The sequence below is a fragment of the Lynx rufus genome, unplaced genomic scaffold (assembly GCF_022079265.1).
Source record: "Lynx rufus isolate CCGP_SWC_20201006 ecotype Redwood Valley unplaced genomic scaffold, mLynRuf1.p SCAF_15, whole genome shotgun sequence".
NCBI lineage: Eukaryota > Metazoa > Chordata > Mammalia > Carnivora > Felidae > Lynx > Lynx rufus.
Window position 1 is genome coordinate 31,717,995 of NW_025814829.1, and position 72,089 is coordinate 31,790,083.

The following is a 72,089-nucleotide window of genomic DNA, read 5'->3' on the forward strand; positions in this document are numbered from 1 at the left end:
ATGCCCATCACCCACCCTCCCCTCCCTCCCACCCCCCCATCAACCCTCAGTTTGTTCTCAGTTTTTAAGAATCTCTTATGGTTTGCCTCCTTCCCTCTCTAATCTTTTTTTTTTCTTCCTACCCCAGCTAATACGCCAGATCCCAGCAAATTAACTCTTAAATAGTGCTTTTATTTAAAACCCCACGAACACCTCCAGCTTTTTTTTTTTTATGACAGAAGAGTTCATTGTGACTATTCATGTAATAACCAGCATCCCCTTGAAGTCCCAGGTAATAGCTGTGACCTTGTTCTAAAAGCCACCTTAGTTAGTTTGAGTGAGGAAGACCTTGAAGGGAAAGGTGACTAACCACAAACTCTTCAATGCCCTTATTCTTACGAGGCACACAATAAATGACCATTTCTAAAATACTTAAATATACAATATGCTATCCTAATTAATAAGGTTTTCATTGTGAGCTAAACTTAAATCACTTTTTAATAAAGAGCATTTCTTGGGAGCATAAGTCACCTTCCATGCTCTTCCCCTGAACCCCTAACTAAATCCAAATAGAAGCCCATGATTTTAACACAAGCTCCTCCTTAAGGCTCTGAAACTGTCATACTTCCACATTTTTAAAACCTATTTCCTAAGTCAACTCTTCATGTCGTCTGCCTCTGGAAGGAAAGGAGTCCCGGAGCCTGTAAAGAGCATCTCCAGACTTGGCCCCTTTCGTTTCAGCCCTTTGATGAACGGGTGCACCGCACCTTCCAGATGCCGAGCTATATGCTCTGCAAGTGCTTTAGCCAGGATGCTTTGCTGTGGCTCCTAAAGGAGACATCTGAAATGTATCCCTTTCCGTCCCTGCTCTTAGGACTCTCGCCGTCCAGCGCTTCATGCCACTGTCCATCTTAATGCCACGGAGGGAGAGAGAGAGCAGCGGGGAGCACCGGTTTACTGGGTAATGGATAGATTTACAGGCTTGGTGAGTTTGGGAATTTATAGGTGAGCAAGATTTGTAGGCATAAAACGCTGCTGGGGTTTGTAAGAGAGGAACTATGACAGGTTTGCCCCTGTGACTGCTTGGCCAGCTCTGCAACTATGCGCTCCACTTGTCATCTAAGTCCAGGAAACTCTGCCCCTCGTGAGCCTTAACTTAACCTCGAAGAGGGTGGGTGGGTGGGTGAAGAGGTGGAACCGGGTGGCCTGCGGCACGTCCCTAAGTCCCCACGTCCCTACACCTCGGACTTTTCGGCTCCCGGATGGAAGGTGGAGGCAGCCGCCGTCCCCCATCCCTCGGGGGCCGGAACCCGAGTGGCCTTCTCTCCCGCTGGCTCTCCCCCGGGAGAGGCAGCGCCTCGGGTGCAGCCCCCGGAGAGCCTGGATAGCCTTCCCTGAGGGGTGGGCAGTACCCACGGGGAACGCGCTGCCGTTCCTGCCGCGTCCGGCTTCCCATCACTTTTCCCAGTACTTTACCCATCAGCTGTCACGCTCTCTGGAGAGGAGACAGAGAAGGCGCGAGAAAGGCCCCAAAGGCGTCCCCAGCAGAGCTCTCCTCTTGGGATGGGGGCCCACAGCCCTCGCCCCACCCTGCCCACCTAGCCCAGCCTCCGGGAGGCAGCCCCGGGCGCCCGCGCCGCGGCTCCCAGCAGAGCTCCGGGTTCTGCTGCATCTGCTGGCGCCGAGCGGCGGGAGGCGTCGGCAATCGAGGCACGGATAATAAGCCTGGGTAACCGAAATCCGAATGCACCTCTTACCACTGGACCGCCGGACAATATTCTCCAGAAACGTGTTCTGCGGGGCCACCAGTCCTCTCCTGCCCCCGGCCATGGTCATCCTCCCGGCAGCTTGGGGTCCTGGGGGCGTCCGGCGAGGCTTCTCACGGCAGCTGGGAACTGGGCGCGGGGCCCGCGCGCGATCCCGGCTCGAAGCGCCCCATGCGCCCCGCGGGGACCCGGGCGGCCAGGGGCGGCGGCTCCCTCCGGCTGCCACCCTCGCGCCCTCTTCGCGCCTCCCTCCCTGCCGCCCGCCTCGCTGTGCACTCGCCCGGGGCTCGCCTCGCCGCAGCCGCTTCCGGGTGGGCGGAGGGAGCCGCGGCGCCTGGGCCGGGGCGCCCCCTACCGGGCGTTGCCCCCCCCCCCGCCGGCCTGCGGGAGAGCGAGCGGGGGGCTCCCGCAGCGGCGGGAAGCGGCGGGCAGTCGTGGGCCGAGGCTGGATTGACAGCGCCACCCTCTGGGCACCGCCGGGAAATGGGTTCGAGGTGCGCCTTGGGCTGGTGAAGAGGGGGGCGTTCTGAGCCGCCATCCTGGGTGGATTCACCTGCAACAAGATCACCACGAGCCTTGGGGGAACATGACGCTGTACCTGTCTGCCTTCGCTCTGTTTCAGACTGGAGCCTCTGGGAGCTCCCAGGCTCTTGGAACACTTTCCCGCCTCTCATTAGGGTCTGTTAGCCTTATTTGTGAAAGTTGCCAGTGTTTTACCAGTAGTTAAAGGAGTTGAATTGTAAGAGGTCAGACTTGCAGAGTGGCCAACTGATTGGGCTCCAGAAGAGTTGTCTTGAGGTGTTTTTAAAGATAACCGAAGGCACTAATGCAGGTTCTGGTCGTTTGATAAATTTGCTGAGTGACTGACCTGATTTCCACTCTTATCCAGCGATATTTTAACAAAAGACTGAGAAAATATATGTACTGTATATAACATTTTTTTTTGTTTTTTGCTCTTTTTTTTTTTTTTTTTTTTTTTTTAGTTGACGCACGCCCTGTTAGTATCAGTGTGTAATGTTAGGAAACAGGAACAAACTGACAAACATTAAAACAGTGGGCTTGCCTCCGAGGGCATATGCTTGGGATAGGAGAGTGAGGTGGGCACCTTCCTGAACACTTGACATTAAGTAACAACCACAACCTGGGCTTGAAGGATGGTCTACACCACACGGAGTGAGGTGCTTGTCTCCACACCTGCCCCTGGTATGATGAATAATCACACACACCAAAGGTTTCTGAGCAGGAGCTCACGTTTGCTCACTCTCCTGTGCTCACTTATTTTGGGAGATTTCCACCTGCACATGACCCTTTTCCCCCCAGTGGGTGTGGCCAGAGACTGCCCCACAAAAGGAATGAATTGACAGCTTTCTAGTTAGTTCCAGGCTGGGTCAAGAGTTGAAACACAAGTTTAAGAGGGAAAAGCAGACCCCACAACCTCAATAGTCCGGGTTAACCATCCTGACACATCCTAATGTATTGCAGATACCCTGTCTCCATTTACTGGTCTCAAAGACACAAGAACTGATTCTTGCCCAGCAATGCCTCAGAGTAACTGGGAAGATCAAACATAATTATGCCAAGGGCAGCACTCTAAATTGTAAAGTGCTATACCAAGATGAGCCATCGTCATTCGAGTGACTAAGTAAACTGGGCCATTATGGACATCATCCTGTGTGGACACAAAGTAAACAGATGACAGCCGCTAGCCGAGTGACGTAAGGCTTGCATAGGCTTTGAAATAAAAGTAATGATACACTTCTTGCATAAGATAGCGTTCTACCCATCACATTAGTCACCCAACTTACAGCTGTGATTTCTTAAGTCCTAGCTCCGTCTAGTGGTTGTTCTATTACAAATGAGCTAACAAACGGCGGTTGACAAGAACTTATCTGAAATGTATTTGGTGCTGAGCTGTCTCAGTGGTATCTGCTCATTTCATTTGAATAAGGTTCTTAAGGTTATGTTATCTCCTGCACAAACATGCCCAAGGGGAGATTTTTCATGACAATATTAAAAACCTATCAAGCAGCCTCATAATCCTGCTTGTGCAAGGAAGATAAAGAAAAGAATGGGGGAAAACTGTCATAGAGAGTTAATAAAACTCAGATTTTAATGAGTTCTTATGTTCTGTGACTCCGATAAAAAGGAAACAGATGATATTCATTTGAGGTAAGAGATGTTAAAGGCTTCTACCTGATAAGAAAAAGGAACAAGGAGATCTCTTTCATTTTAATTTTAAATGTACCTACTATAGTGATTCTCATCTTGCACTACATTCAGGGCATTGGGGGGAGTACCATTTTGAATACTATAAATTTTAGTGGCACACTTGAAGAGATTAAAGGGCCTAAAAGAACACTGAAAAGTCAGTAATCTTTAACCCACCATCACTACTCAGTGTGATGATGTCTCACAGTGTCTATGAAAGCCTGTCAAGCCGTTTCCCCATTCTCCTGCCCAACCCTCAACACTGTGAAAAGAAAGTCACGTTATTTGCCCTGTCCACATTCTCTTTGATGATTCACAGGCCAAGGTTGCAAGTGTTCAGTAAACATACCATCATTTGGGGGCCTGGTTTGACAATACACTATGCCTCTTACCTCTTACTTGGCACCTTCTGTTCCCTATTCTACATTCAGTTCCAGGATCTACTCAGCTTAAAATTCAGTGTTTTATCACTGAAATGTAGGAATCTCAGTTGGAGCAAGCTTTAATCTTACAAATTTGTCAAAATTTGGTGACACATTTGTATAGGATTCACAATATACCAATGCGCTTTGGCAAAGCAGTTGAGAGTTCCTGTATTTTTACATAACAGACAAGGTACTTTTTATTTAAAGGGACAATTTTAAATAGCTGTGACCAGAATTCCAATTAAGCTGCCTGTCTCTCCCTCCAGAAAGTGGACTACTACTGTCGAGAACTTCTACCAAGAAGGATACAGAGTCTAAAATGAAAACTTGTAAACGTTTACTCCAATGTCTCTCGCCTATCCTTCTTAGTTCTCTTCCTGTACTCTGCAGCATTTTGTTTACCCCTCAATCACAACATGGGTTTATATCTGTATCACACAACAGATGCAGACCTCCTTGAAACAGAGATGAACTTTTCCAATCTTTGTTCTGACAAAAGCAATTGAGCCATGATGTAATTAGCGAGTCCACAAAGGGATTGATAGTGATGGAGGTATGCCACTACAGAGAGAGCATGGAGGTCTGTAGACTGGCTGGGAAGAGTCCAAGAGAAGACAGAAAAATCTCTATGCCCAACAACAAAAAAAATCTATCAAATGCAGAGGAAAACAATGCCACACACCAGAGGGGGGAAATGGCATTATGCAAAGACAGAAATTACATTTTTTCCTTTTAGTAATACTTTCCGGTATAGGTGGCAGATTTCAGAAAGCCAAGAACCCCTTAAACTTGGGAGAGTCTCCTATGAGTCTTGGAAGGCCTGGGCACCAGAATGGCCAAGCAGGGACACTGCCTCATTACCAAATAATTAGCATCATTAGGAGAAATTATACGCAGAGGTAACTCACTTGCTTTGCCACCATGAGAGAAATAACTAAAAGAGGGGGAATTTGCAGCAAGAGACATTTCAGCTGCTATAACCCAGTGACTGGTTATTGTTCATTATATTTAATTTCTGTTAAAAAAATCCTTTTCTAATAAACTTACAGGAAGAGAAGTGGGCGGGCCATACCCACTAGTAGGACCTGTTCTGTATTATAGATATCTCCCCCTAAGTGCTGGGAGAAGGGAGAGAATCTGCTGCAATCAGAATCATAGCCAATTAATCTATATGACTGGGGGAAAGGGTACCCAGATGTGGGTGTTACATTCAACTGTGGCTAACTCAATAGGCATTTATAAATGTTTGTAGAATTGGGTTATGTCCTTCTAAATGCCCAAAGCTAATATCCTTCTTTCTCATTTCCTCTTATCATCAGAGAGCAGGATCTTTTACTGCACGCCCCCTCATGGAAAATAATTAAAAGCCATTTACAACAGTCTCATTTTATTATAACAAACATTTGCTCAGAGATTAGCATATACCAGATGCTGGGATAGATTCTAAGGATGGAAAGGTGGTTATGATTGGCACCTGCCCTCAAGAAGCTCAGAAAACACCTGGGGAGTGCTTTCTTTCTTTATATTTTCTCTTCTTTCAGCTACTTTCCTCTCTGTTGTACACACTAAATCTTGCTTTCTTTGCCAATGAACCATAGTTCAACTTGATCTCATCACTGAAGACTTTCCCATCTCCTCTTAACTGAGAGCTGGCTTTCCTCTAAGGTCTTGAAATCCCACAGATCCCCCTTCTTTGGAGAAAAGTACTCATCTTCCCTGGTCTGTGTACCTAGAAACCAGAAGCTGTGGCGAGAATTTGTCTAATTCCTTACTACAATATCCAAACCACTACTCTTCCACATTCATGTAAACTTTCTCCTTTGAAGGCCATGATCAATAGAAATAACACTCTACTCTTCTTTATTTCTTAAAATAGATTTAGGGGAATTTTTATTTAGTCTGGGAAAAGTTGAGGTGCTTGTGGGACAATGCAAAAAATATTGAGTAGGCAAGTGGATACCCACAGGTAAAGAGCCCAAGAGACACGTGTGTGTAGAGCCAGATACTGAAAATCAACAATTTATAGCCTTCAAAGGAGGCAGAAAAGGGCAAATTTGGAAGCAGGGACAACTGTGAGAAGCAGCTTTATAGAAGCCCAGAGGGAGAAAGTCTTAAGTGGGAGAAGTGAAGAATACCATCTTATGCTATTTGCTGTAAACACTGGAAAATGTCCGCTGGATCTAATGATTAGTGGGTCATTTGAGACCTTAGTAGATACATTTTCAATGGAATAGTGGGGAAGAAACCAAATTGCAATGGGTTTAAAGACTAAGTAGAAACTTACAATCAAGATGACAGATTGAGCTAAGGAGTAGTGAGTACTGCCTTTCTACACAAAACAAAGATATTCCAGGGGGAAAAAATGTTTTTAAACATATCTTTAATATATTTTCAATCTCAAAAGTAAAAAGGGGGAAATTTCAGATGTCAAGAATAGGAAGGAATCCATAGCAGTTAGTAGGAATCTAATGGCGGGGGGTGGGGGGCAGGACTTGTAACCCAAAGAGAAATGCACCCGTGGGGCTGCAGTTTTAGTATTTGTGCGAAGATATAAGCTGAGGACACAGTCTCTGTGGACAGTGGGGAAACTGGAACTGGATTTTTGATGGAACCAGGAGCTTAGAAAATTAGGACCTACCAGCCCTAGTTCTCAGCTTGCCCAGAACATAGGTGGAAACAGCTGATGTTCAGAAATCAGAACCCCTAGACAAAGCATTCACATATATGGGATGGAATTCTCCCAAGTGCCCTCACAGTGTAGCAAGTCTGTGCCAAGAAATTTACATAGAAATCTCACATAGTCCCATAAGAAACCAATAGGAAACTGCTCCCATAGGAAAAACCTATACCAACCAGTACACCTTAAGGTCCAACTGATAGGGGCGCCTGGGTGGCTCAGTCGGTTGAGTGTCCGACTTCAGCTCAGGTCATGATCTCACGCTCGTGAGTTCAAGCCCCGCGTCGGGCTCTGTGCTGACAGCTCGGGGCCTGGAGCCTACTTCGGATTCTGTGTCTCCCTCTCTCTCTGCCCCTAACCCACTCACATTCTGTCTCTGTCTCTCTCAAAAATAAATAAACATTAAAAAAGCTTTTTAAAAAAAAAAAGGTCCAACTGATAAAACCTCCCCACAACAGTGAGCATACAGACATAATTACAAATTACACCAAACTGAATTTTCCAGAATTAAATTCTCAAACTGAAAAGGCAGCATAAAGGAAAACAAATCCAGACCTAGACATATTGCAGTAAAACTTCAGAACATAAAAGGAAAAGATAACGTCTTAAAAACTATCATAGGAAAAAATAGATTAGCTGCAAAGAAACGAAAACATGATGCTGCCATTAGAGATCTCAACACGAACAAGAGAGTCAGAAACAATGGAATACATGATGAATTCCCATATATAAACAACAAAATGGCTAAAATTAAAAAGACTGACAACACAATATGTTGACAAGAATGTGGAGCCATCAGAACTCTCCTACATTGTTGTGGGAATGTAAAATAATAAAAATTACTCTGGAAAATAGCCTTACAGTTTCTTTTTTAAATCATGCTGTATTATCTTTCATTAAACATAAAGACTTCCAATCACATCACCTAAAGACCATTTTACCCATTGCCCTGTTTGGCCACCAGTCTTTTGTCTCTCTCTTCAGCAATGGTGAGGCAGATACCCTTTCCACAGAGAAGAGAAATTCATGGTTTGTTGCTTTTGCCAATAACAAAATATTGGACAGCCAGGTGGCAAAGCTGCTGCTATTGGCATCTTTCACATGAACTACATCAAAAGAACCAGGGTATCTCTCTCTGTTGGTGATCACACCAATTCTTCCTAGGTTAGCACCTCCAGTCACCATGCAAAGATTACCAGTGTCCAATCTGATGAAATCAGTACTATTTACAGTTTCTGAATCAATCTGAATTCTGTCATTCACCTTGATGAGGGGATCAGGGTAGTGGATGGTACGAGTGTCATGGGTCACCAGATGAAGGATTCCTTTTGTCCCCACAAAGATCTTTCTCACTTTGTACAACTTGTACTTGGCCTCCTTGGGTGTAATCTGATGAACAACAAAGCGACTCTTGGTGTCATAGATCAGATAAAAATTCTCCCCAGTCTGCAATCCCTATCAAAATAACATCAGAATTCTTCACAGAGCTAGAACAAACAATCCTAAAATTTGTACGGAACCAGAAAAGACCCCAAATAGCCAAAGCAATCCTGAAAAAGAAAACAAAGCTGGAGGCATCACAAAGCTGGAGGTATTACAAAGCTGTAATCATCAACACAGTATGCTACTGTCACAAAAACAGATACTCAGATCAATGGAACAGAATAGAGAACACAGAAATGGACCCACAAATGTATGGCCAACTAATCTTTGAGAAAGCAGGAAAGAATATCCAATGGAATAAAGATAGTCTCTTTAGCAAATGGTGCTAGGAAAACAGGACAGCAACATGCAGAAAAATGAACCTGGACCACTTTCTTACACCATACACAAAAAGAAACTCAAAATGGATGAAAGACTAAACTTAAGACAGGAAGCCATCAAAATCCCAAAGAAGAAAGCAGGCAAAAATCTCTTTGACTTCAGCCACAGCAACTTCTTACTCAACACATTTCTGAAGGCAAGGGAAACAAAAGCAAAAATGAACTATTGGGACCTCATCAAAATAAAAAGCTTTTGCGCAGCAAAGGAAACAATCAGCAAAACTAAAAGGCAACCAACAGAATGGGAGAAGATATTTGCAAATCACATATCAGATAAAGGGTTAGTGTCCAAAATCTATAAAGAACATATCAAACTCAACACCCAAAAAACAAATAATCCAGTGAAGAAATGGGCAAAAGACATGAATAGACACTTCTCCAAAGAAGACATCCAGATGGCCAACGAACACATGAAAAAATGCTCAACATCACTCATCATCAGGGAAATACAAATTAAAATAACAATGAGATACCACCTCACACCAGTCAGAATGGCTAAAATTAGCAACTCAGGAAACAACAGATGTTGGTGAGGATGTGGAGAAAGAGGATCTCTTTTGCACTGCTGGTGGGAATGCAAGCTGGTGCACCCACTCTGGAAAACATATGGAGGTTCCTCAAAAAAATAAAAATACAGCTACAACCCACCAATTGCACTACTAGGTATTTATCCAAGGGATACAGGTGTGCTGTTTCAAAGGGGCACATACACCCCAATGTTTATAGCAGCGCTATCAACAATAGCCAGAGTATGGAAAAAGCCCAAATGTCCATCGACGGTTGAATGGATAAAAACGATGTGGTATATATACAATGAGGTATTACTCAGCAATCAAAAAGAATGAAATCTTGCCATTTGCACCTATGTGGATGGAACTAGAGGGTATTATGCTAAGTGAAGTTAGTCAGAGAAAGACAAATATCATATGACTTTACTCATATGAGGAATCTAAGATACAAAACAGATGACATAAGGAAATGGAAGCAAAAAATAATATAAAAACAAGGAGGGGGACAAAACATAAAAGACTCTTAAATACAGAGAACAAACTGAGGGTTGCTGGAGGGGTTGCAGGAGGGGGGTTGGGCTAAATTGGTAAGGGGCATTAAGGAAGACACTTGTTGGGATAAGCACTGGGTGTTATACATAGGGGATGGATCACTGGAATCTACTCCTGAAATCATTATTGCACTATTTGCTAACTAACTTGGATGTAAATTTTAAAAATTTAAGAAATCATAATAAAAAAAGAAAAAAGAAAGAAAGAAATTCTCCCCAATCTTGTCAATGCCAATGACATCCATAAAACCAGCAGGGTAGGTTATATCAGTTTGGACCTTGCCATCAATCTTAATAAAACGCCACATACAGATCTTTACTTGATCTCCTGTTAGGGCATAGTTAAGTCTGTTCCTTAGGAAAATGATGAAAAGAAGACATTCTCTCAGCTTATGAGGATGAGCGGCACACACATGGGTCAGTTTATCCAGCATCCAATGCTTTGGATCTACTACATGCTTCAGATGCTTCTTGGGACCACAAGCCATGGCTGCTCTAGGCATGAAAAGAGGACCACCTAGCCTGAGTTTCTTACCAAACTAAACATTCACCTACCCTCCAACCCAGGAATTCCACACATGTCAACAAAAAGATTTATTTATATCAGGTTCATTCATAATAATTAAAGCCTAAAAACAGCATGTATCCCTCACCACCAAAATATATACTATGTATACATACTCATGCAATAGAATAATATTCAGTAATAAAACGAAATGAACTACAGATAAATGGATGAATCTCAAAAACATTATGCTAAGTGAAAAAGTTTTACACAAAAGAGAACATGGTTTATGATTTCACTCATACAAAACTCTGGAACAAGCAGATGAAATTATGGTGAAAAAGAAATCAGAACAGTGTTTGTCTCTCAAGGGGAATAGTGGGGATTGCCTGGGAAGGGGCATGATAGAACTTTCTGGAGTGATGTCACTACTCTGTATCTTGAAGAGAGTATAGGTTATACAAGTACATGTATTTGTCATACTCATAAAATGATACAGTTGAGTTTTATGCATAGTGTATATGTTATTTCAAAAAAGGAACTCTAAACACGTACTGAACCCTAGTTAATTATATTCAGTCTAAGTGTTGAAAAATGAGGTATATGGATGTCTAGGACTTATTTTGAAGTGCATCAAAAAATAAGATGGATACTAGGGTGCCTGAGTGGCTCAGTCAGTTGAGCATCCAACTTCAGCTCAGGTCATGATCTCACAATTCATGGGTTCAAGCCCCACATCGGACTCTGTCCTGACAGCTCAGAGCCTGAAGCCTGCTTTGGATTCTGTGTCTCCCTCTCTCTGCCCCTCCACTGCTTGCTCTCTCTCTGTCTCTAGAAAATAAATAAACATTTTTTAAAAATTAAAAAAAAATAAGATGGAAAAATAAATAAATAGATGTAAGTTAAAACAAATACAGCACAATGTTAACAAATAAAGAATCTAGGGACACCTGGGTGGCTCAGTTGGTTGAGCATCTGACTTTGGCTCAGGTCATGATCTCATGGTTTGTGAGTTCAAGCCCCGAGTCGGGCTCCGTGCTGACAGCTCAGAGCCTGAAGCCTGCTTCGGATTCTGTGTCTCCCTCTCTCTGCCCCTCCACCACTGGCACTCTGTCTCTCGCATTGTCTCAAAAATAAATAAACATTTAAAAAACTTTAAAAAAAGAATCTGAGTAGTTGGTATATAGTGTTCACTGTACAAGCCTTTCAGTATTTCTATATATTTGAATTATTTTCATATCCATCTGAACTATTAATGTTTAAAAAAGGATAGGGACACCAGGGTGGCTCATTGGTTAAGTGTCTGAGTCTTGATTTCAGCTCAGGTCATGATCTGATGGTTGTGGGATCAAGCCCCATATCAGGCTCCATGTTGGGAGTGGAATCTGCTTGGAATTCTCTCTCCCTCTGTCCCTGCCCCTCCCTCTCTCATGTGCATGCTCTCTCTCTCAAAAAAAAAAAAAAAACAACAAAAAAAAACCACATTTTTTAAAATAAATAAATAAATAAATAAAAAGAGGATAAAACAAGGCATTTTCAGATATAGAAAGGATAAAACTGATAGACATTTGCTGAAAGAAATGATTAAGAATAGACTACAGCAGAAAAGAAAATGAGCTGAAGAGAGAGGTGGAGTACAAGATACGATGGCAAACAGAGAAACTGGTAAAAATGTGTTAGTAAACTTAAATAAATATTGACTCCTAAAAATAATGAGGACATTAACAGATAAATTGGAAGAGTGTTAACTGGGGCACCTGGGTGGCACAGTCAATTAAGCATCTTACTTGGGCTCAGGTCATGATCTTGTGGTTTGTTAGTTCAAGCCCCACATTGGACTCTGCTGTCAGCACAAAGCCTGCTTCAGATCCACTGTCTCTCTCACCCTCTGTTCTTCCCCCACTCCCTGATATCTCTCTCTCTCAGTCTTTAGGTATTGGAACAAAAATGTTACTCTAATCCAATTCTAACATGACTTTTATGAAAACGTTCTTATATTTCCTTTAACAAAACATTATAGCATCTAATTAGTACTGTGATAACCCTGCTTAGTTACTTACTGCTGCATAGCAAATTACTTCACAATTTAGAAGCTTAAAACAACCAATATTTATTATCTCACAGTTTACTTGGGTCAAGAATCCAGGGATCTTAGCCGGGTACCTTTGGTATAAGGCTTCTCATGAGACCAATCAAGCTTGTTGGCTGGGACTGAAGTTTCATCTGAAGGTTCAACTGGCAGAGGATTTGCCTCTAAGTCCCCTCACATGGTTTTGGGAAAGATTCAGTTCCTCACTGGCTGTTGGCCAGAAGCATCCTTTAGTCTTTGCCACGTGCTTCTCTAGGGAAGCTCACAACATGGCAGACACTCAGAATGAGGAGTAAGAGAGCACAAGACTGGATACTCAAGATGGAAACCACAGTCTTTTTGTCACCTAATCTCAGAAGTTGCATCCCATCCCCATCATTTGTGCCATATTCTGTTTATTAAAAATTAAGCCCACACTCAAGGGGAGGGGATTGCACAAGAGTATAAATGCCCAGAGGCAGGGATCATTGTGAACTTTCTTAGAGGCTGCTTACCACATCTACTTTTGACCCTAAACTTCTATCTTTCCAGTTTGATTATTCGACCATTACCCACCACAAACATTCTTCTGTATCTTCTGTATCTTTAGGACATTCAGGCCATTGAACTCCCTATTAGTTAACACTACCACCACCACTACCATGCTGTTTACTTTCTATGTTACTAGTTTAGATTACCTGGTCTATCCGTTTGGTAACTCTCTCACCAGCATCTTAAACTCTCCTGCCCCTCTACCCTCTGTCTTTTCATAAACCCAACCCTGGATGAATACATCATCTGTTCCCTCTGTGCCTGCATCTTGCTGGCTAAACTATGCTGCAGGAAATTGTGAAAAAGGCCAGATTCGCATTTCTATCTATACCTTAATGATTTCCTACCCTGCCGGAGCCCTCAGCACGACCTGGCAGTTACCCTGTACGACCTGAGTCAGCTTGCTTGCTATTCTTCACTATTTATATCCTTCTTCCTTCAACCAACACACCCTCATTCTCCCAATTTCAATGGTAAATGCCTCCACTTCTCAAAAGACAAAGTCTACCATAGGGGTTCCTTTGAATTTCTACCACAAAGACCTGTTTACAATTGCTGCCATTCTCTCCTATTCCACCTTTTGAAATAGTGCTGAATCCCATCCCTGGCCACCTTCTCAGAAGCTTACCATTATTGATTATATCTTTTCTATCCTATATCTTCATCATCTTCTCTCTACTGAATCCTTCACATACGAATTTTTTTTTAATCCCTGATCCCACTTCCCACTCTATCAACTGCTATCCTAGATTTCTCCCTTTCTTCACTGCTGATCTTTAACAAATTGCCTAAACTCACTACTTCCATTTCCTCCAATCTTATTCTTTCCTCAGTCCAATCCATTTCTTTCCCCTCCCGACACTGCTGAAACAGTTCTCCCTAAGGTCACCAGTGACCTCCACATCACTAGAGCCAATGAATATTTTTCACTCTTTGTAGTACTCTATCTCTTTGTGGCATTTGGTGTTTTTGTTTGCTTGTTTGTTTTAAAAATATGGAAGCTTCATGAATTTGTGTGTCATCCTTGCATAGAGGCCATGCTAATCCTCTCTGTGTTGTTCCAACTTTACTAAAGTGCTGCCAAAGTGAGCACTCTGTGGCATTTGAAACACACTTTTCCCTTGGTTTCTGTGATGCCACATTCCTGATTTTCCTCCTCTGTCTCTGTAGTGGCATTATTTATATTTATGGTGTCCTGGAATCTTCTAAACACATTTCCATATTGTGTTCACTTTCTTCATGATGAGTCCCAACTCCCAAGGCAAAGACCAGGGCCTGCCTTGCCAGCCTCCCTTGTAATCAAGTGTGAGCATGTGATGTTAAGTCCCACTACTTACTGCATCCACATGAGACTTGGAATTAGAAGAAAATGCTGGAAGGAAGGAAATAAGTCAAACTAATTTTGCTTGCATAGGTTATTGTGAGGATTAAAATTTGATAATATACATAGAGCAATTAGAATACGGCCTGGCACAGTGTCAGCACTATGTAAGTGTTAGCTATTATTATTCTGAAAGGAACAGTGGTAGCTCAAATAACCCAAAAACTATTCTAAAAGATTCCTATCATCACCATCTGTCAGCCAAAGATTTTCATCAACTATGAGACACATAAAACCAGCTAGGGACCTGCTACCATGGCTATATTGCTGGTGAAGATCACAGATAGATCAACAAATAGAGAAGCAGACCAAGACGTTTAGCATGAAAGTTGGAAAGTTCAGTGTGATTTCAATCATGGTGTCAAATGCTGAATCAATATTTCTGGGGATGGCCAGCTACAAAAGGAATGGCTGAGCTTCACACATGGAATTTTTCCCCTCAGAAATTAAAAGAGGACGGAGTGGGTTAGGGGGAGACACTTTGGACTAGAGGGAAGAAATTAATTCAATGAAACAGAGACAAGGACTCCCCTCTCTCACATCCCCCTAACCCCACCAAGCTATAACTGTAAATTGTGTAAAACAAGAAGAGCCTTTTTTTATGAATTATTGCTTTGCGAGCAAATTAACTGAGTAATATAGAACAGTATGTGTATAATTTTATATAATCTATATATCTGTAACATATAACACATTATCTGCTTCACTTAGGTGTGATGAGGAGTGAGCAAATTAATAATGTAAAGCAATGTGAACAATGTCTGGCACACCATTGTTTGTTTGTTTGTTTGTTTGTTTGTTTGTTTGTTTTCAGTCATGTCTTTATGCCCTGCCATTCCCTTTTACTGTTTAAAAATGGTTGGTGCAACTGAAGTGCCTGCAGTTCAGGGGTTTGTGACCAGAAAGATGCTGCACAAGAAGAGAAAAAAGAAAAGCCATGAACCCTAGGGGTTTACCTTTGAAGCTAAAATCTCCACTCCCCACTAATCTTTCTAGGAAGCTATAACAGAGGTTCCTTAAGAGAAACGGTGGGCAGAGGCCTTGAGGGTGCCCATTGTTGCATGACAACATACTTAAGGCTGGATCTGCCTACCACAGCTGGCTTTCCACCCACTACAGTGCCTACCCCAGGCAGAGCCTTCCTCCCCGGTTGACCCACGCCAGAGAGCCTCAATCCCTACAGCTTTGTGAGCAGCAGATTTTATAGCCTCAACCACACAAATGATTGTCCAACTGTACCCAGAGCAGCCAGGAGAACAGTGTAAGACTTTACTCTCTGTGCTTAAATTAACACTAGGCATGATTCAGAATTGAAAATCCAGTGGAAGAGTAACTCCCAATGGTGCTTGTAAGTCACTGGGGAATCATTGTGACACCGTTTGGATAGCTTTGGTTTGTTTGCATTATATATGACCTTGTTATCACGAGATTTCTCTCTTCACCAGCATGGGATCTACTTACCTCTGCTCTTCAAATGCCACTTTGTTTACTCATTGGCCATCCTTTTTTGAAAAATACCATCTCAGCATCAACAGGCCCCTTATGTGGCCACCTAATAAGTTACTCAGTAAAGTATCTTCCAGTAAGAACTATATAGAATGAATTATCAGAAGCCTTAATATAATTTACCTCTATAAAGTATTGACTTTTCCAATACAATTCTAAGAGTACTCTTATGTATCATCCCAAGAAGGAAGAAAGTGAAGAAGAACATAAAGAACCCAGAGCACTACAGCTCTCCACATAGTTCACATTCAGGACATAAATGCAGAAATGACCAAAGATGAATGCCAAAGAGTTGTATCAACCTGTGAGCCAAATGCCAGAGACTAATTCCCTTAATTTTCTGAGAATTGTGAACACTGCTGCAGGCAGCCAAACCTTACTCTTAGAACAAGTGAAAGAATATATAAAGCAGAGGACCACCATTTGTAGAATACGTATGCATAAAAAATGTAACAAATGACAGAAAACATGGAATTCCTCAAGGTCCCTTTTGTTCGTACGTTCTTTGTTAAGGACAATATTTGAACTGCACTCAACCTTCCAACATCATAAAGAAGAAAGTGAAATCTAAGATAAGGAAAAAATACATTAAGAAACCCTATAGCTAGTTCAAGTAGTTCAAGCCTCCAAACCCAGCTGAGTGAAACATTAGAGTAACCAGAAGCTCAAGCACATAAACAGTGGTTTCCTGATTCTTTCCTAAGGAGAAAGAAATAAATTATTTTACAGACTTTTTTTAAATGTTTATTTATTTTTGAGGGAGAGACAGATACAGAGAGAGACAGAGACACAGAGACAAAGCATGAGTGGGAGAGGAGCAGAGAGGGAGACACAGAATCTCAAGCGGGCTCCAGGCTCTGAGCTGTCAGCACAGAGTCAGCTGTGGGGCTCGAACTCACAAGCTGTAAGATATGACCTAAGCCAAAGTCGTACACTGAACCGACAGAGCCACCCAGAGGCCCCAAGAAATAAATTATTTTAAAAACCACTGTCTATGGGGCGCCTGGGTGGCTCAGTTGGTTAAGCGTCCGACTTTAGCTCAGGTCACAATCTCACAGTTCATGGGTTCGAGCCCCGCGTCAGGCTCTGTGTTGACAGCTCAGAGCCTGGAGCCTGTTTCGGATTCTGTGTCTCCCTCTCTCTCTGCCCATCCCCCAGTCGTGCTCTGTCTCCCTCTGTCTCAAAAATAAATAAACATTAAAAAAATTTTTTTTAAATAAAAACCACTGTCTAGCAAGCTAACGATCCAGATCCTGAGCAAACTATAGATAGGTTATTAAATACATGGGTTGAGAGTATGTAGAAAGGAATGAGTTGACCACAAGGAACCAGAGACAGGTAAACCAAATGGGGAAAGAGAGGAGCAGAAGATAGTAGAGGGAGAGAAAGAGACTATAAAGAAAAATTGTGAATTCCTTGGAAATGGACCAAAAGGATTACAGGATGTCTTTAATGAAAACCAAGTCTTTTTTAGCATATCCTCCAAAGATATCCAGTTCTACGGGGGTCTTCATGCCTTTCATGACCTTTGAGCTACTTACAACTCTGTAATTTGTAGACAACTTACAGAAGTGCAAATTAATTTTGTCCAGAGATGTAGAAATGAATTTTTTTCTGATGGAGCATCAGTTGATTTTCCCCCACCAATGTGAATAAAACAGTTTAGTGTTTATGAAGCAAATTCTTCTCAATATTCCTAATGGCCTGTATGGCCCATATAAGTTTCTGCTCTCTGGACTCTCCTTTGAACCTGTTGTAGCATCTTACTAACTCCTATATTAATTAATGAGCTGAATAAAATCTTTAATTTTTTTCAAATTTTATCTTGTACAAGAGGCATGACTTTCCCTTTAAAAAATATATTTCCTTTTATGGGAGGGTGGAAGGGAGTTCCAGGTAGAAGCAGTGACAACTTTTTAAAATATGGAAATGAGGAAAAACATAATGTGTTGACAGCAGAAATAGCACTTGCACTAGTAGGGAGATGAGGATGGAAAGGTGAGCAAAAATTAGGTCAATGGAAGTGAAAAATGTATTATCTTAACAGTTGGCACCAGAATTTTTCTTAGGGAGGTTACTATAATTTTTTTAGCCAATACTTGGACTGCTGCTTATGACAGACCAAAGGGTGTGAATGTCAGCGGGCACCATGGTAAATATTTTAGAAAGTGGCTAGAGTGATCTTCCTAAAGCAAAGAAAAAAAAATATGTTTTAACTTCTAAAAAGGGAGGGTAAGAGAAGAATCAGGGATATGATGTGTAGTTGGAGACCATGTAGGGTAAAAGGCCAGTAATGTTGGAGTAGCATTTCAAAAAAGGAATGGCTAATGTTCAATTTGAAGTCATTTGCATTGATGCAGTATAAATCTTTCCAGAATTAGCTTTGTGTCAGCTAATTTTATGGTCAAATTCTAGGGAGCTCCTTAAATGTGTATAGAACTTAAAAACAAGCAGAATTACATATTTGAGTTTCTGTGGAGGCACTACCCACTAAAACCTGAGCCCAGCAGTAGGAGTATTCATGCAAAAGATGCAGACACAGAAATCTTGGAGAGAAATACTAGACTTTCCTAGGATTGAGGTGACTTTATTTAGGTGTCAGTGGGTAATAGATCTACAGCTGACATATGGGTTAGATAAACCAAAAATAAAGAGTTTCTACTTGGCCTTGGAGATGATAGAGTCACTGAGGTGACTGGCATGGCAAGAGAGCTGTGTCTAGAGGTTAGGGAATGACGTAAAAAAAGGCAGTCAAGTGCTCAGTTGGGGTTGGGAAGGCAATCCGAGTTGCAAATTACAGAGCATTTTCAAATGGGGACAAGTATTTTACATGGGGGCATTAAAAATAAACTAATTAACCCAGGTCAGAGAGCAGAACTGTGATTGTCAAAGGGATGGAGAGAAAGGCCAGGCAGCTGTTCAGATCACCAAGTCATTGTTTCATACTTCTAGTTTCTAGCAGAGAGGGAAAGTCTCAAATTACCTTCCCACATATTGTCAGCATTTAAGAAATCATGTTAGTATTAGTGCAGGGGAAAATCAGAAATGATATGTGAGCTGCTTCCTAGGGAATATTGGCATTTTCCAGAAATGGTTTATGAAAGGACCATCTTTCTTATCAAACACAAACACTTTTTGAAGATCCGCTTACACTAAGACCCAGTCGATCTGGAGCTAGTGCAGAACTGAAGAGCAAAGGAGAAGAAATATATATAATCTCTTCTCCTATTGGAGTTAGGTCAGCTTTGTGGTTGAAAATATGAGCTTTGAAGTCAAGTAGAACCAATTTGAGACCCAGCTCTACCCCATACTGGCTGTATGATCTTAGGCAAGTTATTTAACTTCTCTGTGCCTCTGTTTTCATCTATAAATGAGGATTAATAACAGTAACTTTCTTAAGAGTAGAAAGATTCAACAACACCAACGATAACAAAAGCTAAACACTTAATATTTGCCACACTGTATAAAGCACTGAGTTTGTAGGAACAGGCACTCCTATTCTCCTATTCTATAGTTTAATCTTCTTGGATGGTTTTTTCCCAATCTGGATAATTTCCTCATACATATGTGCCAATCCAGTACTTTGCTAAATACTCAAGGGGGCCTTCTTCAGGCACTAGCCACATTTCTTGTTCTCAATAGACCCATGTGGTTAACAGCTAATGTTTTGAGCAGTACAGATATGGAACATTTCTATCATCACAGAAAGTTCTATTGGAAAGTGTTACTCTAGGGCCCAGACTTGTCTAACTTCAAGCCTATGCTTAGCTTGTCAGTGTGTTAAAATTTATTGTGCATTTAGATCAGCTGGGGATCTTGTCAATCTTCATTTCCAATCTGATGTCAGGTGATCATAATGCTATGGGTTAACAGACAACATTTGAGTAACACTGCAAACGATTAGATATAAGCTTCCATAATTATTAAGTTGGTATGTGTTTCTTTTGCAGGAAAAACATACTGAAACAAAAAAATCACCTGACAGAAAAGATCACTGTAACATTTTTTAACCTTTCTTACTTGCTATACTTTGAGTGCCTAACTTGCAACTCTAACTTTATACACAAGTTAATTTCCTAACCAGTGCAGGATTGTTCCTTCCAAGGGCCTTCCTGCCCCCTACTTGCCAACACCCCCCAGAAAGCTCAAGGAGTGAATGTGCTTTACCATCAGGGGTCCCAGAACTTTTCCAATGTAGAATTGGGAGAATGGGTCAGGAGAGTAAGAACAGAGTATAGGGTATGGGGAGAGGAAAGATCTCAGTAGAGACATGAAGGAATTACCCCTTCTAAGAATCAGTTGGTGTGGGGAGAATTACAGGCTAGGGAAATAGAAGGACAAGAGGTGGTGCAGCTTAATACAAAAGTGTGAGAGATGTGGGTAGAGATGTGTTAATGAGGTGATTATGTCAGACCTCGTTGGCCCAGTTAAAGGTTTACTCTATCAAAAAGCAACAGAAAGCCACAAAGGATTTTAAAGATAGGAGTCATAGGATTAGAAATGCATTTTATGGAAAGATCATTTCAGATGCAATGAAGAGAATATATTAAATGGCCTAAGCCTGGAGGCAGTGAGACCAGGTGGTGATGGTAATGAAAAATTAGAGAAGTTAGGGGATATTCATACCTTTATAGGAAGTAGAGTGAGAGCAGTTCGATCAGGCAGAAAGACATTTCATGTTGGCTATCGAAAAGTCACTTGACTACCTGGGATCTTAATTTTCTCATTAAAAAAATTTTTTTAACGTTTATTTATTTTTGAGAGACAGATCATGAGCAGGAGAGGGGCAGAGAGAGAGAGAGACACAGAATCTGAAGCAGGCTCCAGGCTCCGAGCTGTCAGCACAGAGCCTGATGTGGGGCTTGAACCCACAAACCGTGAGAGCATGACCTGAGCCAAAGTCAGACGCTTAACCGACTTAGCCACCCAGGCACCCTGTAATTTTCTCATTTTAGAGAATGGCATCATACCTGGCCCTGCAGAGTACTCCCTCCCTTATCATAAAAATACAAAGCCTATTATGAGCAACATACTCAAGGTAAAGTAAACTTCTGGTATTCCAGAAAACTTTAAATTGTTTAAGATGTATACATTTCATTTTTGTGAAGTGCCTCTCTTCTAAGGAATAAAAGTATTTTATTAACACTGTCTCATAAGCCTTTTGGTTCCCTGTGAAGCTGGACTAATCAACACAATAGATTGACTCAATAAAAGGGTCAAACATTCACTGGCCTATTGATAAACTATCCAGAGAGGCAGGGTTCTCCCCTTTGAGAATTTTCCACACCATCAACATTGATAAGCCAAATGCATCCTCTAGGCCACCTTGAAAGATTAAGATTCATGTTTGAGAACTCCAAGGATCCATAAATCAAGAGCACCAGTGAAAAACTATGATTTAGAGTTTCCTTGTAAGAAGTACACATGTGTTTTCAGCGTATTATTAGAATAATCACTGATAATATCATATTTTATACATATATTTCCCCTAGATTTTTTTAGTTTAAAATAGCTTTCATGCATTAATTTTCACGCACTAATATTATCATAATTATCATATCTAAAAATGCAAGCAATAGATTCTTTTTCTGTTGTTAAAACCGTGTCTTTGTCCTTTCTCCAGAAGATCTATACGTAAACATTTCAATCTTTTAAGCACTCATAAAAAAGTGACTCTGGGGGCGCCTGGGTGGCGCAGTCGGTTAAGCGTCCGACTTCAGCCAGGTCACGATCTCGCGGTCCGTGAGTTCGAGCCCCGCGTCGGGCTCTGGGCTGATGGCTCAGAGCCTGGAGCCTGTTTCCGATTCTGTATCTCCCTCTCTCTCTGCCCCTCCCCCGTTCATGCTCTGTCTCTCTCTGTCCCAAAAATAAATAAACGTTGAAAAAAAAAAAAAGATTCTGTTTTGAGGATATTCAGTGTCTACATATTTTAATTAAATATCTGTAGAATTCATAGGAACATAAAACAATACCTATCTTTAATACACACACACATGCACAGGTACACACATACACACACATATATGTATACCATTCTAGAAAAAGTAATTAACTTTAGTGGAATATTTGTAATTCTGTCCCCTAAGAGATTAAAGGTTATTTGAAATCTAGAATTCATATCAGACTGTGAAGTTTGGTTACAGATAAACTCAATGAAGTTTGATAGACCAGAAAGGATACATTTCAAATTCAAAGTCAACCGTAGAGCTAAGAACCTACAATCACTGGGATATCAAACAGCTGAAATTCATTGCAGTATAGCCCAAGTTGCATACTGGAAAAGAGGTGGGAGGTAGATATCACAGAGATTCTAATATGTACGTAATGGTATGCCGTTGTTGTTTTCATTTGCAATTCCCTAATGACATACGATGTTGAGTGTCTTTTTATAAGGTTATTTGCCATCTGCCAAGATCTTTTGCCCATTTAGTGGGTTAAGAACCTCATTTTCAGATGAGGAAACTGAGGCACAGAGGGGTTCCACAAGTTGCCCAAGGTTACACAGCTGAGGCTGAACCCAGGCAGGAGGGATCAAAGCCCACAGTTGTAATCGCTATCCTGTAATACTTTCCGGATACAGGTTTGGAGCTAAAAAACCTGGGTGTCCAGCTGGCTGTGCGATTTACATGGTTTCTAACCGTGGGTAAATTATTTGATCTTTCCCAGCCTCAGTTTCTTCTTCTGTAATATGAGGAAGACAGTGTTGCTGTTAAGATTAAATGAAACAAAGCAGAGAAAGTGCTGAACTTGTTCTCAGAACATAGCAGCTGCCAATAAATGGTAGCTATTATTAGTCCAACACCACATGAAAGAGTGAGAGAGGCCTGCCTTAGCCACAAGAATTAGCACCTGCCTCAAAACTAAAATAGATCAGTCTGGGCTTTAAATTCTATAGAAACTCAGACATTTCTTCCTGAGGTTTTCATGATCCATTGTCAGCTGATATACCTTGTGCACACAAAGGAATAAAGGGGGCTCCAGTTTCTTAAAAGAAGAATAGAATTTTACTATATTCAATTTCCTTTTCCTGTTCATCTTGTCCTTTTGATGGCCCTCCAAAAGAAAAAAAAAGTCACAGTTGTGTTAACCTTGCAGCTAATGAAGCATGCCTGTAACCAGATGTGCCCTGCTTGCGTCCACTGAAACCAGAATGGTGGCAGAAAAGGCAGACATCCAAGCAATTGCACCCGATGTGCGTGAATGACTGTCAGAGAATGCAGGGATCCTCTGAAAACAGGAGTTGTGAATGCTCTTAAGGCCATATTGCTCAGGGGTTGATTCTCAAACCTGTTTGATCCCCAGAATCTCCTGAGATGCTTTTTGAAAGAATAGATTCCTGGGGCGCCTGGGTGGCTCAGTCGGTTAAACGTCCGACTTCAGCTCAGGTCAAGATCTCGCGGTCCGTGAGTTCGAGCCCCGCATCGGGCTCTGTGCTGACAGCTCAGAGCCTGGAGCCTGCTTCTGATTCTGTGTCTCCCTCTCTCTCTGCCCCTCCCCCGTTCATGCTCTGTCTCTCTCTGTCTCAAAAATAAATAAAACGTTAAAAAAATTATAAAAAAAATAAAATAAAAGAATAGATTCCTAAGTGCTCAGCTTAGACTTAACTGAGTCAGAATCTCCTAGGGGTTGGTGAGGAGAGAAAGTATTCTGATACATGTATGTACCTTTAAAAGTTCTGAAAGGCTCTAGATCAGGGAACTGCTGATATAATGTCATTCGCATCTGATGTCTGGGATCCTCTGTGTGTGTGTGTGTGTGTGTGTGTGTGTGTGTGTGTGTGTGAGAGAGAGAGAGAGAGAGAGAAGAAGAAGAAGAAGACAGAAACAGAGACAGAGAAATCAGGCAAGTGCTGTGGGAAAATGGAACATTATGGGATGTAAGACCTTTACAATTGTACAATTTATTGTACTTTATCAATAAAAGTAGATGCAAACTGATTCAAAGTAACTGAAATTGTTTCCTAATTAAAGTGATCAAAAACAAAGCCTACCAGTTCAAAAACGAAAAAGATGCTAAAAGGAACCTAATATTCAGTCCTCTCACTTTATTCTGATGTTGTAGCATCTTTAGAACATCTTTAGATAATGACTCTTAACTAATTTGGATAATTTTTCCCTATGAGAGCTAATGAAGTTGAATAATTTAACTAAATATTTGGAATCAAAATCTAAGCGCTTTCCCTTAGGTTTTTAGGTTTCCAGAACTTTAATGAGTTAATGAGAAATTTGCATTTAGTAAGGCAATAAATAAATTAATTATGCTTGGAAGAAATCCAGTTTCACGAGTTTAAACTATTATTAAAACTCTGCAAATACTTTGATTTTGATTTTTAAGGTTTTACCTTTTGACTTTTATTTATTCATTCAATAAACTTTTTTTAATGTTTATTTATTTTTGAGAGAGAAAGCACGTGCACAAGCAAGGGACAGGGAGAGGGTGGGGGACAGAGAATCTTAATCAGGCTCTGTGCTGGCAGCAGAGAGCTGGGTGTGGGGCTCAAACTCACAAACCATAAGATCATGACCTGAGCCGAAGTCGGATTCTTAACTGACTGAGCCATGCAGTCATCCATCAATAAACTTTTTTGAGAACTATTAATTACTATGGCACACCACTGATCTAGATGGTGTTACCAAGAAGAGGAGGTCCCCATATAGATAAACAGAGGTGGAAGGGTTGGGGAGTGGCTGGGCTAGGAGAGAAAAGAAACATTATAATGAGCACTTACTCAGTGCCACTCTCATTTATATATGGTATTCTTTGTAATATGATAATCCAACAACATAATTTGATCACTAAGAACTAAAACTAACACATTTCCTAAACCTATGTTAAGCAGTCCTACAACTAGACACACCTTCCTGTCCCTCTGAAAAGAAGCAAAAATGACCTGCTTGCCTCTGGAAAATAAGACTGTGAACCAACTAAAATAGGTTAATTCCAACATTAGCTGCATGCTTGTCTCATTAGGACCACCAATCCAGTATTATTATGTCACAGTTTCTCCCCCTCCTCAACTAGTTCTCCACATTACAAGCTATCCAACCTATCTAAATCCTATAAGTATCCTCCCCTGACTTCTCCTGAGATATTGCTCTCTGTCAAGATGATGTTCCCCCTTTCTAGAGCAAATCCAATACAAATAGATTTGTTTGATCAATAGATTTTGTTTTGTTTTCTTTTGTTTTTCTGGTGGCCTTCTGGGGAGTCAACAGTCAATGTCACTCACTATTCTTTGATGAAGAAATTTGCCCAAACTCATCAGCTATTATGAACTACCTTCTTGAAGAGCCAAGTGTTAAATGCAGCTGTAGTCGACTGACTCTGAAATTCCTACTCTCTCCACTGGGGTCCACATTTAGGCATCTGTGCTAGACGAGGTAAAGCACACACAGGTGTTTACTGTACATTCTCAGATGCTCTCCAGCAAGCAACTTTGAAGGGGATGGCAGCATTAAAAGTGGCAATCCATAAATGCAAGGGAAATTCAAGTCCTTAAATCAAGTCCGGAGGTATCTACTGCCATCTGCTCGTCACAGTGACACAGCAGTAAAATGCATAAATAAATGACTCACAGACCATAAGGGAGTTAGTTGCCTAAATGAGTCCCACAAATAGATGCAAGCAAACAAGAACTGAAGTCTCACTACTGACTGATAACAATAATAAAAGCTTAAAATTTTACACATGATCCTTAAAAAAAATTATGGAAGCCCTCCTCTGTCAAGGCTCATAATCATATGCTCATAATCATAGAATTTTGGGGCCTAAGCACTGAATAGTTATTGAAAACATAAAATATCAAATAAAAATGCAACAGTATATCAGTTTCAAATGTATTGAAGATTCTGTGTTGACTTCAAAATGGACCGAGGTGAACAGGGGAGCTTTGCAGGACACAGAGGAGGTGGAGTTTGGTCAGTAGTTCTAGACAGGTTGATTAGTTCTACAAGGAGGTAAAGAGGCAAACATCCTAAAGGCAGAGTCACATGAAGGGAAACAATGAACCATTTGCCAGAAAATATAAAATATGTTCTAGATATGCTGGCTAAGGGCTCCCAGCTCAGCCAGTGGGGTTCTAGGCTGAGGTCAGGCCATGGTGGCTACTGACACTCTGCCATTAAGAAGGGTCCAGAGGGACACAGTCTGAGTGGGGGTGCAGGGGAGGGGGTTGGGGCTGGTATAAGAAATTTCCACAGCAGGGAAAGTTTCTGTCACTTTCCTGTAGGGAGTGACATACCATGACATTACCATCATTAACAGTGAAAAATGCAGATTGTACTGTTGATGAATGAGTTAATAACAATGACAACAACAGCTAATACTTTCAGGTAGCATTATTTCATGCCAGGCAGTATTCTATGCACTGTACATATACTAATTCATTTAAAGTTCACCCTGTGAGTACCTATGAAGTAGGCACTGTAATTATCCTTAAACATATGAGGAAATTGAGACATAGGAAGATTAAGTGACTTGTCTAGGTCTAACAGCTAGTAAATGGCAGAGCCAGGATGAACCAATCAATCAATCAATTAATTAACAATCCAACCATTTGTGATGTTCTGTCTTAGTAGGCAGAACACATGCTTTTTTCTGCTCTAATGGTGTAAGAAATCTACTCTGTGCTCAGCAGTCTACTTCAGACCTCGGTACTGAGTACTCAGTATTCATATGGATGTAGGCTTCTCCCCTTGCTATATGGGATTTTGTGCTTATATATCACTTACAAGGCACAACATTTCTTGCGTTTTATCTCCCATTTCACTAGAACAATGGGGATGTCTTACATAAACTGTGCTCTTAAAGTGGCTTCAGGTTAGTTGGCCAAAACTGATTTGTGATTTTCTATTCATGTTCAGAATTATAATTTGTAAATTAAAAATTATAATTCGAAAGGATTTATATTTAGCATTTTTTTTGTCTTGGAATAAGCCCAAACTTACAGAAAAGTGGAATTCAAAGACCTTTTCTTCTGAGGCATTTGAGAATAAATCGCCAGCCTGATGCCCCATCACCCTGTAAGTGCTTTAGTGTGTATTTCCTGCAAATAACATCCTCCCACACTCTGCAATGCAACCATCACAACCACAAAGTTAACACTGACACTACACTCCAGTTTAATCCGCAGACCCCAATTGTCCCATTACTGTCTTTTATAGATCTAGTTCACAATCACACGTTGCATTGAGATGTTCTGTTTCTAGTCTCCTTCAGACTAGAACAGTTCTGTCTTTCCTTGTCTTTCATGGCCCTGAGACATTTGAAAACAACAGGCCAGTTATTTTATAGAATGTCTCTCAATTTAGAGTTGTCTGATGTTTTCTCCTGATTAAATTCAGGTTATGCATCTTTGGTGGGAATATTGCAGAAACAATGCTGAGATCTCATTGCATTCCCAGGTGGTGCAGATTTTGATTTGTTCCTTTATAGAGAATGTCAGCTTTAACTATTTGATTTAGATGGTGTCTGCCAAGATTCTCCACTGCAAACTTACTCTTCTCTTTATAATTAATAAATATTTTATGTAGAGACACTTTAAAATAATGTGAATTTTCCATTCTTCATCAAATCATCATTTATTAATTTATATTAGCATGAACTTATGACTTCCTATTATATTCAATGAGTTACCATCTCTTAGATAATATCTTTTTTTTTAACGTTTATTTATTTTTGAGACAGAGAGAGACAGAGCATGAACAGGGGAGGGGCAGAGAGAGAGGGAGACACAGAATCGGAAGCAGGCTCCAGGCTCTGAGCCATCAGCCCAGAGCCTGACGCGGGGCTCGAACTCACGGACCTTGAACTCACGGACCCTGAGATCGTGACCTGAGCTGAAGTCGGATGCCCAACCGACTGAGCCACCCAGGCGCCCCTAGATAATATCTTTTTGCTGCTCAAATTGATCAGTAAGATTTCCTTCAAGCTGGCTTCTTTGTGCTTTTGTTGTTGTATTACTTTTTATTTATTTTTTATTGAGGTATAATTAACACGTAGCATTATGTTAATTGTAGGTGTACAATACACTGATTTGATATTCATACACATTGTGAAATAATCACCACAATAAGTTTAGTTAACATCCATCATCATACATAGTTACAAAAAAAATTGTGTGTGTGATGAGAACTTTTAAGATCTACTCTTAGCAACTTTCAAATTATTATTAATTATAGTCACCATGCTGTACATTACATCCCTATGACTTGTTTATTTTATAACCAGAAGTTGGTACCTTTTGTACTTTTTGACCTCCTTCACCCACTTCACCTATCCCCACCTCTCACCTCTGACAGTCACCAATCTCTTCTCTGTATCTGTGAGCTTGGTTTTTTATTTGATTTTGGAGTTTTTTAGATTCCACATATAATTGAGATCATGTGGTATTTGTATTTCTCTGTCTGACTTATTTCACTTAGCATAATGCCCTCAAGTCCAGTTATGTTGTCACAAATGGCAAAACTTCATTTTTTTACAACTGAATAAATTGTGTGTGTGTGTGTATACACACACACACACACACACACACACAGGGGCACCTGGGTGGCTGGGTGCCTGGGTGGCTCAGTGAGTTAAGTGTCCTCCTTCAGCTCAGGTCATGATCTCACAGTTTGTGATTTCGAGTCCCAAGTCGGGCTCTGTGCTGACAGCTCAGAGCTTGGGGCCTGCTTCAGATTCTGTGTCTTCCTCTCTCTCTCTCTCTCTGCCCCTCCCTCGCTCACACTCTGCCTCTCTCTCAAAAATAAATAAACATCAAAAAAAATTTTTTTATATACACATTTTCTTTTTGTACAGTATTTTCAGTTTTATTTTAAAAATGCACATACAACAAAAATTGTCGTGAGCCATTTCTTGGGTCTATTTGCATTCAGCACTTGCATTTGAACAGCTTTCTCTGTTTTTACAATCCCAACAAATTCCTTCTATCGTTTCAAGCAGTCCTTCTTTGTCCTGCCAGGCCCTGCTTCTGCTAGTTTTTCCAATCTCTCAGGTGTATTTAATGGGTGTGTTTTCAAAGCTTGTTCCAAAAGCTTCTGTTCTGTTGTCCAAGGGGTGAAATCTGTTCGTGGACCTTCAAATTGTTCTGAAGGTGTTTCTTGGGACACCATTCCATGCTCTTTTTAAATTTTATCAAAATCCTTTTTGTTTATGTTATCTTTTTTTCTTGAAGACTCTGCTCTACCAATAACATCTTTGGCAGTTCTCTTGACTCCAGAAGAAGGTATGTTCATGTAATTAGCAATAACTTCCCATCCTCACTTTGTTCCACAGGAAAGAGGTTCAATTAAGTAGTAATTGCAAATCATCTTCTGCCTAATTTTTACTGCCATTTCCACTTTGTCAGTTGATTTGTCTGCATTCTTAGATGCTATCACATGAGAGCTTCAGATTCCTCTCTTTTCTAATGTGCTCATTTATTTCTTCTCTTTTTTACAGAGCAGATTTTGCTACTTCTTTCGTAGGTGATGTCAGTGTTTCAAACACAGTAAGCTTGCTAGTTCAAGTCAATCACAACATTTTTCCACTTCTTCCATCACTTTAACCTGCTCTGCCTCATTGTCAGAAAAGTGATTCCAGGGGCACCTGGGTAGCTCAGTCAGTTGAGTGTCCAACTCTTGATTTTGGCTCAGGTCATGATCCCAGGGTCCTGGGATCCAGCCCCGAATCTGGCTCTGCACTGAGCATGGAACCTACTTAAGATTCTCTCTCTCTCTCTCTCTCTCTCTCTCTCTCTCTCTCTCTCTCTCTCTCTCTCTCCCTCTGCCCCTCTGCCCCTCTCCCCTGCTAATGCTCTCAAAAAAAAAAAAAATGATTCCAGGTCTTATGTGTTTCAAAGTTTTTCCTTTCCTTTTTAATGGCTTTTTTCTGAATAGTTTTTCCTTCTTAGCCAATAATGCTTATTGTCTAACTTCCTCCTCCTCTTTCTCTTTCACTAACCAAGAAGCTTCTAGTTCGGCTTGTCTTTGTTTTTCTTTAGCTTCTCGCCTCTTCCATTGTGCTTCTGCTTTGGCTCTCTTTTCTGCTTCTTTCACAGTTTTTTCTTCTTCCTTAAACTTCTTAATCACTGGACCACAGCTATGTGCATTGTCAACTAATGTTCTTACTTTGTTCATTTCTCCTTTTTTTCTTTGTGCCCCCTTGCTCTCTACTGCTTTTCAATCCATCTCCTCTCATCACAACATTCTGCTTTTTCTTTTTCTTCTTCATCTAAATAAGAAAATTCTCGGGGCGCCTGGGTGGCGCAGTCGGTTAAGCGTCCGACTTCAGCCAGGTCACGATCTCGCGGTCCGTGAGTTCGAGCCCCGCGTCAGGCTCTGGGCTGATGGCTCGGAGCCTGGAGCCTGTTTCCGATTCTGTGTCTCCCTCTCTCTCTGCCCCTCCCCCGTTCATGCTCTGTCTCTCTCTGTCCCAAAATAAATAAAAAACGTTGAAAAAAAATTTAAATAAGAAAATTCTCTCAAAGAATCAAAATTATACCAGAAAGAACAAAATTCATCAATATCTTCAAATGATGAATTCATAACCCAAGGTTAGGGACATTTTTCTTTTTACTCAATCATCTGGAATTCCTTGAAACACTGGGGGAAACACTTCAAAGAAAATGTCCTTTGCTTCACTTTTAGAAGGAATCGAGTTATCAAAAGTAGGATCTACATTGTTGAATGCTTGTCTTTCCACCAGATCAGATAACATTTCGTAAGCCTTAGTTATGCAAGTGAAGTAGTTGTTATCTCCTTCTTTATTGGTTCACCAGCTGCTTTCATTTGTCTGGGTGATGTTTTAAAATCATTGCTTTATCTTCCAGTCTTTGGGATCAAGTGTTTTCAACAGGGAAACTCTTCTAACTGCAATTCTTCATCTTCTGATCCCTCTGATAACTCTTTCTTATCCTCCAGTTCCTGAAAAGAGGCAGAAGCATTTCTGTTCTCTTAACAAAAAGCTTCAAACCACCTGACAGGGTGTTGAAGCAGAGGTCAGACTGTGGGTGGAGCCCTGGCCATCTGCAGTGCCCAGCAGGAGCAGCAGGAGGGCACCAAGCTACAACACATTTTCTTTATCCATTCGTCCGGAGATGGACACTTAGGTTGCTTCTGTATCTTTATTACTGGAAATAATGCTGCCATGAGCTTGGGGGTGAATATACCTTTTCAAGTTAGTGTTCTCATTTTCTTCAAATGCCCAGAAATGGAATTGCTGGATCATATGGTAGTTTTATTCTTAATTTTTTCGAAGAAACTTCATATTGTTTTCCATAGTGGCTGCACCAATTTACATTTCCACCAACTGTGTACAAGAGTTTCCTATTCTCCATACTCTCACTAACACTTATTTCCTGTCTCCTTGATAGTAGCCATTCTAACAGTTGTGAGGTGATATCTTATTGTGGTTTTGATTTGCACTTCCCTCATGGTTAATGATGTTGAGCAACAGGTATAGGTACATTATACATTGGCCATCTGTATGTCTTCTTTGGGAAAAATGTATATTCGGATCTCCTCTCCCCTCCTTTTTTTAATCAAATTGGTTTTTTCTATTGATTTTTATGCATTCTTTATTTTGGGTATTAGCTGCTCGGTAGGTTTCCTTTTCATTTTGTTGATGGTTTCCTGTGCTGTGCATATATCCTTTTGATATGGGCCTTCATTCTGAGAACGATTTACTCTCTGGCCCAATAGGATGCCCCAAAAGTTTTCACTGAGCCCTGGAATCAGTCATCTCTGGAAAACCCTGATACTTATTTAGTAGAAAATGATATTTAGAAACCTGGATGGAAAGTGAGCTCATTGCTACTGAGGTGGAAAGGGGGTGCTACTGCAAGGCCATCGTGCATACACATGCACATCTATACCCATCTCTTTATTTATTTTATTAATTTAAAGTATTATATTTGTTGAAATCATGAGTTCACACCAATACAGCCAATTCCAACCTAACACCACAGTGTTCATCCCAGTTTTCTCCCTTTCCACTACATAGTGAAAATCCTGACTCCCATTTTTCTTGATATCTTCATCTTTTTGATTAATCCCCCAGTTTGTAATCCATTTCCCATTATTGCTGCCAGGTGTTCCCTATATAGACGACGTCTTTATTCTGCTCAGGCTTTGAAACCTCATGGCCAGGCTGCACTCCACACGGGCACCCTTCCACCCAGCTTGGGCTCTGACACTCTGCTCTGGGTGCCCTACCATGTGAATGCCCTCCTTACCCAGCTTGGCTCTAACACCCCACCCTGTACTCCCCACAAAGTAGACTGCTTCCTCCTCCCACTGAAGCTCTGACCCCACACCAGACTGAGCCTGGCAAGATGCTCTTGACTGGTTCGGAGAGCTCTGCCTCCCTCCATCACACCACCCACCTCAAGATGCCTCCCTTAGGGGCATCTGATTTAATATCTGAGCTTTTCAGAAAGGAGAAAAGAAGCCAACTGATACATTATCAAATGCTATTTTAAAATATGAGAATCATTCTAGAGGGAAAGAAATCACCAGAAACTTTCATTTAAAACTGCTTGAAGGGGTGCCTGGGTGGCTCAGTCAGCTAAACATCTGACTCTTGATTTTGGCACAGGTCAAGATCTCACAGTTATTGAGTTTGAGCCCTGCATCCAGCTCCAAGCCCCGTGTTGACAGTGCCGAGCTGCTTGGAATTCTCTCTCTTTCCCTCTCTCTCTGCTGTGCTCACACACACTCTGTCTCTCAAAATAAATAAATAAATAAACTTAAAAAAAATTGCTAGAAAAAGATTTTCATCAAATTAAAGCATTGTTTTTTAAAATGAATTCTAACCATGAAGAAAATGTTTATTTCCCATGAAGTTCTTATATCAACCAATAAACAAAAATATATTCATTATACAGTACTTTGTGAAACTTCCCCTAGCATATACATGGCCCAGTGCAAGAGGACAAATGTAGACTTACAAACCAGCAGAAAAAAAAAGTACTTGAAAGTTCTAAGTTATATTAATAAACTTTCAAATAAAATAGGTTCTATCCTTGTACCTTGACAAATTACCTTTCATAACAAATATTTTTAAATGTATGAAATTATGTTGTTTTATATGATCAAAAGTCAGCTAAATATCAGAGATAACTGAATTTAATTATTACTGCATGTCTGGGGTGCTCTGTTGATGAGTCAGTAATAACTGAGGAATAACAAAACAAAGACACACAAAATTCATTAATTACATTTATTCCATGAAATTTACTTTTCTAGTTTTCATCTTAGCAAAACCACTAATTATGTGGTCATAATCAAGATTTTGCATATAATTTGTTTCTACTGTGAGTCATTCCAAATTAGATGGCCTTTCTTGAACCAGAGAAGTTCCTATGTAAGTTTTGTTGTTTGTTTGTTTGCTTTTTACTGATTTGAATTTGGAGAAACTTTGCTGAAACAATAGCAACTGAAGTAAAATCTCTACAGCATTACTTAGATTCAGAAACAAATCATGAATTTTTGTATCATGCTCAAACACTGTAATAAAGCTACATATGAAAAAGTATTGCAATTGCTAAATATTACAAGATATTTGAATTTCACTGTATATATCATTATCATTTAATAATTTTTATCATCTCTTAAATCAGCATCTATATCTGAGATTTTATATAAAGGATCAATTATAGAGGTGCCTGGGTGGCTCGGTCGGCTGAGTGTCCGACTTTGGCTCAGGTCATGATCCCATGGTTTGTAAGTTCAAGACCCGTGTCAGGCTCTGTGCTGACAGCTCAGAGCCTGGAGCCTGCTTGGGATTCTGTGTCTCCCTCTCTCCCTCCCCTCCCCCACTCACACTCTGTCTCTCAAAAGTGAATAAATGTTTTAAAAAAATTAAGAATCAGTTATAACACATGTTATATCTAGACCTAGTACATATCAACTTAAGAGTAATATGAATCATTTAGTATTACACAATCTTTCCCCAATGTCGTGTTCAATGGTTGTAAGCGAGTAAGAAAATGGATGCTAGGCAGTATTGCAACATAACAACTCATCGTGTGAAAATGTATTCATATCATCTGAGACAAAGAAATTGGCAGGTTAGTTAATTAGTTTTCTCTCTTACCTGAGTGCTTCTACTACTCAAATCCTTCCCTCAGAAATGTTTGTTTCTAATGTTTGCAGTGGCACAAACTACAATCTTCAGCACGCAGACACAGTCACTTTTTATTTTGAGGACAGGAACAAGGGATGGAGAGATGAATGGGTTTGTCTCAAGAGGGGTTGTTTAGGATTACAGGTCATGCTGTGCCACAGCTGAGCTCATCTCATGAGTGACACACAGTCCACACATTTATATTTGTGTGTGTGTGTGTGTGTGTGTGTGTGTGTGTGTGTGTGTGTGTGTGATATAAATGGAGCCCTCTTAGGCATAGGACCCAAGCCAAAGGCCCCTTTGCTGGAGGCTAAGGACGGTAATGCTATGCTGCCTACAGGGTGTTAAGTTCTGTATAAAGTAACAGATGAAGTCATAAGACAGGGCCTAGTTTTTCATAAGTTTGAAATCTAAGTGGAGAGCTGCCAGGGGAGAGGGAGGAGTATTAGGATCCATAAAGTGAATAAACACAGTAAGACTGAAAGGTGCCCAAATGTCCAGAAATAGGAGGCACTTTGTACAGATTACACACTGAATCCCCATAAGTCCCAGACTGTCCCAGGGGCAGGGACTGTCTCAATGGCCATGGAACCATGCAGAGCACGTGGTACAAAATCAATGCACAATAAATGTTGAGGAGGAAAGAAAGGAGCATATGGCCTCTGAATTGATGAACTCAAGCTTCTGATGCTTTAAAAATAAGTTGTCCTCACCCCCAATCTGTCCCCCACTTCTTTCTTTCTCCCACCAGCCCTCTTAATTCTTCTTTACTCCCTCAAAGGCACATGCTTAGAAGTAAATCTTATCCAATGCATCTTATGCTCCAATGCATATTTGATATGGTCCCTCCCATTTGACTTTATTTTAATTAACATTTACCATGGAGTGTTGTACATTTAACAATTTATATGACCTTAGGGAATTTTTTCCCCCTATACATCCTATGTGATTTCATTTCTGTTGATGAGGTTTCTGACAAGGAAGTGAGGCACGGTAATCCTTAACATTGTTAGAGATGTTTTTTTTTACAACAAAGTAACATTCTTGAGATGATTTTCCAGACCCATTAAAAATGAGAAGTCTTCAGCATGCCCAGTAACAAAAAGAAAAAAAATAACTAATGTGGAATGAACCCAAATTGTTCTTCATCTGTTGTGGAACAGAGCTATACATGTACAGTCACTCACAAAAGCACTCGCAGCCATGCTCTAATTCACCCTCTTAAATGCCTGATATTTGATCCTATCTTGGTTAGCTCTGCTTGCTTTAATTATGATCAAAAGCTGGACATTGAGAAATAATCCAGATATTTGTCAAGCACCCACAAAGTTCATGGTACCAGATGAGGTCCTCAGAACATAGTGTACAGAAGAGACAGGCCTATTCTTAAGGAGTTTATAATCTAAGAAGAAAGGAAATAAGAACATACAATTACAGTAACTACAAAATGAATAGGTCAAAAGACTGCATTTCCAAGTTAGAGAATGGGTTGAATCCAAGTTAGAGAACAGGATGAATAAATTCAAGTCTTACCTAAATGCTGGTTTGCACAAAAGCATACACAAAAGGAAAGAAAGAAGCCAACAGAGAACATGATACATTTGACTTAACTTTTTAAAATTAAGGTAAAATTTACTTACAGTGAAATGCATACATCTTTAGTGTACAGTTCAATGGGTTTTAACAAATGTACATACTCCTGTAACAAAATAACGATTATGATACAGAGTATTTCCATCACCCCAGATAGTTCATTAATATCCATAGTCCCTCTTTCATTCCTCATTTTAGTAGTTTGTGTTTTCTCTCCTTTTTTCTTGGTCAGCCAATTTTATTACTTCTTTCAAAAAACCAACTTTTATCTATTTATTATTCCCCATTGTTTGGATATGTTCTGTCTTATGGATTTCTGCTCTTTATTTTTTCCTTGTACTTTTTCTAACTTTGTTTACCTCCTCTTTTTCCAGCTTCTTAAGGTAGAAACTGAGGTCATTGATTTGAGAATTTGCCATGATCTGACATAAGCATTTAAAAAAGATAAACAAAAAATTTCCCCATAACTTTTGAAGTACTTGTTATTATCATTCAGTTTGAAATATTTTCTACTTTCCTCTTTGCTGTTTCCTGACATATGGCTTATAGAGAAATGAGCTGTTTAATTTCCAAATATCTAGAGTTTCTTTAGGTACTTTATTTGTAATTAATTTCTAATTTAATTTCATGCTGTTCTGAGAATATACTCTATAAGATTTCAACCTTTTAAAATTTATAGAGAATTACTTTATGAGCCAGCATATGGTCTAACTTGGCAACCATTCCATATTCACTTTGAAAGAATTCATATTCTGCAGTCGCTGGGTGAAATATGCTATAAATTTCAATTAAGTCAAGTTGGTTGATCTATCTTCTATATTCCTATTGATTTTTGTCTATTTGTTTTATCCACTTGTTACATTAATTGCCGAGAGAGGGATGTTAAAAACTGTGCATTTGTCTATTTCTCCCTTTTGTTCTCTCAATTTTGCCTCATGTATTTTGAAGTTGTATTATTAAGTTTATAGATACTTAGGATTTTTATATTTTCTTGATGAATCATTTCATCATTATAAAATGTTCTTCTTTTGGGGCGCCTGGGTGACTCAGTCAGTTAAGTGTCTGACTTCAGCTCAGGTCATGATCTTGTAATTTGTGAGTTTGAGCCCTGCATCAGGCTCTGTGCTGATAGCTCAAAGCCTGGAGCCTGCTTTGGATTCTCTGTCTCCCACTCTCTCTGACCTGACCCTGTTCACGCTCTGTCTGTCTCTCTCTCTCTCTTTCTCTCAAAAATAAGTAAACATTAAAAAAAATGTTCCTCTTTATCTCTGCCAATGTTCCTTGAAGTCTACTTTGCAGTCTATTAATATAATCACAACTGCTTTCTTATGCTTATTGCCTGCATGATCTCCTTTTTCCTCATTCTTGTACTTTGAACTTATCAGTTTATGTTGAAAGTGCATTCTTCTGTAGACACTTGTCTCTCTCTCTCTCTCTAATCCATTCTGACCATCTTATTCTTTTAATTGCAGTATTTAATGCATTTGCAGTGAATATAATTATTGATATCTTTGGGACTGGGTTTACAATCTTGCTTTTAGTTTTCTATATGTCCTATCTATTATTTCTTCTCTCCCTCCTTACTTTTTTCTTTGGGCTTAAGCAAATATTTTTAATATTACATTTCAATTCTTCTAAATTTTTTAGCAACACATCATTGCATTATTTTTAGTGGTTGCTCTAGGGATTACAATATATAATTTTAACTTACTACAATATGTAATTTTAACTTATTACAGCTTAATTAGGGTTAATATTGTACACATACAATAAAGGGAGTATACTGTACAATTCCATTTCTAGTCCTCCATATTTTTTGGCTTATTTTGTGATATATTTCACTGTTGCATATGTTTTAAATCCCACTATGAAGTGTTACTATTTTTTTAAATAATATGTTTTTAAAAGAAGTTAATCAGTCTAATGTTTATAATTGGAATCACAGAAGGAGAGAAGAGAGTAAATGGAGCAAAAATACTTTTCCAAACTTTGTGAAAAACATGTACTTAGGCATATATTTATCCAAGAAGTTTAGTGAACCCCAGGTTGACAAAGACAAAGTACACATATGCTCTCCTGCACACACACACACACACACACACACACACACACACACACACCCAAGCTGGAGAAAAAGAGATACATTACATGCAGAGGAATAATGATAAGAATGACAGCTAAATTCTCATTAGAAACAATGGAAGCCAGAATTCAATGAACACCTCTTAAAGTGCAGAACAAAAACAAGAAAAAGCTTTTAGCACATAATTCTAAATGCAGCAAAAATATCTTTCAAAAGTAAGGGTGAAGGTTTAGTTTCCCATATTTACAGGGTGATATATTCAAGCAGATCCTTCCACAGATACTGATTATGAAATCTGGACAAAATGTTTTTAAAAAACAACTATTTAAAGGCATTCAAAAGAAACCACGAAAAAGTTTCCACTTGAAAACCCATGACTGAAATATGTAAGAATTATGTTTCGGATGTTTTTGTCTTAAAATATTCTTCCAAACTCCATATATCCAGAAGCAGAAAACTAAAGCCTTACTCATTCAGTGTGACAGAGGGCAGAGTTCAAGGCTGAAAGAGCAGCTAGAAATTTAGAAATGTAATCCTAAAAGGGCAAAAGTGTCAAAACCTGAATATTAATCTGCCCATAAACTGACTACTAGTTTATGAATGCATGGGACATACCAATGATACCAATGGGACGATAACAGTTTTAATCCAGTCAAATTAACTGCTTATTAAAATAAAAAAAACAACAATCCTGGGCGCCTGGGTGGCTCAGTCAGATGAGTGTCCAACTCTTGGTTTTGGCTCAGGTCATGATCCCAGCATCATGGGACTGAGCCCCGCATCAGGCTCTATGCTGGACGTGGAACCTGCTTAAGATTCTCTCTCTCCCTCTCTCTCTCTCTCTCTCTCTCTCTATCTCTATCTCTATCTCTCTCTCTCCCCCCCCCCCCGCCCCTGTCCCCTGCTCATGCTCATTCCCTCTTTCTCTCTTTAAAATAAAATAGGGGCGCCTGGGTGGCTCAGTTGGTTAAGCATCTGACTTCGGCTCAGGTCATGATCTCACAGTCTGTGAGTTCGAGCCCCGCATCTGGCTCTGTGCAGACAGCTCAGAGCCTGGAGCCTGCTTCAGATTCTGTGTCTCGCTCTCTCTCTGCCCCTCCCCTGCTCATACTCTGTCTCTCTCTGTCTCAAAAATAAATAAAACATTAAAAAATAATAATAAAATAAAATAATAATAATTAATAATAATATTAGCAGAAAATATGAAGATAAGAATGTGATTTGCCTAAGGAAAAAAACCAACAATCCTTAGAAGAATATAAGAATATCCAGTGTTGATACAATGTATTATCTATAATATTCAGTTTTAAATAAAAAATTACTAGCCTTACAAAAAAAAAAAACCCAAAAAACAGGAAAGCATGACACATTCAGGGAGAAAGGAAGTCAACATATAGTGATTCCAAGTGGGCCCAATATTATATATAGAAGTCAAAGATTTCAAAGCAGCCATTATAAAGAATTAAAATGTGTTCAAAGAACTACAGGAAACAGTGGTCTCAATTCTCATACAGATAAAGAATCTCAATAGACATGTGGAAATTATTTTTTAAAAAAGAACAAATACAAATTCTAGAGTGAAAAGTAGAATAATAGAAATGCAAATCATTACATATTTGTAATGTCAGACTCAACTTCATATTTGAAAACAGAATCAGTAAACTTTAAGGAGATCAAAAAAATTACTCAATATGAAGAACAATCAGAAAAAGATTGAAGCATTTTCAAAAACCTGTGGGACAATATAATGGAGTCTCAAAAGAGAAGAGAGTATAGGACAGAAAAATATTTGATGAGTGTTGGGTGAAAATTTCCCAAATTTAGTAGAAAATATTAATTTCCATATCCAATAAGCTCAACAAACCCCCAAATAGGATAAATACAATGAAAACCACAGCTAGTTAGCACGTCAGGGTCAAACTGCTAAAAACCAATAACACTATATGTTAGTTGTACTGGAATTTAAAAAATAAATAAGTTTGAAAACTGATGAAAACCAAAAATAAGGAAAAATCTTAAAACCATATTTTTTCTGGTGTTCTTATTGTCGGTAGTAGGAGAAGAAATTCAAGACCAACTACTCTAGTAATGGTTGGAAAGGAGAAGTCCTAAACATTTATTTTCAGTCTGGTTCTCCTAAGACCAGATGATTAACTTGTACCCATTCTACTTTATTTCTGTTATGCTCTACATGTGCCATTACTTATTTTTAGGATTACTCTGTACATCCTATGACTACTACTCCTTTGAACTATCTCTATTAGTCAGCTCAGGCTGCTACAATGAAATACCATAGACTAGGTGGCTTAAACAACAGCCTATTATTTCTCACAGTTCTGGAGGCTGGGAAGTCCAAAATCAGGTGCTAGCAGATTCAGTTCCTGGTAAGAGCTCTCTTCCTGGCTTGTTGATGTCTGTCTTCTTGCTGTGTCCTCATTTGGCAGAGAGAAAGAGAACTCCAGTGTCTCTTCCTCTTCTTATAAATACACTAATCCCATCATGAGGGTCCTCTCTCACGACCTCATCTAAACCTAATTGCCTTCCAAAGACCACACCTACAAATACCACCATATTGGGTATCCTGGAGGGACACAAACATTCAATCCCTAACACTATCATTGGTCCTCTTAAAACAGTCAAAACACTTAATTGCTCTGCTACTTTATTTTTTATGTTTATTTATTCTTTGAGAGAGAGAGAGAGAGAGAGAGAGAGAGAGAGAGAGAGAGAGACAGAGTGCGAGCAGGGGAGGAGCAGAGAGAGAGACACACACAGAATCCGAAGCAGGCTCCAAGCTCTGAGCTGTCAGCACAGAGCCCTACACGGGGCTCAAACGCATGAACTGCGAGATCATGACCTGAGCAGAAGTCAGACACTCAACCGACTGAGCCACCCTGGCGCCCCTCTCTGCTACTTTTGATGAAGTTTTGGTTGAGCCTTTAGAATTAAAAAAATAAACTCCTTGGACTTCTCTTAAAACAAACTACTAAACTTCATCTGTTTCTCTGTTTATTTGAGAAATAAGATGCATTTGAAGACTTGAATTTAGGAAGAGTGGTGGGGGGAAGGCTGTCATCTAACCCAGGACTTTTAGACAGCTGTCAAACATTCCAGAATGGTTCTTTAACTGACCCTTTCTCTTCTTTCTTTTATCTCTTTCTGGGTCACTATCTTGGGAGTCAGAATAAGAATATGGTTTAACATATTGTTAAAACGATCCTGGAAGGAGAGGGAAAGCTTTCATCTAAAACATTCTGCTTCCCTCTGCGCCCTGCCTTCAAACCCTCGGATGATAGGCAGTTTTAACAGCGTTTAAGAATCACTGACATGGTACTTCCCAACCTTCTCTTCCCCTATTTAGAAGAAAAAATTCTTCTTTTTTCAAGGGCCAAAGTTAACGTTAAAAATGTTTTTAACCAGACTCATTCTTTCATTTCCAAGGCTGATTTAACAGTGGTAGCCTAAACTGACACTGGAACGAAATTGAAACAATCCTAAATCCAAAAACAAATTGTATCCATATAATAAATTTGAGTACTATGTTTTAGCTGTATTTCAAGTAAATTTTAAGGTTTTTGAAAGCACTTTACTAGTTCAAATTGAAGGGAATGTGTAGCTGTTTCATAAAACTATTGAATAAATTTGGTCCACAAAAATATTCTCCAAAACAACCTAAAGTAAAGTAATAGCCACTTGGTTAAGTTCTACTCTTTGAGAAGGGAAGGCAGCGTTTTTACCTTGAGCATTATATGGAATATCTTTAGGAGAACTGAAAGGTTTTTTTCTTAAGACATCACCACTTTTAATATAGTGATGAATGGCATCCTGTGAGGGAAGAATAATGGACGGAAAAATTGAGGGAAAGGGCCATGTTGGAACTCGTTAGGACTAGCCACAGAGTGATGGCATTCCCCCAGACCAGAGTCAGCACATTTTAACAGAACCAAATTTTAAATCTGAATTTTGTGTCTTTTGTTTTAATTTATAATTCTAGTCACATTTTTATTTGTTCTGCATTTTCTTCTTGGCAATCCCAATTATTGACACAAGGGACAAATTGGTCAAATTTGTGGCTAGAAAGAATCAGGATGCTTGTACCTGACAGGAATTTGTGCCTACCTTTTACAGCCTGGAGTATAAGACTCTCTCCAAAACCAAGCAAGTGAGAAATTCAAGATGCAATGGGTAGAGATGGAATTTTCCAGCCCTTGAGATGGGCAAGAGAACAAGAAATACATATTCTTGTACGTTTAGTTTAGGTTTATTTATTTTTCTCAGCACATTTTACGCACATGAAATATGAGAGGAAATTTACTCTACTGTGTATCTCTGTAAATTCCAAATTCCTTTGGCTGTAATGCAGAGAAATTTTGAAAACAGGTCCAGATTGTTAATTGCCTGTCAATTTGATTTTGTTCTCCACATTGAGACAAATTTGACAAGCTTGTCAGAGAACCTTGTAGCTTCCTCGATTTTCCTCTACTTCCTCTCTCAAGGAAAGGACGTTTGCATATCCAAACATTCCAAATCTTTTCTACCTCCCCTAACCCCCCAAATTCTGGACATTAGTTTTTTTGTTTGTTTGTTGTTCTGTTTTCTTAGCCAGAGTGCAGAGAATAGGCTTATCTCCTCTTCCAATGGGCCTGAGCTCAGCCCACTTGGGAATAAAGCAGTCTCAAAGCCTGGCTGTTAAGAAAGTACAAAGCATAAAAGGAACAAAATCATGTTAAAAAAAAATTAAACCTCAGGAAATTATTCTATACCCTCTCTAGGGCATGTACCTCTAGGCTCACTGAGCCAGTACCTGCGTGTCTGAAGGAAAACTTGCATTTTGACATTAGGGAAGGATGTTTCTAGTGATATGGAGGTTTGTCAACCCTTTTAGAAAACCCTCTCCATGGAAGTCAGCCTAATCAAGAATTTCTCAGAACTATTAAATTTCACTTAAAAGTAAATCAGTTCCTCAGCAGGTATATAAATGAACCCCAGGAATCAGGTTCACGTGTCTCACGGCTACTTATATCTGAGTCTACACAGTCAAGCCGCATGGCAAGTGTTCGCACTAGTGACATGGGAGCAATATAAAGAGCTAGTCTGCTCGGTCAGGACTTCTGAAAGCCTGTAGACAATCACATAATTGAATTCTTTTCATTTTCATCGTCTGTGTGGAAGAGGGGATGCTGGACAATGTCTACAACATCAGCTTTATCCAAGGGTTTCCGAATGTGAGTGATCATAAAAATTATCCGCGAGCTTTGTGAAAATACTTTCTAAGCCTCACCTCATAGACCTGAGTCAGCAGTAGGGCTTTGAAATTTATATAATTTGAAAAGCTCCCCGGTCAATTAGGGACCAGCTGGGTTTTTGAGAACCACTCCTTTATTTTCCTTATAGAGCAGAAAATAATTATTAAATTAAATTAGGATGATAATATACCAAATTACAACTGAATATCTACTTGACTGAACTCAGTGGTTTTGCATAATAACCAAAATTATGTTGGCAAAGTCAGAAAATTTCTACTTAAGTTATTTAAGGATTCATGGCTGTGTGCATGAAGCCAGCCTGACTCCAGAGGGCTTTCTCTACTTAGACTGCTCTTCTCTCTCCCTACCATCCCGTTCATTTGAGGAAATTACTTTATTCCCCAATGAAATACGTTTATTGTTATCGTTGATGATACAAAGCAGTATATGCATGGCAAAAAATTTAAACACATAAAGTAAAAAGAACAAAAAGTAAACATGATTTCCAGCATTACCATGTTCAGATAATCCCCATTAATTTTGGATCTATCCTTTCATAAAACTCTTTGTGTACACATAGAAATACATAACTCTAAATAGATATTTATATAACTATTGTAGATTAGATTATTGGTCAGAAATATTAACTCTCTCTCCTGACTCCACTTCCATGAGTAGAGCATACTTCCCAGTCCCCTGACTTTGTCATTCCCTTTGGCCAATAAATGACAATGTACCAGTTTCAAGCCTAGGCCTGCTCATGCCTCTCATATCTCTTCTTGACCTCGTGAGATTCTGTTACTCCATAAGAAGAGTCTGCCCTAGGCCTCCCACTGATCCCACTTTGTGCAAAACCTTCTCTGCTGGTCCAGTTAAGCCGCAGCTGGAGAAGATAAGTAAATGCTTATTGCTCTTTGTCAATGAGAGGTTGCAACTCTTTTTATACAACTATATATAGGCAATGAAAGAAAAAAAATTTGTTTTAATTTTAGAGAGAGACAGCATGCGAATGAGGGAGAGGGGCAGAGGGAGAAAGAGAGAGAATCCAAAGCAGGCTCCATGCTCAGCGTGGACCCCCATGCGGGGCTTTATCTCACAACCCTGGCACTATGACCTGAGCCAAAATCAAGAGTTGGACACTCAAATGACTAAGCCACCCAGGTGGCCCTCTCCAAAATTTTCAAAATAATAAATTTTATAGTATTATCCATCCATGCATGAACACTGTATTTTTTTAATTTTGTTGTTGATTTTTATTTGCTTGTTTGCTTTCTACATCTCTGCCATTCTCCTTACCATCCCTCTCCTCCACCCCCCATGTATCCAATATTACCAATCTATATTGTATCTTTCTATACCTTTTTCCATTTTTATATAATTATACACAAATATATAAACATATACACAAAGGAGAATTGTCATTGTCTTAAAAAAATAGGATAATATCACAACGGTGATATATCATGAAGGATAATAAGTACAAGCACATATATATTTCCTTATTAAATAAAAATAAAGTCATCAGGGTGGGCCCTAATCCAATATGACTTGTATCCATATAAGAAGAGAAAATTTGGATACAAATACACAGAGGGAAGACTATGGGAAGACATAGGTGGAAGACAGCCTTCCATAAGCCCAGATGAGAGGCCCAGAAAAAAAACAGCCCTCTGGTACTTTGTTCTGGCAGCCTTAGCAAACTAATACAGATGGATAGGAGAAATCCTTAAAATACAGAGGAAAAAGGGCACTTACACACTGCTGTAAGAAATGTGAATTCTAACAGGCTTTTTGGAAAGCAATTTAGCTATTAAAAATTTGTTTCCAGTTATTTTGCCACTACAACAATACAATTAAAACTATATACATGCATTTATCCTCACTGAATAAGCCTTTATTTTTATGGACAAATTCACAAGAGTGGTAATGCTGGCCCCAGATCATAAAAAAGAAGCTTTTCTTGTGGGTTCCCCGGAGTCCTATTCTTCCTGCAATGACTCTATAAAATTGCTGCTCTCAAAATATTTCATTTGCTAAAACTTAAGCAGCATGTTAAGTATGGAAATCACTTCAGAAAATCAACAAAATAAAAGGTAGCACAACTCTGTAACAATGCAGTTTGTATTCATTTCCTATTGTTGCATAACAGATTACCATGAATTCAGTGGCTTAAAGCAACACATATTTATTATTTCACAGTTTCTATGGGTCAGGAGACTTAGGCTGGCTTAGCTCAGTCCTCTGCAAGACAGAAGCAAGGTGTTAGCTGGGCTGCGTTCTCATGTGCAGGCTCAACTGGGGGAAGAACTGCTTTTAAATTGATTTGGGCTGTTGGTAGAATTCAGTTCTTTGTGGTTGTAAGACCAGCTTCTTACTGGCTGGAGGCTGGAGGCCACCTGTAGGACTTTGTCATGTAGGTTTCCCCAACAATATCATTTCCTTCATCAAGCTAGCAAATAGCCTGTAAAGTGAGTCTGCTAACAAGACAAAGTCTTATATAAGATAATCACAGGAGTGGCATTCCATCACCTTTGTCATATTCTACTGGTTAAAAACAAGTCACAAGTCCTGTCTACATTCAAGGGCAGGGGATTACACAAAGATGCAAACACCAATTGACAGAAATCATGGGAGCCATCTTACAATCTGTCTGCCACACAGATTTGAAACCTTCCTTGTCAGTAAGTGAAGACACACACTCCCTTTTCTTGGTACTCTACTAATCAGACTTATCTGAAGTCAGTGTGCCTGACTCCCCAAATCAAGTCAGTAAAGATATCTGGTATTACTTGCTCCTTTCCTGGATTTCTATGACTTGATGTTCTGTTCACTGGCTTTGTTATGACTAAATTCAAATCAGTGAACATTTGTTGAATATCTTCTAAGTAATCATCTTTTCAGAGGTTGTGAGAGGTCTGACCACTTCCATTTTTTGAGGCTACTATTATAGTGAAAATTTGAAAAAATTTCTAATAAGGGTTACAACATTTTTACATATTTTAAATGGGAATTTTAGAACTAAAAAATACAATATTTGAAATGAAAAATTCCCTAGATAGATTTAATACTGAAATAAAGTTGAGAGCAGAGTCAGTTGTTTTCAAGTTAGATCAATAGAAATCTGAAAAAACAGAAAATTTTTGAAAAAATTAACAGAACCTTAGGAATCTGAGGGATGAAATATCAAGATGGCTGACATACAGGCAACTGGAAACCCCAAAATAGAGGAGAGAGAGAATGGGGTAGAAAAAATATATGAGGAAATCATGGCAACAAAACATACCAAAGTTGATAAAATACATATATTTACAGATTCAAGAAGCTTAGCAAATCCCAATAAGAGTAAATACAGGGGCATCTGGCTGGCTCAGTCAGTAGAGCATGCAACTCTTGTTCTCAGGATTGTGAGTTCAAGCCCCATGTTGGGCATGGAGACTACTTTTAAAAAAAATACAAAGAAAACAGTGTCTGAACATATTATAGTCAAACTGGTAAGCAGTTTCTGACATGGGTCCAAATGACTCCAACCTCATGGTATTCATGGCCTGGTGTAATCCATTTCCTTGAGTGCGGCTGAAACTTTTGACCTGCTTTTGGTGAATAAAATAGAGAAAACTGATGGGATGTAACTTCCATGATTAGATGACAAAAGTTATGACTTTCCTCTTGGTAGTGTGCATACTCTCTCTCCCCACCCCAACCGCCACCCCCCCTTCCTCCATACTGCTTGCCTACTTTCACTAAACAGGCTACTATGCTGTGAGATGCTCTATGGAGGACCATGTAGCAAGGAACTGAGGGAAACCTCAGGCCAACAGCTCATGAGGTACTGAAACATCTGGCCAACAGCCCATAGGGAACTGAATGTTGGCAACAATCACACACATGAGCTATGTGCACATTCTTCACAATCAAGCCTGAGAAAACTGTAGTTAGCCCATGAGAGACCTATATCAGAGAACCCACATTCTGAATGTCTGACCCACAGAAACAGTAAGATAACAAATGCGTATAGTTTTAGCTAAGTGTTGGAATAGTTTGTTACACAGCAACAGAGAAGCAAATACTGTTGAACCAAAAATAAAGAGAAAATTGTGAAAGCAACTCTAAGAAATATTACGTACAAAAGGGAAAATCATTCAATGACTTTGGACTTTTCATCAAAAGCTATGAGGGCCAGAAAACAGTGAACAATAATTTTCAAGTCCTTAAAGAAAAAAACTATTAATTCAGCATGCTGTATCTAGCAAATATATCCTATGAGAATGAAAGAAAACTAAAAAGTTAAAAAAATTTTTTTAATGTTTATTTATTTTTGAGAGAGAGAGAGACAGAGTGCGAGTGGAGGAGGGGCAGAAAGAGAGGGAGACACAGAATCCAAAGCAGGCTCCAGGCTCTGCACAGAGCCTGATGAGAGGCTCAAACTCACGAACCATGAGATCATGACCTAAGCTGAAGTCGGACACCCAACCAACTGAGCCACCCAGGTGCCCCATAAAAAAGTGTTTAAATAAAAGTAAACTAGGAGGTTTCATTACTACCAGAGTGCACTATAAGAAATGCTAAAGGGAATTCATCAGACTAAAGGGAAGTGACATAAAAGAAAAGCTCAGATCTTCAGGAATGAATTAGAGCCATCAATCAAGAATGGTAAATATTGAATAAATATATATGACTGCTCCTCCTATTTTATTTCAAATAAACATAATTGTTTAAAGAAAAAATGATAAAATTAGTTTTGAAGATTATAATGAATGTAGATGTAATACATATGATAACTAGAGCATAAGGATGGCAGATAGAGGGTTAAATGGACAAATGAAGATTTACACATTATGAGACATGAAACTTTAAATCCAAATATACTGAAAAGTTAATTATGTATATTGTAACTTCTGGAATAAATAACTAGAAATTAGTGCTAAAAATCCAATAAATAAAAATAAAATTCCAAAGGAGATAGAAGGTGAGGAAACTGCAAAACAAAACAAAAAACAAAGGAGACAAAAAGGAAAAAAAATTTGAAAAACCAGACTTAAATCAAACCACATCTCTCATTACATTAAATGTTAAGGGACTAAACATTCCAAAAAAGGGGACAACAAATACCAGAATAGATAATCGGGGGGAAAAAGCAGGACTCAACTCAGAAACATATTTAAAATGATGCTCCTTAACTTTTATCCAGCATTTCTAGGTGCTTTTGGCAGAAAGGCTTTCAGGCCCATCATTTTTCTGAACAAGAAATCTTGATGTCCTCCTACACTGTGAGTTTACGAGAAAGGGGAAGTAGAATGGCAACAGCTTATATGCACCAAATAATTCTATTCCTGGTTGATAGACAGCCTTCGACAATAAAATAAGAGGAACTTTAGAGGAAAATGATGTCCTGGGCATCTAGACCAGTTGGTGACTTCCAAAAAGGGACATTTTGTGTGCTCTATGCATGTGATCTTTAGATTTAAAATCTTTTTCCTCCTGTTTCTCACTTGACAAAATTTTTGAACATCTTTCTGCCAAACATTGTGCTATAAATTGGAAATACAGAAAGGAACAAAACATAGTCCCCGTCCTTAAGAAGCAGCCTAATTGGGTTAATAAATAATTGTTTAATAATCCTTATGAGAAGTGTTAAGTAAAAATTACCACAAGAGTTAGACTGCAGATTACTTCAGCAGAGATCCTAAGCCTCATCCATTGGGAACATTCAATATCTTGGAGAACCAAAAAGAAAGCTTAATTTTGTAGTAATAAACTTCATTCCCCATGCTTTCATCAGTTTTCTGCATTGTGCTAAAATTTTTACTAGAAATTCCTGTGTTTTAGAAATCAGTAACTACATACCACCCTGTTCCTATCTGAACTGCCTTTTGCTACAGTATATTCCTTACCTGGGAGCCAGGAACTATGGGCTGATTGATATGAATGTTGGTCACTCTCTATACACTTTTAGTGTGCCATAAACCTACGGCATGTCTTATGGAAGAAATAAAATGGCACATATGCACCAGTCAGGGTCACATTCAAAAAAGAAAAACCACATAAATTATTTCAACAGAGAGAATTTAATCTAAACAATTGTTAGTCATGTGTAAGGAATGGAAAAGGCAAACATGGAAGCTAAGGCATCACAAAGAAAGTAACCTCAGGAAGCAAGTACCAGTCTTAGGGCTGAGGGAAAACAGAAAAGGGAGACATTGGTATTATTAAAATGTAGAGGTTTGGAAGAAGAGCCCCATGGAACTGGTACTTAATCCTTTGAGGAAGAACACTGGTCAGGTGGTATTATTTCTCTGCATTTACATTTTCTCTGGTACTGGTATTATGGGAAAAACTGCACACAGAAACCAAACACTGCAACCACTTGTCATTGTCAATGTAAAGAATCATTATTGCCAAAGCCTAACAGGAGGCAGCTGGCAAAGCAAAACTGTGGTTTTCAGAGTCCAGCAACACAAAGCAGAGAATAGAATAGTCAACTAGTTAGTAACTGTCATAATGTGACAGAGCCAATCAAAACTGTAGTACTAAAGATAGTGAGAATTTGAGAAGCTGAGAGTAGACTGACCAGCTTATTGAAGGGGAAAAATGGGCAGGATGAAGTTAGCCAACTTTACGGAGGGAGTAGCCTTTGTTTCCTGCTGTTTACCACTTGGGAACCAGGAGCAAGAGACTCTAAGAATGAGTTAAAAATGCCTATAGGCCATCCCTTACTTATTCATATTAGAGTCTTTTTTTGTTAATTAAGATAATCTCAAATAGGCCATAATGCTTACCTCCCAGCCCCAATTTCCCTAACAACATTATCTAAACTTTTTCCTCATAGACATCACTCTATTTAACTGGTACTTAGACTTCCAGGATCCTCAACTCTGGAACATCTGTGAGCCTAATAAAAAACTAAAGCAAATGCAGTAAAAGCCTGAAGCTAGTTTGAAATAGATGTCATTAAAGTTATGCATTTTATCTCTATACAAACAGAGAATATTTAAATTAATACTACATTTAATACTTACCAGGTTTCCCTTGGCAACTGTGCAGGAATGGTTGAGAGAAAGGAAGAGGAAAAAAGTAACATCAATTTGGCAGATTCAAGAAGTTACCATGGAGAAGATAGATGAAACAAAAAGGAAGACAGCATTATCACCACGAAAAAAACAGAATAAGAGCATGCAATGTGGAAGCACTCAGTATTACAAACCACAAAATTGCAGAAGCATCACTGAAGGAGAAGACAGCCAAACTGTGAATGAAGACAGTGCAGCAGCCTGGCAATATTCAGGGAAAAGAGTGGTTGAGTTCTACTTGCATCATCCCCCTGAGGCATGTCAGAGAGTGAGAGAGTGCAGGCACGGGGAGAGGAGCAAAGAGAGAGAGAGGATCTTAAGCTGGCTCCATACTCAGCACGGATCCTGACATGGGACTTGATCCCATAACCCTGGGATCATGACCTGAGCCAAAATTCACTAACTGAGCCAGTCAGTCACCCCGAGGCATGTCATTTTTATCACAGACTATAACAACCATGTGTCTATTTGCTTACCACTGCATGCTCAGTACCTAGAACAAGACAAGCATTCAGTCAATGAATCATGGATAACCATATTGATGCCACATCACAAAAAAGTGTTAAAAATTATGACAATTTCTTTCTAGTGGAAAATGAAATGTATCGATTGCATTTTGAAAAGTCACTACTGGGATAAGCCACTATCTGAGGGCAATAGAAAGTAGGACCATAAGGGTGCCTGGGTAACTCAGTCTGTTAAACATTTGACTTTGGCACAGGTCATGATTTCACCATTCATGAATTCGAGCTCCACACTGGGCTCTGTGCTGACAGCTCAGAGCCTGGAGCCTGCTTCAGATTCTGTGTCTCCTGCTGTCTCTGCCCCTCTCCCACTCTTACTCTTTCTCTCTCTCTCTCAAAAATAAATAAACATTAAAAAAAATTTTTTTAAAGAAAGTAGGACCAGAGAGAGTTATTTACTTCAAGAACAAAAATGCACTGATGCAGACTACTACCCTGATTCTCAATAAGCAAAAAGTGAGAATTTTGTTCAGCATTATTTACTTAAGGAAGAGTTGTATTTCTCCCTCTCAACTAATCTATTTGGAAGCATTTGTTTTGTTGCTATTCAGACTCTTCTGTTGGGATAAATGTAGTGGAAAAATAGACACATAGTGGACATTTATATGAGTGTATCACAAGTGAAGAGAACACAGGAGATGCTTTAAGAAAATCTTTGAAAGTCATCTTCTATTTGGTGTAACCAGAGGATGCTAAAAACTTAAGAGTCTAATAAGTAGCAATTGGAAATGTTCTGCTTCTTTTAACCATAAAAGGCTGTATGGAATTTAGACTTTTAATTTTTAAGTATAGCATTAAGATTTTTAAGAGAAGCTCTTGTCAAATTAACACACATCAAGAACAACTATAAAGCTAGATAAAATACAGAAACAAAAAGTCAGTCATTTGAAGATACAGAAGACAGCCAAATAGCCAGACCAGGAAAGTCAAAATCCTAGAAGAGAGGGAAACAAATTGAAAAATATCAGACATTCTCCACAAATTTTTCCACTCAGGGAATTTGCCATTTTCTAACTAAGAGATAAGGGCACAGCCTAATGCAGTGGCCAAGAGCTTTTAGCACTCTCATGAGGATGGGAAGACAAAAATTAAGATTCAAGAGAAGTATGACAGCCAGGATCACAGAAGAGAATCACAGAGAAATTAGTAAAACATTCCACAAGGATTTTGCCTCAAGAAAATTTCTGAATCCTAAGACTTTGAGGGAATGGTGTAAGGAAGAACACCATTAACAGTAAAAAAAAAAAAAAAAAAAGCAAACAAACAAAAAACCACACACACACACACACACACACACACACATGCACACACACCTCAAACCTGTTAAGGTGTCTAAAGGATACATAGAGATTTAGGCAGTCTTATGAAGCTAAACAGACAAAAATAGAAGCCCAGAGTCTGAAATGGAAAAGGAATTCTGGACAGTATGTCAGTTTTCAAGTAGACATTTCTAAATAACTATACTCTAGGTTAAAGGCTACAACAGTGATATGTCATCCCTCACAAAACTTTAAACCCAGCTTCCAACCATCAAAAAGACTGATAAGAATCAATGTAATCTGTCTCTACTTAAATAAGGGCAAGAAGAAATTTTTAAAAATTTATTTCTCTTTGGAGGAAGATAACATCATCCAGTGCCTCTAAAAGTTTCATATACAATGTCCAGCATTAAATTAAAAAATTTACTGGACCAAATGATTAAAAAGCAAACTAAAAATAAACAGTAGAAATAGATACTCAGATGATTCATTTTTGAAGTTATCATTTTAATAAGTTAAAATAAGTTGATTACATTAAGGAATCTACTCCTGAAATCATTGTTGCACTATATGCTAACTAACTTGGATGTAAATTTAAAAAAATAAATTGAGTAAAAAATTTTAAAAATAATAAAAAATAAAAAATAAAATAAGTTGATTAATATATTCAAGAATATCAAGGGAATGATGCAGAAATAGGTAAATACAGAGAATTTTATTAGAGAATTGAAGATATATAAAAATAAAAATAAAATAAAATAAAATAAAATACAATTTAGGAAATAAAGTACTATATATATATATATATATATATATATATATACACTTAGCAACAAATTAGACACAACAGAAGAGATGATCAGTGAACTAGAAGATAGGTCAGAAGAAATTATACAGATTAAAACAGGTAAAAAGAAAGGAAAATAAAGAAAATTATACAATGGACTTGTAAAACATGGTAAAACAATCAAAATATGCAGTTTCAATGGAGAAGAGAAAGAAAATGGGCAAAAATTGTATTTGAAGAGGCACTGTCTGAGAAATTTTCCAAAATTCTTGAAAGACAATAAGCCACCAATTCAAAAAGCTTGAAAAATCTCAAGTAGGACAAATATAAGGAAAATAATATCTAGACATATCAGAATAAAACTGTTAAAATTAGAGAAGAAGGAAGAAAACTTAAAAGCAGAGGAAGAGGGAGAGAGGCATAATTTTAAAGGAGTAACAATAAAAACCAATGGCTGACTCCTCAAAAGAAAATATGGAAGACAGAAGACCATGGAATAAAGTTTTTAAATTTTAAGAGAGTAACACCAACCAAAAAAGTTATATCCAGTTAAAATGTCCTTCAAGGCAAACCATAAGAAACTCTTAAAAACTGAGAATAAACTAAGGGTTAATGGTGGGGGGGGCGGTGGGAGGGAGGGGAAAGTGGATGATGGGCATTGAGGAGGGCACCTGTTGGGATGAGCACGGGGTGTTGTATGGAAACCAATTTGACAATAAATTTCATATAAAAAAATAAATAAATAAAATAAAAATAAAATGTCCTTCAAAAGTGAAGGTGAAATAAAGACATTTTCAGACACACAAAAACTCCTTAATAAATCCATGTTTATGATGTTTTCTTATTGTTTTCCTCCCTGTCCCATTTTACTTACTGTATTACCAGTTATTATAAAAGGATATAACTCAGAAACAGCCATATGGAAGAGATGCATAGAGCAAGGTTTATGGGAAGGGTACAGAGCTTCCATGATGTCTGGGTGCTCCACTTCCCCCCATTTTCACATGTTTGCCAACCCAGAAGTTTATCAACTCTTGCTGTTCAAGAGTTTTTATAGCACTTAATCTGTAGCTGCCCTTCATTTCCCCTTCCTGGAGGTCAGGGGGTGGGTCTGAAAGTTCCAATACTCTAATCACTTGGTCTTTCTGGTGACCAGCTCCATCTCAAGGCTATCTGGAGACCCCATGTTAAGTTGTCTCATTAGCATAAACTCAAGTGTGCTCAAAAGGATTTCTAATGCATGACAAAAGACTATCCTATCACTCAGGAATTTCCAAGGGTCTTAGGAACTCTGTGCCAGAAACTTGAGACAAAGACCATATACATTTGTTACACCATACTAGCAATGCAGCTACCTCTTACCTATCAGATGAAGCTGTTACTTTAAACTGTGAAGACTGTGTCCACAGGGAGAGCAATGCACTTCATGCCTCTCTCACATACACATTTCTCCAATTCCTTAACCAGAGCTGATATTTATATTCAGTTGGTACCACCAGTGAAGTTGTACTGGTTTCTTATAACTGGAATCTATTTTTATTAGTTTAGCATCTGCTCTGATTGATTGGTGTCTATGCCTGAATAATAACTAGAGTCAGATCATTGTCTATAAGTCTATGGTCAGGAAAACAGAAACCACTGCTTTTTGGGCAGGAAAGTATTTATAAAACTTTTGAAAGTGTGGAAGAGAGCAATGGACAGCGAAAGTCATCAGTTATATTTGGAAATCAGAAAGTTTCAGGAATTACATGAAACTGACACCAATCATCTCAACAGCCTGTTACACCAAAACATGGTGTTCAGTAGAAAGCCTAGAAACCACTGCAAAATCTTATACCTGATGTCACTGAAGACCACATGCCTGCCTGCTAAGACTGAGCCATAATGATTTCTACTGTCTTCCACCTTCCACAATCTAGCATGAATAACTCTTACTGTAAGAATCAAAACCCAAACCCTGATGACAAGGGAGTTTAGGAAATGCAGTTTCCAAACTTCTGGCCACTGTAGCATCATACAATGTCTGGCACCTCTAGAGATTCCCTGAGAGCTAACTGCAAACTTAAAACAAGAAGAGAAGGATTACGGTTTCTAATAATTTTAAGATTTTGCTATCTTATGTTGTACAGAAATACAGAGAGTAAGTGTTAAAATGAATTCTAAAGGCATTAGAGCAAGAAAGGAAGAGTATAATTTTAGATGCTCACTGAATTTACTGATATTGGTATTGAAATAGACAGGATAGGCCAGGTTATGCTGAGGCAACAAACAACCTGAAAATCTCAGTAGTTTTAAAAGTACTTTGTTTAAAAAACAAACATTACTTCTTCTTCACACTACATATCTACTATAGAGCACTAAGGGAAATTTACTCATTAAAGACACTCAAGGACCCATACTGATGGAGACCATCTTGATGCATGATTCCATGTATGCAGAAACAGGAAAAAGATATTATGATGAATCACATGTAGTTCTCAAAACTTCTGCTGAAAGGATACATGTTACTTCAGTTCATAGTTCATTGGCAAAGCAAGTTGCATATTTTGGATTTATCCTGTGCAAACTGCCCTCCAAACTCTTAAATTATGTCCCTCAACATATGTCCCTTGTCCATAATTATGTCCCTTGACAGTACTATTAAAAAGTTAAGTCAGTTACTGTCTTTGGTGCTAACTGGAAACACTACATTTGAACTGAACTACCTTACATCAGAAGAGACAGGATCCTGGATTGGCAGAGAGCAGGTAGATACACTTAACATCTGAAGTAGCATTGGGAAGGAAGAAGTTCCTGAGAGTCAGGGATATGACAGGATCTGTATAAGAGACTCCAAGTCCACTTTTCTAATCAGCTATATGCATTAGAAGCTCAGGCCTGTTGCATTCATCCAGGTACAGATGGATCCAAGAATTGTGGTCACCCATTTCCTTTCAAGGCAGTGACTTCATCCATTAGTGCATGTCAATGTATTCATTTCCTAGGGCTACTGTAACAAATTACCATAAACTGGATGGTTTAAAACAAGAGATATCTATTCTTTTACAGTGCTGAAGGCCAGAAATCCAAAATTAAGATGCCAACGTTTCTAGGGGGGAACCTTCATTGCCTTTTACAGCTTCTGGTGTCTTCCAGCAATCCTTCGCTCATAGACCCATTTTCCAATCCCTGTCTCTGTCTTCACATTGTCTCCATTGTGTCTCTGTGTGTCCAAATCTCTCTCACCTTTCTAATATAAAAGTAGCAGTCATTATATTTAGAACCTACCCTCCAAAACCAGACAAAGACCCTACTAAAAAGGAGTACTACAGACCAATTTCCCTGATGAACATGGATGCAAAAATTCTCAACAAGACACTAGCCAACCAGATCCAAAAATACATTAAAAGAATTATTCTCCAAATCAAGTGGGACTTATTCCTGGGATGCAGGGCTGGTTCAATATCCACATATCAATCAATATGATACATCACATTAATAAAACAAAGGATAAGAACTACATGATCCTCTCAATAGATGCTGAAAAGCATTTGATAAAATACAGCAGCCTTTCTTGATAAAAACCCTCAAGAAAGTAGGGGTAGGGAAAGAAAGTAGGGTAGAGGTAGCCTCAGCAATCAGACAACACAAAGAAATAAAAGGCATTCAAATCAGCCAGGAGGAAGTCAAACCTTCACTCTTCGCAGATGACATGGAACTCTACAAGGAAAACCCAAAAGATTCCACCAAAAAACTGCTAGAACTGATCCATGAATTCAGCAAAGTTGCAGGATATAATATCAACGCACAGAAATCAGTTGCATTCCTATACACCAACAATGAAGCGACAGAAAGAGAAATCAAGGAATCGATCCCATTTACAGTTGCAGAAAAAACCATAAAATACCTAGGAATAAATCTAACCAAGAGGTGAAAAATCTATACACTGAAAACTATAGAAAGCTTATGAAAGAAATTGAAGAAGACACAAAAAAATGGAAAAAGATTCCATGCTCCTGGATAGGAAGAACAAATATTGTTAAAATGTCGATACTACCCAAAGCAATCTACATATTCAGTACAATCCCTATCAAAGTAACACCAGCATTCTTCACAGAGCTAGAACAAATGATCCTAAAATGTGTATGGAACCAGAAAAGACCCCGAATAGCCAAAGCGATCTTGAAAAAGAAAACCAAGGCAGGAGGCATCACAATCCCAGACTTCAAGCTGTACTCCAAAGCTGTAATCATCAAGACAGTATGGTACTGGCCCAAGAACAGACACTCAGATCAATGGAATAGAATAGAGAACCCAGAAATGGACCCACAAATGTATGGCCAACTAATCTTTGACAAAGCAGGAAAGGATATCCAAAGGAATAAGGACAGTCTCCTCAGCAAGTAGTGCTGGGAAAACTGGGCAGTGACATGCAGAAGAATGAACCTGGACCACTTTCTTACACCGTACACAAAAACAAACTCAAAATGGAATGAAGACCTCAATGTAAGACATGAAGCCATCAAAATCCTAGAGGAGAAAGCAGGCAAAAACCTCTTTGACCTCAGCCGCAGCAACTTCTTACTTGACATGTCTCTGGAGGCTAGGAAAACAAAAGCAAAAAAGAACTATTGGGACCTCATCAAAATAAAAAGTTTTCACACAGTGAAAGAAACAGCAAAACTAAAAAGCAACGGAATGGGAAAAGATCTTTGCAAATGACATATCAGATAAAGAGTTAGTATCCAAAATCTATAAAGAACTTATCAAAATCAACACCCAAAAAACAAATAATCCAGTGAAGAAATGGGCAAAAGACATGAATACACACTTTTCCAAAGACAACATCCAGATGGCTCATAGACACATGAAAAGTGCTCAACATCACTCATCATCAGGGAAAAACAAATGAAAACCATGATGGAATACCATCTCACACCTGTCAGAATGGCTAAAATTAACAACTTAGGCAGCAACAGATGTTGGTGAGGATGCGGAGAAAGAGGAACACTTTTGCACTGTTGATGGGAATGCAACAGCCACTTTGGAAAACAGTATGGAGGTTCCTCAAAAAAATTAAAAATAGAACTACCCTATGACCCAGCAATTGCACTACTAGGTATTTATCCAAGGGATACAGGTATGCTATTTCGAAGGGGCACATGCACCTCAATGTTTATAGCAGTACTATCAACAATAGCCAAAGTATGGAAAGAGCCCAAATGTCCATCAATGGATGAATGGATAAAGAAGAGGTGATACACACACACACACACAAACACACACACACACACACACTAATGGAATACTACTCAGCAATCAAAATGAATGAAATCTTGCCATCTGTAGCAACGTGGATGGAACTAGAGTCTATTATGCGAAGCAAAATCAGTCAGTCAGAGAAAGACAAATATGACTTCATACATATGTGGAATTTAAGATACAAAACAGATGAACATAAGGGAAGGGAAGCAAAAATAATATAAAAACGGAGAGGGAGACAGACCATAAGAGACTCTTAAATACAGAGAACAAACTGAAGAGTGCTAGAGGGGTGTCAGGTGTGGGGGATGGCTAAATGGGTGAGGGGCATTAAGGAAGATGCTTGATGGGATGAGTACTGGGTGTTATATGTAACTGATGAATCACTAAATTCTATTGTTGAAATCAGTAATTGTAAAGTTACTTGTCTGAAACTGCTGTCAAACCAACAAGACCACATTTATGTATCCATCGATTTCAGGACTGTTGGTAACCTGGGCATATTTTCCCCCAAATAACCTTGTCTCCTTGTGTCACAAGGCCCAACTCACTTACGTTCACTTCAATGACAGTACCTTTCGTAAGAACACCCAAAAATGTATATAGTGAGGATGAGGGATTCTCTTTTATACCAACTATTGGCAGGCAAAAGGTGGCTTTCAATTCAGGATGTGTTACATGGACCTTTTTGAAAAGTAAGCCCACTGGCCTAATGAATTTTTCATATTTAGGTGGTTTTAGAGTAAAGCCATCTCCAACAAAGCCGACTTTAGTAACCATCCTCTTCCATGCTTTCTTCTTTCTCTTTCCTGTTCGAATAACTTTTAATACTTCTGTTTCTCCCTGGGCACGAACTTTGAGCAAAGGACTTCCCATTTTGCTGCTTTCTCTTTTCATTTTTGTTTAATCATGTTGGGAAGTACTTTAGCTTGGGACTGTCCCTCCCTGTCCAGTACACATTCAGGTACTGCTCCTTGTGGAGTCTTTTCATCATTCTTTTGCTTGGTGTTTCTCTTTTCATGCATCTTGATAGTCTTTTTCATTTGTATTTTCTCAGGATGGCGCTGTTTATGAGAAAGGTTGCATGATTGAGCTTAGTGCTACAATGAGGAAAATGCAAATCAGCAAAGAATACTCCACCTCACTAAAAGCTAGAAATCTAAGTCAGACCTAGGGCAGCATGACGCAGTCTTAGGAACTCTGTTCTGGCCTCATATAAGGACATGTTGGATGTAAAGGATCAGTGTGGGGCCCTATTTCTGCCTGCAATTTAGTGGATTCTCAAGAATTTGTGTGGTTGGAATTGAAATCCTGTTTAGAAAGGTTAACAGATTTAGGATTGTTTCCTCTAGGGAAGAGAAGAAGCAATCTCATGTCTTTATAGTCTTAGATTCTTTTGTGTAGCATTTTACAGTTTACATATTGCTTCCAAATGCATTATCTCATTTTGATCATGACTAAGGTATTCACCAAACAGGTTAGATAAAAACAAAATAAAAATGACTTTTTCTGTTTTTTTAAGGTTTTATTTTAATTCCAGTATAGTTAACACATAGTGTAATATTAGTTTCAGGTGTACAACACAATGATTCAACATTTCCATACATCACCCAATACTCATTACAACACATGCACTCCTTAATCCCCATCACCTATTTTACCCATCCCGCAGCCCCCGCAACTTCCCTTCTAGTAACCATGACTTTGTTCTCTACGGTTAGAGACTGCTTCTTGATTTCTCTCTCTCTCTCTCTCTCTCTTATTTTTCCCCCTTTGTGTTGTTTCTTAAATCCTACAGGTAAGTGAAATCATATGGTATTTGTCTTTTTCTGACTCATATCACTTAGCATTATACTTTCTAGCTCCACCCAAGTCATTGCAAATGGCAAGATTTTGTTCTTTTTTATGGCTGAGGAATATTCCATTATATATATATCCATTATGTCCAATAAATATTCCATTATCTATATCTATATCTATCTATCTATCTATCTATCTATCTATCACTTCTTCTTTATCTATCTATCACTTCTTCATCTATCTATGGACACTTGAGCTTCTTCCATAATTTGGCTATTGTAAATAATGTTGCTAGAAATATAGGGGTGCCTATATCCTTTCAAATTACTGTTTTCCTATTCTTTGACTAAATACCCAGGAATGTGATTATTGAATCATAGGGTAGTTCTATTTTTAATTTTTTGAGGAAACTCTGTACAGTTTTCCATAGTGACTGTACCAGTTTGCATTCCCACCAACAGTGCAAGAAGGTTCCTTTTTCTCTGCATCCTCACAAACACTTGTTTCTTGTGTTTTAGATTTTAGCCATTTTGACAAGTGTGAGGTGATACCTCATTATAGTTTTGGTTTGCATTTCCCTGATGATGAATGATGTTGAGCATCTTTTTGATGTTGAGATGCTTGCCATTTGTCTGTTTTTGGAGAAATGTCTATTTGTGTCTTCTGTACATTTTTTAATTGGATTATTTGTTTTGGGGGGTGTTGAGTTATAGAAGTTCTTTATATACTTTGGATACTAACCTTTTATTGGATATGTCATTTGGAAATATCTTCTCCTATTCAGTAAGTTGTCTTTTAGTTTTGTTGATTATTTCCTTTGCTGTGCAGAGGTTCCTATTTTGAGGTCATCCCAGTGGTTTATTTTTGCTTTTGTTTCCCTTGTCTTAGGAGACATATCTAGAAAAATGTTGCTATGGGCGATGCCAGAGAAATTGCTGCCTGTGTTCTTTTCTAGGATTTTTATAGTTTTAGGTCTTGCACTTAGGTCCTTAATCCATTTTGAGGTTTCTTGGTGTATGGTGTAAGAAAGTGGTCCAGTTTCATTCTTTTGCATGTAGCTGTCCAGTTTTCCCAACACCATTTGTTGAAGAGACTGTCTTTTTTCCATTGCGTATTCTTGCCTCCTTTATTGAAGATTAATTGACCATATAGTCATGGGTTTATTTCTGGGCATTCTGTCTCATTCTATTGATCTATGTGTCTATTTTTGTGCCAGTGCCATACTGTCTGGCTTACCACACCTTTGTAGCAAACTTGAAATTGGAATTGTGATACACCCACCGTTGCTTTTATTTTTTTTTCAAGATTGATTTAGCTATTCAGAGTCCTCTGTGGTTCCATACAAATTTTAGTATTGTTTGTTCTGATTCTGTGAAAAATGCTGTTGGTATTTTGATAGGGATTGCATTAAACGTGTAGATTGCTTTCGGTAGTATGAACATTTAACAAACTTTGTTCTTCCAATCCTTTCTTTCATCTTTTCAGTTAAGTTTATTCCTAAGTATTTTATTATTTTTGGTGCAGTTGTAAATAAGATTGTTTTCTTAATTTCTCTTTTCTGCTGCTTCATTTTAGGTGTATATAAATGCAACAGATTTCTACACATTGATTTTGTATCCTGTGACCTTACTAAATTCATGTATCAGTTCTAGTAGGTTTTTGTTAGAGTCTTTAGGATTTTCTATATATACTATCATGTCATCTGCAAATAGTGAAAGTTTTACATCTTCCTTACTAATTTGGATGCCTTTTATTCCTTTCTCTTGTCTGATTGCTGTGCCTAGGACTTCCAGTACCATGTTGAATAAAACTGGTGAGAGTGGACATTCTTGTCTCGTTCCTAGAGGAAACGATCTGTTTTTTGCCATTGGATATGATGTTAGCTGTGGGTTTTTCATATATGGCCTTAGAGGTATGTTTCCTCTAAACACTACATTGTTGAAGGTTTTTATCATGAATGGATATTGTACTTTGTCAACTCCTTTTTCTGCATCTATTGAAATGATCATATGGTTTTTATCCTTTTCTTATTGATGTGATGTATCACTTTGATTTATTTGAGAATACTGAACCCCACTTACATCCCAGAGATGTCTCACTTGATCTTAGTGGATCTTTTTTTTAAAGTAGTCTCCACACCCAACATGTACCCCAATGCAGAACTTGAACTCATGACCCCTGAGATCAAGACCTGAAGCTAAAACCAAGAGTCAGACGCTCAACCAACTGAGCCACCCAGGCACCCCAGTGAATCATTTTTTAACGTATTTTTGAATTTGGTTTGTTAATATTTTGTTGAGGATTGTTGCAACTACAGATATTGGCTTGATGTTCTCTTTTTTTGTAATGTCTTTACCTGGTTTTGGTATCAGGATAATGCTGGCCTCATAGAATGAATTTGGAAGTTTTCCTTCCTCTTCTATTTCTTGGACTAGTTTGAGGAGAATAGGTATTAAGTCTTCTTTAAATGTTTAGTAGAATTCACTTGTGAAGATATCTGGTCCTGGACTTTTGTTTGTTGGAAGTTTTTTGATTACTGATTCAATATCATTACTGGTAATCAGTCTGTTCAAATTTTCTAGTTTTTCCTGATTGAGTTTTGGAAGGTTATGTTTCTAGGAATTTAACCATTTCTTCTAGGTTGCTCAATTTGTTGCTATAATCCTTTGTATTTCTGTGATGTCAGTTGTTATTTCTCCTCTTTCATTTCTTTTTAATTTTATTTTTTATTTTTTTAAATTTACATCCAAATTAGTTAGCATATAGTGAAACAATGATTTCAGGAGTAGATTCCTTAATGCCCCTTACCCATTTAGCCCATCCCCCCCCCACAACCCCTCCAGTAACCCTCAGTTTGTTCTTCATATTTATGAGTCTCTTCTGTTTTGTCCCCCTCCCTGTTTTTATATTATTTTTGTTTTCCTTCCCTTATGTTCATCTGTTTTGTCTCTTAAAGTCCTCATATGAGTGAAGTCATATGATGTTTGTCTTTCTCTGACTAATTTCACTTAGCATAATACCCTCCAGTTCCATCCATGTAGTTGTAAATGGCAAGATTTCATTCTTTTTGATTGCCGAGTAATACTCCATTGTATATATATATACCACATCTTCTTTATCCATTCATCCATCGATGGACATTTGGGCTCTTTCCATACTTTGGCTATTTTTGATAGTGCTGCTATAAACATGGGGGTGCCTGTGTCCCTTCGAAACAGTACACCTGTATCCCGTGGATAAATGCCTAGTAGTGCAATTGCTGGATCATAGGGTAGTTCTATTTTTAGTTTTTTGAGGAACCTCCATACTGTTTTCCAGAGTGGCTGCACCAGCTTGCATTCCCATCTCCTCTTTCATTTCTGATTTTGTTTCTTTGAATCCCCTCTCTCTCTCTTTTGATGATTCTGGCTAAAAGTTTATCAATTTTGTTGTTACTTTTAAAAAACCACCTCCTGGTTTTATTGATCTGTTTTATTGTTTTTTAGTTCCTTTTTGTTTGTTCATTTTGTTTTGTATTGCTTCTATATCATTTATTTCTGCTCTAATCTTTATTATTTCCTTCCTTTTACTGTATTTGGGTTTTTTGTTGTTGTTCTTGTTGTTCATTTTTTAGATCCTTTAGGTATAAGGTTAGGTTGTTTGAGGTTTTTCTTACTTCCTGAGGAAGGCCTATATTGTTATAAACTTTCCTCTTATAACTGCTTTTGCTGCATCTCAAAGATTTTGGACCATTGTGTTTTCTTTTTCATTTGTCTCCATGTATTTTTTTATTTCCTCTTTGATTTCTTGGTTGACTCATTCATTGTTTAGTAGCATGTTATTAAACCTCTATGTTTTGAGCTCTTCCTAGATTTTTTTCTTGTGGTTGATTTCTAGTTTCAGAACATTGTGGTCAGGAAAGATGCATGGTATGACTGATCTTTTTGAATTTGTTGAGATTTGTTTTGTGGCCTAATATGTGATCTGTTCTGGAGAATGTTCAATGTGCACTTGAAAAGAATGTGTATTCTACTGTTTTAGGATGGAATGTTCTGAATATATTTGTTAGGTCCATCTGGTCCAATGTGTCATTCAAAGCCTCTAATTCCTTGTTGATCTTCTGTTTGCATGATCTGTCTATTGATGTAAGTGGGGTGCTATTATTGTATTATTATCAATTACTTCCTTTTTTAAAACCTTATTTATTTATCTTGAGAGAGAGAGAGAGAGAGAGAGAGAGAGTGCAGGGAAGGGGCAGAAAGAAAATGCCAAGCAGGTTCCGTGCTGTCAGTGCAAAGCCCGATGTAGGGCTCAAACTCATGAACTGTGAGATCATGACCTGAGCCAAAATTAAGAGTCTAACATTTAACTGACTGAGCCACCCTGGTACCCCTGATTATTTCCTTTATGTTTGTCATTAACTGCTTTAAATAGTTGGGTGTTTCTTTGTTGGGGGCAGAAATATTTACTATTGTTAAATCTTCTTCCTGGATTGTTCTCTTTATTATTAAATAGTATCCTTCTTTGCCTTTTGTTACCCTCTTTGTTTTGTAGTTTGTCAAATACTTTTTCTGCATCTATTGAAATGATCATATGGTTTTTATCCATTTCTTGTCGATGTATCACATTGATTTGAGAATGTTGAACCACACTACATCCCAGAGATAAATCCCATTTGATCTTGGTGAATCTTTTTTTTTTTATTTTGTCCAATGTAAGTATTGCTACCCCAGCTTCTTTTAACATCCATTTGCATGATAAATGCTGCTCCATTCCTTCACTTTCAATCTGCATGTGTCTGTAGATCTGGAATGAATCCTTGTAGGCAGCATAGGGATGGGTCTTATTTTTTATCCATTCTATCACCCTGTGTCTTTTGATTGGAGCATTTAGTCCATTTACATTCAAAGTGTTATTTACAGATATGTATTTATTGCCATTTTGTTATTGTTTTATAGTTGTTTTTGTAGTTTGTTCCTTTCTTCCCTCGCTCTTTTCTCTCATGATTAGTAGGCTTTCTTTAGTGATATACTGGGATCCCTTTCTCTTTATTTTTTGCATTTCTATTACTGCCTTTGATTGGTGGTTACTATTCTGCATATAGTAGTCTATGTTAAGTTGATGGCTGCTTAAGTTTGAACCCATTTTTTACATTTCTCCTCCCCATATTTAAGTATACAGTGTCATACTTTACATCCTTTTATCCTGTGAGTCCTTTGACTGATTTTTCAGGTATACTTATCTTTACTACTTTTGTGTTTTCTACTTTCCTTATTCTTGATTATGGTCTTTCCTTTTCATTCAGAGTCCCCTTTGACATTTCTTGTAGGGCTAGGTCAGTGGTCATGAATTTCTTTAACTTTTGTTTGTCTGGGAAACCCTTTACCTCTCCTTCTATTCCAAATGATAGCCTTCGTGGATAGAATATTCTGGGCTGTAGATTTTTTCCTTTCAGCCCTTTGAATATTTTCATACCATTCCCTTATGGCCTGCAATGGTTCTGCTGAAAAATCAGCTAACAGCCTTACAGAGTTTCCCTTGTATGTAACTGTTTTCTTCTCTCTTGGTGCTTTTAAAATTCTCTCCTGGAGCACTTGGGTGGTTCATTAGGTCAGGCATCTGACTCTTGATTTTGGCTCAGGTCATGTTCTCACAGTTCGTGGGATTGAACCCCACATTGGATTCTGCGCCAACAGTGAGGAGCCTGCTTGGGGTTCTCTCTCTCTCTCTCTCTCTCTCTCTCTGTCTCTCTCTCTCTGTCTCTCTCTATCTGCCCCTCCCCTGCTCACATGTGTATGTGTGCTCTCTCCCTCTCTAAATAAATAAACAAACAAACAAATAAATAAACTTAAAAAAATAAAATTCTCTCCTTACTACTTTTTGTCATTTTAATTACTATGTGTCTTGGTGTGGACCTCCTTGGGGAGATTTTGTTGGGCGTCTCTGTGCCTCCTGGATCTGTATTTCTGTTTCTTTCCCCAGATTCAGGAGGTTTCCAGCTATTATTTCTTCAAATAAATTTTCTGCCCCTCTTTTCTCTTTCTTCTCCTTCTGGAGTCCCTGTAATGTGAATGTTATTACACTTGATGGTATCACTGAGTTCCCTAAGTCTATTCTCATTTTGCATAATTTTTTTCTCACCTGCTCAGCTTGATTACTTTCCATTACTCTGCCCTCTAGGTCTCTGATTTGTATTTCTGCTTCCTCTAATGTACTATTTATTCCATCTAGTGTATTTTTAATTTCTTTGATTGTGTTCTTCATCTCTGATTGGTTCTTTTTTAATCTCTTTGTTAAGGGTCTTGCAAATGTCTTCCACTCTTTTCTCAAGTCCAGTGAGTATCTTTATGATCATAATTTTAAATTCTCTATCAGACATATTACTTATTTCCATTTTGCTCAGATATCTTGCTGTGATTTTTGTCCGTTTCTTTCATTTGGGACTTATTCTTTGTCTCCACATTTTGTCTAACTCCCTGTGTCTTTTTCTCTATGTTAGGAAAGTCAGCTATGTCTCCTGCTCTTGAAAATAATGGCCTTATTAAGAAGAGGTTCTAGGGGCGCCTGGGTGGCGCAGTCGGTTAAGCGTCCGACTTCAGCCAGGTCATGATCTCGCGGTCCGTGAGTTCGAGCCCCGCGTCAGGCTCTGGGCTGATGGCTCAGAGCCTGGAGCCTGTCTCCGATTCTGTGTCTCCCTCTCTCTCTGCCCCTCCCCCGTTCGTGCTCTGTCTCTCTCTGTCCCAAAAATAAATAAATGTTGAAAAAAAAAATTAAAAAAAAGAAGAGGTTCTATAGTGTCCTGCAGTGCAATGTTCCCTGTTTACTGAAATCTGGCTCTTCAGGTGTGTCTCCTACGTGCATGTGCCCTGCTATTGTGGCTCAGCCACATTTTTCTTCAGTCCTGTTATCTGCAGTGGCTCTCTTTGCCTCTTGTGGTCAGTGTTTAGTTCCCTGTGGTGTTAGTGGGCCAGTCTGGAGCTGCCTTGGGTTTGAGTCAGACTAAGCATTTACCAGAGATGTGGTAGCACCAAACTGCAGGGTATTTTCCCAAAGCCCAAAGGCTTTCCTTATTGTGCGAGGCTTGCAGTCAGACCAGTTGTCAGCCTTCAGCACACTGCTGAGGCCTCTGACTGGTGTGTGTGGTTATCTTCCCCTCTCTCCAGGGCAGGAGTCATCTTGGAGTGGTGCTAAGCAGTGAGGGGCTGCTTGCACACTGCCAGGTGTGTGGCACCTCCCTTGATGGGCTCCAGCCAAGAACATATTGGAGGGAGCAGATCTGCATTATGCAGGAAGGGGGGGGGTGTTGGGCAGTGTAGCAGTCCAGCGGTATTAGCAAGGTTTGGGCCACTGGCCCTCTGTGGGAGTGGCCCTGCAGTTTCAGGACTGAGGCAGGCTTGGCTGGAGACAAGCCTTGACTGAAACACAGCACAAGGGGACAGAGAGGAATAGGGGAGGAATAGGGGACTGGTGTTAGCAAGTTAGGTAGTGTCAGCACTAGGGTGGTTCCTATAGGTGGCCATGTGTTTATGCTAGGGGATAAAGGAGGAAATTGGCCCCTACCTGCTCCTTTATTCCTGGAGAGGTCTCCCAAGGATCTCTGCCCCTTTGGGACATGCTCTGAGATGAGTAAACTACTCTCCCTCCTGTACACCCCAGGCATTTTTCAAACTGCTGCTTCTATGCTATATCTCCATGGACTATTTTTTGTATTGTCTCTTTAAGGGTGGGGAGTCAGTTTCCTTTTGACTTTCCTGGCTCTCCCAGAGCTGAGCCTGTTGATTCTTTTTTTTTTTTTTTTTTTAATTTTTCAACGTTTATTTATTTTTGGAGAGACAGAGCATGAACGGGGGAGGGGCAGAGAGAGAGGGAGACACAGAATCGGAAACAGGCTCCAGGGTCTGAGCCATCAGCCCAGAGCCCGACGCGGGGCTCGAACTCACGGACCGCGAGATCGTGACCTGGCTGAAGTCGGACGCTTAACCGACTGCGCCACCCAGGCGCCCCGAGCCTGTTGATTCTAAAATCCAGGTTTTAAGTCCTACTGGTTGTAAAAACTCACGAAATTTGGCCCCTCTGGTTTTCAAAGCCAAATGTTATGGGGATTCATTTTCCTGTGTGGGCTCCTCAGTGTAAGGGTATCTTTCTTTCTCCTTTCCATGCCCACAGTCTCCCTCCCTCCCAGGGACAGTGCTGCAGGTCCATTTAGCTTCCAATCTCTGCTCTTCCTACCCTCTCCGATATGGCCTCTTCTCTATATTTAGTTGTGGCATTTGTTCTGCCTTGTCGTCAGGTCATTTTCTGGGTTATTCACTGGTATATTATCTAGTTGTTATCTGTGGAACAAGATGAGCTTAGGGTCCTCCTACTCTGCCATCTTCTTTTTCATTGTTTTTGATTCTAGTACATATTAAGATGTTTAAAGGCCAAGAAGAAGAGGCCAAATGGAAAGGGAGATACTAAAAATACAGAAAAAGTGAAGTAGAATAACCTAATGATTAAGATTCCAAGGCTTTGCACATACTGTTCCACTCTTACCACAGACTCCCTTCCATTTACTCCATCTGGCCATCTACCACTTGTTCAGATCTCAATTCAGAAATCAAGTCCTACAAAAAATCTTACAGAATCCCCGCTCTGAGTTTCCAAAGCAACTGAGGCTTATCCTACCATATTTAATGGCCTTGTCGACTTGTTAGACTCCCTCACTAAAGACCAAGTCTAGTTAATCCTTGTAACCCCCAACCTTAGTCAGAGGACTTGGTGCACCCAGTAGTAGGTTCTCAAAGTTCGCTGAATACATACTTTAGACAGAGAGAGAGAGAGAGAGAGAGAGACATTTGGCCTTGCAGCCATAAAAACAGGATGGAAACTTGTTTTTCTTGAAGGGAAACACTTCAAACCATCATTTTAGTGGTTTCAACTAAGGTAGGTATACTTACAACTCTGTTATTATATCTGAAGGCTGAAAGAGAAAATATAAAAAGAACTAACTACTCTACAGTTTAAAATAACTAGTAGAGGGGTACCTGGGTGGCTCAGCTGATGGAGTGTTTGACTCTTGGTTTCAGCTCAGGTCATGATCCCAGGGTTGTGGGATCAAGCCCTGCTCCAGGCTCTGCACTGAGTGGAGACTGCTTGGGTTTCTTTCTCTCTCTCTCTCTCTCCCTCTCTCTCTCTCTCTCCCTCTCTCTCTCTCTCTCCCTCTGCCCCTTTCCCCTGCCTTTGCTCTCTCTCTCTCAAATAAAAAATAAGTAGGGGTGCCTGGGTAGCTCAGTTCATTGAGTGTCTGACTCTTGATTTCGGCTCAGGTCATGATCTCACAGTTTGTGGGATCAAGCCCTGTGTCAGGCTCTGCACTCAGAACTTGGAGCCTACTTGGGATTCTCTCTCTTCCTTGCTCTCTGCCCTGCTCACATGTATGCACATGCTATAAATAAATAAATAAATAAATAAATAAATAAATAAATAAATAAATAAAATGTTTAAAGTAACTAGTTGATTCCAATAGGGGGTGAGTTGTGGAAAGCAACCCATTTCAAATCAAATGTAACCAGAAAATATGTTCTTCTTCTTTATGGCTTTAGATTTACTGTCCCAGAGAATTAATATTTGTTTTTGGACAATATATTGTTATTATTATTATTTTTATTTGAGAGAGAGAGAGTGTGTGTATGCATGAGTGAGTGAAAGTGGCAGAGGGAGAGAATTTTAAGTAGGTTCCACACTCAGTGCAAAGCCCAGTGTAGGGCTCAATCCCACGACCATGGGATCATGACCTGAGCCGAAATCAAGAGTTGGACATTGAACTGACTGAGCCATCCAGGTGCCCCGAGGGCAATATATTATTAATACAACATTTATTATTTCACAGTTCATGTGGGTCAGGAATCACAAAATGGCTTGGCTGAGTCCTCTGAGCCAGGGTCTCTCACAAGGCTGCAATCAAAATGTTGGATGGGGCTATACAGATCTTCCTTGACTTACAATGGGATCACATCCATATAAATACATCATAAATTGAAAATGCCATTAAGTTGAACATGCATTTAATGCAACCAATTTACCAAACATCATAGCTTAGCCTACCTTCATGCTCAGAACACTTACATTATACTACAGCTGGGCAACATCATCTAGCAGGAAGCTTATTTTATAATAGAGTGTTGAATATATCATGTAATTTACTGACTACTGTACTGAAAGTGAAAACCAGCCTGGTTGTTTTGGGTACAGAATGGTTGTCCACCCTCATAATTGCCTGACTGGGAGCTTCAGCTCACTGCCTCTGCCCACTGTCATGAAAAAGACTGTACTGTATATTGCCAGCCCCAGAAAAGATTAAAATTCAAAATTTGAAGTATAGTTTCTACTGAATGCGTGTGTGTTGCTTCCATACCATTGTAAAGTGAAAAAATTATAAGTAAGTTGGGGGCTGCCTGCAGTCACCTCAAAGATCAGCTGAAGGAAGAATGTGTTTCCAAGCTCACCCATCTGGTCATTGGCAGGATTTAGCTTCTCCTGGGCTATTGCACTGAAGGCCTCAGTTCTTTGCAGACTGTTGGCCAGAGGCCTCTCTCAGTTCCTTGCCATGTAGGCTTTTCTATAGGGTATCTCACAACATGGCAGCTGGCTTCATCAGAATGAACAAGAGAGAAGAACCAGAGAGAATGTGTGAGCAAGATGGAAGTCACAGTCCTTTCTAACCTAATCTTGGAAGTGACATCTCATCACTTTTGCTGTATTCTATTTGTTAGAACCAAGTCACTGGATCCCACTGACACTCAAGAGGAGGGGATTGTACAAGGGAGTGAATATCAGGATCACAGATCACCAGGAGCCATTTTATTTTATTTTATTTTATTTTATTTTATTTTATTTTATTTTATTTTATTTTATTTTTATTTTATTTGATTTTTTTCCAATATATGAAATTTATTGTCAAATTGGTTTCCATACAACACCCAGTGCTCATCCCAAAAGGTGCCCTCCTCAATACCCATCACCCACCCTCCCCTCCCTCCCACCCCCCATCAACCCTCAGTTTGTTCTCAGTTTTTAAGAGTCTCCTATGCTTTGGCTCTCTCCCACTCTAACCTCTTTTTTTTTTCCTTCCCCTCCCCCATGGGTTTCTGTTAAGTTTCTCAGGATCCACATAAGAGTGAAACCATATGGTATCTGTCTTTCTCTGTATGGCTTATTTCACTTAGCATCACACTCTCCAGTTCCATCCACGTTGCTACAAAGGGCCATATTTCGTTCTTTCTCATTGCCCTGTAGTACTCCATTGTGTATATAAACCACAATTTCTTTATCCATTCATCAGTTGATGGACATTTAGGCTCTTTCCATAATTTGGCTATTGTTGAGAGTGCTGCTCTAAACATTGGGGTACAAGTGCCCCTATGCATCAGTACTCCTGTATCCCTTGGGTAAATTCCTAGCAGTGCTATTGCTGGGTCATAGGGTAGGTCTATTTTTAACTTTCTGAGGAACCTCCACACTGTTTTCCAGAGTGGCTGCACCAATTTGCATTTCCACCAACAGTGCAAGAGGGTTCCCGTTTCTCCACATCCTCTCCAGCATCTATAGTCTCCCGATTTGTTCATTTTGGCCACTCTGACTGGCGTGAGGTGATATCTGAGTGTGGTTTTGATTTGTGTTTCCCTGATAAGGAGCGACGTTGAGCATCTTTTCATGTGCCTGTTGGCCATCCGGATGTCTTCTTTAGAGAAGTGTCTATTCATGTTTTCTGCCCATTTCTTCACTGGGTTATTTGTTTTTCGATTGTGGAGTTTGGTGAGCTCTTTATAGATTTTGGATACTAGCCCTTTGTCCGATATGTCATTTGCAAATATCTTTTCCCATTCCGATGGTTGCCTTTTAGTTTTGTTGGTTGTTTCCTTTGCTGTGCAGAGGCTTTTTATCTTCATAAGGTCCCAGTAGTTAATTTTTGCTTTTAATTCCCTTGCCTTTGGGGATGTGTCGAGTAAGAGATTGCTACGGCTGAGGTCAGAGAGGTCTTTTCCTGCTTTCTCCTCTAAGGTTTTGATGGTTTCCTGTCTCACATTCAGGTCCTTTATCCATTTTGAGTTTATTTTTGTGAATGGTGTGAGAAAGTGGTCTAGTTTCAACCTTCTGCATGTTGCTGTCCAGTTCTCCCAGCACCATTTGTTAAAGAGACTGTCTTTTTTCCATTGGATGTTCTTTCCTGCTTTGTCAAAGATGAGTTGGCCATACATTTGTGGGTCTAGTTCTGGGGTTTCTATTCTATTCCATTGGTCTATGTGTCTGTTTTTGTGCCAATACCATGCTGTCTTGATGATGACAGCTTTGTAGTAGAGGCTAAAGTCTGGGATTGTGATGCCTCCTGCTTTCGTCTTCTTCTTCAAAATTACTTTGGCTATTTGGGGCCTTTTGTGGTTCCATATGAATTTTAGGATTGCTTGTTCTAGTTT

At 39.2% G+C, this 72,089-nt stretch overlaps 1 protein-coding gene, 1 non-coding gene and 3 pseudogenes across 2 annotated transcripts in view; all 5 read right to left on the reverse strand.

Annotated features, from left to right (window-relative positions):
- LOC124509842 (potassium voltage-gated channel subfamily H member 1-like) overlaps positions 1–1,435 on the reverse strand; it is a 194,677-nt gene extending 193,242 nt beyond the window's left edge. The window contains exon 1 of the mRNA XM_047076454.1: positions 1,219–1,435. Coding sequence (XP_046932410.1) covers positions 1,219–1,435 — 217 coding nt within the window. The remainder of the gene's footprint in view (positions 1–1,218) is intronic.
- A 6,557-nt stretch (positions 1,436–7,992) lies between these two features.
- Positions 7,993–10,426, reverse strand: LOC124510422 (40S ribosomal protein S4, X isoform-like; annotated as a pseudogene).
- A 3,624-nt stretch (positions 10,427–14,050) lies between these two features.
- Positions 14,051–14,155, reverse strand: LOC124510541 (U6 spliceosomal RNA). Its single transcript, XR_006961740.1, has one exon. It is a non-coding gene; the product is annotated as a U6 spliceosomal RNA (small nuclear RNA).
- Positions 14,156–28,759: 14,604 nt separating this feature from the next.
- Positions 28,760–36,067, reverse strand: LOC124509843 (dnaJ homolog subfamily C member 2-like; annotated as a pseudogene).
- A 22,228-nt stretch (positions 36,068–58,295) lies between these two features.
- On the reverse strand, positions 58,296–59,520 carry LOC124509844 (ribosome biogenesis protein NSA2 homolog; annotated as a pseudogene).
- Between the last annotated feature and the right edge of the window lie 12,569 nt (positions 59,521–72,089).